We start from the raw sequence: 72,089 nt of genomic DNA, 5'->3' as shown, positions 1-72,089 counted from the left end.
GGTGGGTATTCTGAAGTTTCAAGAGAAGATTGTGGTGCAAGAAAAGAATGTTGCTACTAGTCTCGGTTCGTTGGCCCTCCTGTCAAAAAGAAAAGCTGTGATGGAGGATGAAGACCTCAACCTGGAAGAATATGATCTCACATCAGAGGATTATGCCATGATGGTGTCCAATCCCAAAAGGTTCATAAAGAAGAGATTCCCCAGCAACAAAAACCGAAACTGGCAGGGGAGTTACATCTCTGAAAAGGTGATTAATGAACCGAAAGCTGAGGAGCACAAGAAGGAACCGAAGGTGGATGGCGACTCTGGAGTAAGCTGTTTCTACTGTGGTGGGAAAAATCATTATGCTAAGGACTGTGTCCTTAAGAAAATGGCTGAAAAAGATGATGGGAATGACGAGGAAGCCGTGTTGCAGAAAAGACTGGACGAGTTGAGAAAGAAGAAGTCTACTGCTAACCCGCCTATTAATGCTCTTATTGTGCAGGGTTCTGTTCAAGGTGATGAGTTCGGTAGCACGGAAGTTTGGTCTACCGACTCAGAAGACGAGGAAGTGAGGCAGCCTACTCATGGAAAGGCCTACGTGTCTAAGGAAGAAAGCAGTGGTGGAAGATGATTCATGGTTACTGACGTATCTCAAATGAGGGGATACAACACTGATGGAGGCAGTGATGGACCGAAGGCAAAGGAGGACATGTGCTTTACGGCCAAACCGCTCAGCCAGCAGTTCAATGAGCTCGATGAACTGATAAAGAAGGTACAATCTGTTTTTATTTCATGCAAAGTACCATCATCCTCTTATGAGAAAGAACTAAAAAACGTCAATACAAGAAGTTCTCATCTAGATAGTAGCTTAACTCAAACTCGGGTCACAAATTCTAACCTAACTGATCAATTGAGCAGGGCGGCGTTGAAGAGTGAGGAGCGGAGAATGTGGATAGAGTTAAAGGAGTCGGAATTAGTCAAAGTTAAAGATGAAAACATTTATTTGCAAAGAGACAATTTAAAATTGTTAAAACAACGAAATGTTTTTTGTTTAATTGCTAAACGTCTGTATTCTAATATTACTCAGCTTCACTTGGATTGTGAAATAGGCCAAAAGATTCACCGCATGATTTTGCCCTTCCTAGAGTTTAAGGAAGATGAAATCGATGTCGAAGCCTATAATTGTGAGAGTGTGATATCGTCTGATGATGTCAATCCGACCTACATGTATGGACTGGACAAAATTGAGTCCTTCATTAAATCCAAAGACCACAAGGACATGCTTAAAAATCTTTTGGATGAAAATGACAGACTTAAACTGAGAACCGAAACCATGCAAAAATTTGACTCTTTAAACGCCAACGTAAGCTCAGAAAACAAAATTGATGTTGAAAATGCATCTGAGCTTAACGAGGACGAAAACATGAGTGAAATTTCTGTAGAGGACACGGTTGACTGCTCAGAATTTATTAAAACCGAACCTGAAAACCACAAGAATCTTATTTCTGAAAATTCAGTGGAGTTCGCTCGGTTGTCCCATCAAAAGTCCCCAAAATTAGTTGAGAAAGCTGTTGTGTATCAAAAAGTCAGGACTACTCCGAATCAAGTTTACAAGGTGACAGGAGTAACCGAACATCAAACAGCTGAACTTGTAGCCATTGTAAACGAAGACAATGCTGATGGCTGCGCTGAGTACTTCTGGGAAGCTCCAATTGATAATGCAGACGAAACCATTGGCTTATCTGAAAGAACTTCCTGGAAGAGCAAAGGAAGATACATACCTGAACCCTTGAATAAGCCGAACAACTTCGATGAGCCGAGCACCACTGGTACAAAAGATATTCCTCAGAAGAATGATCACTCGGCAAAAGAAGACATTCCCTCTGCTCCTTCGGCTCAAAGTAAAACTCCTGCAGTTCAAAAGGAACCAGCCAAGGAGACACCGAATACGAAAGCAAATGTTCATCATCAACCTTCTCAGATGAGGAACACGAAGAGAGAAAGGAACAACAGATACCGGAAGAACCTTTCTGAAAGGAAACAATTCTGGCATTCCCAGAATGCATATTTTACTCATCAAGACAAGAATCTGAAGTATGAAAACAATCCTGGAGGAAAGCTTGAAAGTCACAAAAACCGAAAGTCAAGGTTCGGTTCACAAGAAGATATCAACCGAAAGCCAAGGTTCGGTTCACAAGAAGAAATCAACCGAAGGCAAAGGTTCGGCTCTGAAAATGACTTCAACCGAAACCAAAGGTTTGGTTCTAAAGACAGTTCCAACCGAACGCAAAGGTTCGGTTCTGAAGTCAAAAGAGAACAAAACTCTAAGGTCATTCCCTCCAATGATCAAAAGCAAAAGGGTCACCTAGAGTCTCCAGCCCGGAACTTCTCTCAATCCAAACCCTCTCGTTCAAATTCTTCTCGTTCTTCTAATTCTTCTTCTCGTTCTTCTAATTCTTCTACTCCCACCGATTCGTCTCCGTCTTATTCTGAAGCTGAGCAAAAGTGGAAGAAAAAGGTCAATGAATCCAAACCAGAGTCCAAACCTAACTCACCCAATTCTAACAAAATAAAAGTTTTTACCATTAAAAGGAAAGATGAAACAACTTTTATAAAATGAACTTATCTTGTTGATGTCTCTCTTATTGTTCCCGTTCCCATGCAAAGCTCACGTGGACCCAAGAAACTTTGGGTTCCTAAATCTGTCTAATTTTTGCAGGTTATAAGTGACGAGCAGTTCGACGAAGAATGGTACATCGATAGTGGCTGCTCACGTCACATGACAGGGAGGAAAGAGGAGCTTAGGGAATACAGATCTCTTGCAAATGGTGGCAACGTCAAGTTTGGAAATAATTCTTTCGGCACCATAAAGGGATACGGGATGATAACAAATGGGGATTTTACTATAAGGAAGGTGGCTTATGTGGAAGGACTCCAACACAACCTAATTAGTGTATCTCAGCTTGTTGGAGGTACAGGTCTCAAAGTCTCGTTCGATGATGAAGGTTCTGAAATCATAGAGAAAAAGTCAAAGAAAGTGATTCTCAAGTCAGAGCGAAAGGGTGAAATGTTTCCCTTAAACCTTAAACCCATCAAAGGAAACCCAGCTATATGCTTGTTGTCAAAAGCTCAATCTGACGAAAGCTGGTTGTGGCACCGAAGATTATCTCATCTTAATTTTAAAGATATCAACCGTCTTGTTACTGGAGGTCATGTTAGGGGCCTTCCATTGCTCAAGTTCGACAGGGATCATCTGTGTGCTGCATGCGAAATGGGGAAGCAGAGTCGTCAAAGTCATCCATCTATAATCAACACAAAAGTTGTTGAACCACTCGAATTACTTCATATTGATTTGTGTGGTCCTTCATCTATCGAAAGCATCGGTGGTAGCAAGTATATTCTTGTTATCGTTGATGACTTTTCACGATTTACATGGGTGTTCTTTCTAAAGCTCAAATCTGAAGCGACTCAAAAGCTGAAAGTGTTTATCAAGCAAATTGAAGTACAACTCAAGAAGGTTGTTCGCAACATCAGAAGCGACAATAGTCTCGAATTCAAGAACAGGGAGTTTGAAGAGTTTCTTGCAGAAAAGGGAATTAGTCACAATTTCTCAGCTCCCTACACACCGCAACAGAACGGAATAGTCGAAAGACGAAACCGATCTTTGTGTGAAGCTGCCCGAACTATGCTAAGTTTCGCTTCGTTACCTCTTTATTTTTGGGCTGACGCTATTTCGGCTGCTTGTTTTACACAGAACAGGTCATATCTCAACAAGAGGTTCGCGCTCACTCCATATGAGATACTGAACAACAGAAAGCCAAATGTGAAATTTTTCCATGTGTTCGGCTCAAGGTGTTTCATCTTTAATTCTAAAGAACACCGCAACAAGTTTGATGTCAAAGCCGACGAGGGAATATTTATGGGTTACTCGCTCACATCCAAGGCATACAAGGTCCTAAACAAGCGTTCAAGAAAGATTGAAGAGACATATTATGTGACCTTTGATGACAACTATGTCAAGAAGCTACAGGCTAAAGAAGATATCGCTGGGGAAATCTTTCCTCTAAATGGCCAGGTTACAGTCTCGGTCACCAACTTATTCGAGACATTCATGGACCTCTTTGACGAACCGGAGAATGCTTCACTCTCTGAAGCAGGTGCAGCAGACAACAAAGTTGATCACATGAAGCAGATTGTCGAAGATGCTGCAAGGAGAATGCATGAAGAAACATCAACCTCTAACGACTCTCCTTCCAACAACGCTCAAGTCGAGGAGGAGCCAAACGCTCAAGTCGAGGGGGAGCCAAATGCTCAAGTCGAGGGGGAGCCAAGCGCTCAAGTCGAGGGGGAGCCAAATGCTTAAGTCCAGGGGGAGCCAAATTCTACAACTTCAACCGAAGAGGCTTCAACACCAGAAAGCTTAGAACCACAAGAACCAGCTGAACCTCATGTCTTCCAAAGCTCATCAACTGAGGGGGGCCATAATGATATGACACTCGGTTATGAAAGCCAATCTGAGCCAGACGAAATAATTAATGTTGAACTAGACCCAATTTTTGATCCAAATTACCCTCCTCTTATCAAATGGACCAGAGATCATCCTGTCTCTCAAGTAGTTGGAGATGTCTCTGAAAAGGTTTTGACCCGATCACAACTGAAGGCAAAACAGACTTCCTTATTTTCAAAGGTTGAGTTTTGCATGTTCAACTCATTCGTATCAAAAGTTGAACCAAAGACAGTTAATACTACCCTCGATCACTCTGATTGGGTTCAAGCAATGCAAGACGAGCTGAACGAATTTGAAAGGAACAAAGTCTGGCGCCTAATTCCAACTCCTCCAGATGCTTCGGTTGTTGGTCTCAAATGGGTATTTAGGAACAAAATGGACAAGGAAGGTAATGTTATACGGAACAAGGCTCGTCTGGTGGTAAAGGGATACTGTCAGGAGGAAGGGATAGACTATGAGGAGACTTTCGCTCCAGTAGCTCGGCTAGAATCTGTTAGAATATTTCTGGCTTATGCTGCTCACAAGAACTTTGAGGTTTTCCAAATGGACGTCAAGTGTGCATTTCTCAATGGAGAACTCGAAGAAACGGTGTACGTGGAGCAACCTCCTGGGTTCGTGAACGAAAAGCATCCAAATCATTGCTATATTCTGGATAAAGCTGTGTACGGCCTTAAGCAAGCTCCGAGAGCCTGGTATGAAATGCTTACAAAATTTTTAAAGATGTCTAAATTCAAACAAGGTTCGGTTGACCCAACCTTCTTTCGCAAAAAGGAAGGTAACCACCTTATGATAGTTCAAATTTATGTCGATGACATCATCTTTGGCTCCACGAATCCTAGCTTAACAGCTGAATTCAGAAAGCTGATGGAGACTAAGTTTGAAATGAGCTCAATGGGTCCTATTAATTTTTTCCTTGGTTTAAACATAAGACAGGGACCCGAAGGCATCTTTATTAATCAGGAAGCTTACACGAAGACTCTCCTAGAAAAGTTTGGAATGATGGGAGACTCAAAACTCAAAGTCCCAATGGCATTCGGCACCAAGCTTACCCCATCCCTAGACAAACCGGCTGTTGATATCACACTCTATCGGCAAATGATTGGCTCATTAATGTATCTAACTGCTAGCAGACCTGATATCATGTTTTCTGTGTGTTATTGTGCTCGATTTCAGGCAAACCCACGTGAACCTCACATGCTTGCAGTGAAGAACATCTTACGATATCTCAAGCGAACCACCTCCTTAGGTCTATGGTATCCATCCAACTCAGGCTTCTTTGTTCAAGCCTATTCTGACGCTGACCTTGGAGGATGTGGACTCGACCGTAAAAGCACAACTGGTGGTTGTCAATTTCTTGACGGGAAGTTAGTCAGCTAGCAATCCAAGAAACAAACGTGCGTGTCGTTGTCTACTGCCGAAGCAGAATACATTGCAGCCGCATCCTGCACATCACAAGTGATTTGGATCCAAAGTCAACTTCGAGACTACGGACTCAATATGAAGAAGATCCCACTATATTGTGACTCTGAAAGTGCAATTAGGATCTGTCATAACCCAGTGCAACACTCCAAAACCAAACACATAGCACTGCGGTATCACTTCATCAAAGATCACGTGGAAGATGGAAATGTTGAAATTCACTTCGTAAGAACCACTGATCAACTAGCTGATGTCTTTACAAAAGCTCTTCCTGAAGCATCATTCAATAAAATATTGCAAGGACTAGGTTTGATGGAATTAGAGTCAGTGCCTCACACTTCCTCTCAAACTCAAACGTAAGAACCGAAATCAACCGAACGTTCGGGTTCGGTTCATCTATCTGACCCACTCGTTACTTCAAAGGTAGTTTTTCTATGTTGTATATTTCTTGTACAATTTTTGTTTTTCCTCGTGTCAAAATCTCTTTTTCTTGTTTGTCTAAATTTCTTGGTTTTTCAAAATTTTCTTGAACCGAAACCAACCGAAGGTTCGGGTTCGGTTTTTTAAAATTTTCTAGAACCGAAACCAACCGAAGGTTCGGGTTCGGTTTTTTAAAATTTTCTAGAACCGAAACCAACCGAAGGTTCGGGTTCGGTTTTTCTAAATTTTAATCAACCGAAACCAACTGAACGTTCGGGTTCGGTTTTTCATATGTCTTATTTTAAAGTTTTTTTTAGGTCAAATTTTTTTTCTTTCCTATTTTTTTTAATCTCAAAAACTCCAAAAATATTTTTTTTATTTCTTATATGATTTGTGTTTGTTTATGGGATAAATTTGATGATATACCTAAGTGTCCCTAGAAACATGCTGCTGTATGTGTCTCAAGCCTCATAAGATTTTGAATAATGGCCTTCATGACCTGGTATACACAAACCTTGTCTTCCCAATAAGGCCAATTCATTTATTCTAATCGTGAGCTACCTCACTCTTATCTCACATGAGTTAAGAGTTTCCTGCTTGGTCCTTCTTTTCGCAGCAGAGGTACTTTGTTCTCTTACACCATCTCTACATTACTTCTCCACAATACTCATTCCATCATAGTAACCCTTGAGACTCTCAGAAATTACCACTGAGGTTTATGGTTACACAACATTTGTGTTTATGATCTTAGTACTGTGTCACTACGAACTAAGTGAAACCCAAAATTCCACACCTAATGAATTGACGGTGAACAATTAAATTGCTCAAGTTTTCACTAAAGAATTGACGAAAGTACCCAATTAAAATCTCCAATTTTAGGTTATTCCTATGAAATTGTTAAAACCCATAACATTTCTTCCCTTGGGATCTATTTCTTATTTTTCTTTCTGAGATTTTATTTTCAAGCCATTCTTTTTAGCCTAATTAAAAGAAGCCTTTCAACATTTCTTAATAAATGGTTGATCGTAATTTAAACCTTAAGTTCTCTCTTGTCCTGTGGCATTCAATGCGCGTGGTTAAACAGTAACGGCTTGTCCCTATGAAACAGCGCTTGTTGGGCGGCGTAATCCTAGGAACCTGACACTCTCTCCTACGTGATCATCGCACGCCCCAACTGTCATCCATCTGTCACTCAACAACCCGGTTCAAATTTCCTTAAGAGATTTGAAACGATTTTTCTCTCTCCTATCATCCACTATAAATAGTCCACTACACCACCGTTTACCTCTTTACCACTTTCAAAATTTCCAGAACGCAAACACTCCCAAACAATTTCCTGTTCATCATCCTCTTCATACCTGCAACAATGGCTGATTCCTCTTCAGTTCATGCTACCTCACAGATTATTCCCATTCGCCCACAACAATGTCTGGTTATTGATCTTAACCCACTGGCGTACGACTCCTACATGTCGCCGGTCATAGAGTGCTTGAAGTATTCTCAACTTGTTCCGGCTCTTTCCAGAATCGAATCGGTGCCGATGGCGGCCCTATCGCAGGTTTACGCGACTGCATATTATGACAAGGCTGTCGACCGGGTGTTTTTCGAGATTGGAGACCACAAAACCTCCGTCTCTCGCCCACGTTTCTGCACCTTGCTAGGGTTTGCTGCTGACCCTTCAAGAGTTCATCCGGAGTCGATACAGATTGGTCATCTGTATAACATGTTTTACAACATGGGATACACAGAAGTTCTTACCTCAGTCGCAAGATTCAAAAAGTCATGCTTGCTGCCACAATGGAATGGTTTATTACAGTCCTTTTCAAGGGCTTGTCGGAGAGAAGTTCAGGATCAGATGGTGCAAGTCGTCTGTTCCTCACCATCATGTATGGAGTTTACAATGGGATTAACCTGGATTATGGGTTTGTTCTATGGCAACAACTTATTCAAAGCCTCTCTTCTTCATCTTGACACTCTGAGGTCTCCTTGGCCCGATTCTGGATACTGATAACAAAATGGGCCATGGACAGATTCGATGTTCCCACTGCTGAAGGTGCATCGATGTCTTCTGTTGGTACTTTCCATACCAAGAAGATCATCGTCTCAGATGCATCAAAATTCTCCTTTATTGGCTCTATCCCGGAGTCAATGTATGGTGATGTGCCTTCTGATAGCAGGTTGATTCAGAAGCTCAAGGAGCTAAGGCCATCTGGTCCAAGGGATCTGACCCCGGATATGCTCAGGTCCATTCATGATGCAGACAAACCGGCGAGCAGGGGTAAAAAGGCAGAAAAAGGAAAGCAAGCATCCAAAGCTCCAAAGGGACCTTCTCCTAAAAAGAGGAAACAACCGAAAGCTGCACAATCCCCACCACCGAAGAAGAGGAAGACCCAACCAAAGCGAAAGCTTGTTATACCCTCTTCTTCGAGTGACTCTGAGGGTGAGAGTTCGGATTCTGACGACTCTCAAGGGGACGCATCTCCTCAACGAGGCAACACACCACCTCGGTCCCCTACCCCAGTGATGGAACTACCAATTTCCCTAATTCCTTCCCCTCCACCAATCTTTACAATTGCAACCGAATCACCACATGTAACCGAACCTCCTCAACCCAAAACCCAAACAACCGAAACTACCCATACTCAACCACCAACCGAAACTACCCATACTCAACCACCAACCGAAACTACCCATACTCACCCACCAACCCAAATTATACCATCACCCACTCACCCTGATCCTACCAAACCCACAACACCCCCAACCTCTCCACCCCCTTCATCTCCTGAAAATGCATCTGAGGGCGAAAACCCTTATCTTGGGGGAGAAAACATGATCTTTGATTCGGTCTACTTCAGTCCGTTTCAAGTTCAAAGTGACGAGGATGATGATGCTCCCATAACCAAGAAGCATCTCAAAGAGCTCAACGAGAAGATTGACCTACTTCTTGCCTCCTCTTCCAACCAGCAGTCCTCTCTATCTAAAGCTGCCCTTCAGAAGATTGTTGATGCCTTCTCCAGGGCTCAACATGATTCAGCAGCCTCAGCAACTGCTGCTATTGAAGCATCAACCAGGGCATGTGAGGCAGCGACCGAAAAGGTAGAAAAACTATTTTCTGATGCCTCTACCCTGCTGCAGTCCCTGCAGGAAAGTGCAGATGCCACAAAGACATCTTTGGAACCAATTGTCCAATAATTGGCCAACTTTGTCTCATCGGAGTTGCCTTCGTTCGCTACTCTACGCCAAATAATAAGCGACGACAACTCGGCCTTTACTGCCTCCATTGATGCTCGCCTCGCCAAGCTACAAGAGGATCTGGCAACCGAACATTCGTTAATGGACGATCTGGCAACCAAAACAACCGCACTTGAGGTCAAGACAACTCAACTCTCTCAATCCCAACAACAACTGGAAGATCTTCGATCTGAACGGGAGGTGGTCAAGACGTGTGTTTCGGATGTCCACGCCGTTATATCTAACATTCTGGAAGCACACGATCCCATCTTAAACTTTTCGGTGAGGCGTTCCCTTGCTGAAAAGCTCTCTCCAGCCATCGATCTTCTTAACAAAGTCGAAGGCCTCCCGAGTTTTGTGTCCATTCCGAAACAAGGGGGAGATGAGAAGACAGGATCAAAACCACCTCCTTCCTCCAAAGCTACTCACACGACTGAACCATCTCCAACTGGTCAAGCTTTAGGCTCAGGTGTGAAGGACAAAGGCAAAAACATAGCTGAGGATGAAGATGAAGAAGGCGACAAGGAAACCATTGCTAACATTTTAAAACGAAAGAACAGTCGCAAGGTTGGTGAAGATGCCAGTCGTGAGGCGCGAGAGGCTGCCGAAGCCGAACGCAAACAAAAAGAAGCCCACGATCTCCTTGAGAGCCGAAAGACTCTCTTCCCTGCTTGGACCAGGGAACGTTTAATCAAAGAGGCCATTGAAACTCCTAGCATCTTATGGCTCGAGCCGGTTATATCATTCGACTGCAACAACACTGTCGATTTGCAGTTCGATATGCCGCTGACTCGAAAGGCGTTCATCTTCCACGTCTTCTCTAACATCTTTGAAGTCCCTCACCCGAACGCTGAGCTTGACAGGGAGCTCATTGACTTCTATCTGGCGGCTGCTCGTCCACAATTCCTTACTTGGAGCGCCCAAAAGATTATAAACGTTCGGGTGCTGAAACCTTATACTGAGGGACGCTTTATAAATGTTCGGTTCAAGCTGATTCGGGATCTGCAAGAACTGCTCATCTTATCTCCCTGGCAGATCTACCGAATCTAAATCCTCATGATTGGATCGTTCTGTATAATATTCTTTTGACTAATGATGCTGAATATGGTCCCATTCTAGACCATGTCAAAAGGATGTTAGCCTGCTACATCATGGAGGTTGCCCTAATGGATCAGGAGGTCGCCACAGTCTTCAAGAAGAAACCAAAGATTGCTCTTGTGGGATCAGCCAGTGATCTCAATCAAATGCTACTGGGCAGGATAGACCCGAGACGCAACTCGGTTATGTTCACTAGAGCGGAAGGACATAAATGTCTCTTTGCTTTAGCTGACAAGCATCTTTACACCACAACCTGTTTGGAGCATGTGTTGTTCATTGTCAAACGGTGTAAAGAGAACTCGGCTGATGATGTCAAGTATTTTGAAGATATGATTAACTGGTACATCCGGTTTAGACAGACCATTCTTTCCATCACCAAATGTCTGTTTAGTACCGTGAAGAAGAAGGTACCTGCTTCAGCTGCTGGCCCCAGTAACTAGTGAAGATCTCGCTCCAAATTGACGCAAAGGGGGAGATTGTTGGGCTGGAGTTATTTTTTGTAGATTGCGTCTTTTGGGCTTGTTTAGCTTAAGGCTTTTTGTATTCCGGTTTGGGCCTGTCCAACCGTGAACCTTTTATGTATTGTATATAAGTTTTCGCTTGCATGCATATTAGGTTAAGGTTTTAGAGATCTGAGAATAGCGATACATCTAGACGACAACATGTTTCTTTGATCGTTCTTGTAACCTTCCAATCCTTTACAGTTGATGTTCTTAATCGAGCTCTTCTGAGGATTTTGTTTAATCATTTGACACGTTTGATTCCATCTTGTCTTGTTCTTATTATTGTGTTTATATCGTCTTTGTTTACTTACTTGTTCAAGATCTAATCGATCTTTATAGATTAAAGGTTTCTTTAATCTCATCAGATTCAGTGAGTAATAACAGGCGGCACCTCTATGGGTCGTTTGTAGTCTGTAGTTATAATCAAAGTCTCCTGGAAGGAGAGCGAGAGTTTGTGTATAGATCTATACGGGGGTGACTCCCCCATACCTCAATGTTCGCTACAGTTAGACTCGGCCAGTCTAGGGTGACAAAATTCTGGCGTTCGTTAGAATGCCAAGACAGACGAACTATTCATTATCATGCATGGTTATAACGACTCACATAAATAAATCCAATAATATCCGAGTAATTAAGGAAAAATCATAACCATTCGTTGTGACGGTATAACAATTTTAAACAATTATATTTTCTGATCGGAAAACATTGGGTTTTTTGAGGAAATCAACACCATTCACTTGTACTTTTCAATAACTATAATGCAAAACTTCTCATTTATACACATTTTGAAATCATTCATGCATAAACCTATGGATCTTCACACTTTGGTATAAACAATTGTCTTTTTCAGAAAATATCGGATTTTCTGGGTTTTATAAACTACACAAAACATTTTCATAACAACCATGCTTATGAACTCACCAGCATTCCATATATTAACGTTTTTCAAAATAACTTGTATTCTCAGGCAACAGGTAAGCTGAGGAGTAATACCAAGTATGTTAGGGTGTTATGCTTTTGAAAACTATCAAACAACTTATGCTATGGATATGTAATGTTTAAACAATGTACTTGATGTGAACAATGTCAGTTGTAATGTATTGATGCATGGTGAAGTTTATGTTATGTTTCATGTATATTCATTGCAATGATATTTAATTTGAGTCACGTGAGCCCTCGGACGTTTTCGCCGTCTGGTTCGGGGGTGTGACAGGTTTTGACTGATATTGACCAAGGCCAATTAATTAACCCTCTAACACCTATTTGTAGCCAGCTGAAGGCCGTCAAGCGCCTAGGCGCCGATTAATCGGCCGCCAAGACCGATTTTTACAACCATTAGAATGAGCATTCATAACTTACCCCATCTTTTGTATTCTTTGTCTAGTAGAAATTATAAGTATTATGTATTGTAAATTTTGATTGTTTTTACCAAATAAAATTATTTACAATCTTATTTCCCAAATTGTTTTTTAAATAAATTTATTTACAATCTTATTTCCTACTTTATTCTTTAATTTAACTTCATATTTTATAACACGTTATATGTAACGATGAGATTTTCAAAACAAAATTTTCATGTTTCAACAACCAAGTTTATGTAAAAATATTCTCAAAAGCATTCAACAATAGTTATCAAAACATAACATATCCCAAGATCTAAAAAAAAAACATCAAATCCTGTCTCTAATGTGTACGGGTCACGCTGGCGCCTTCCCACGGTCCTCGCTACTACCTGAGACACAAAACACAACAACTGTAAGCATAAAGCTTAATGAGTTCCCTAAAATACCACATACAACACATACGCCACTTGAGGCTACTATACGACCCTCCGGTCGATCTGTCTTAGTGGGACCCTCCAGTCTCGTAGTTCGTTGGGCCATCTGGCCCGGTCTGAATCGTTGGACCCTCTGGTCCGGTCTGTATCGTTGGACCTTCCGGTCTGGTCTATATAATCATATAACATACAAATATCACATAGCACATAGATTCACATAATCTATCACATAACACATAAGACCCTCCGGTCCACATAAATACCACTCTAGGTAACGTATAGTGAGAAGACTCACCTCAAGTAGATCGGTAACTCGTAAATCTCGGAAATCTTGGACTCCGTGGCATAAGATCTAGCCTCCGCCTAATCATATGAAATAAACACTCGACATCAATACATTTCCCAAGGCAAGACCATCCCTTCTCTTAATACCATCATGAGGGTAAAAGACCATTTTACCCCTCTCATGGCTCAAATACCCTAAAGTTGACCAAACCCTAAAAGTCAACAAAAGTCAACCCTTCGGGTTACGTTGCGCGTACCAAACGTGTACGTTGGGCGTAACCGATACCTTCAGTGAATTGGGGTGCGCCACCCCTTACACTGCGCGTACTGGAATTACGCCCGACGTAATACCGTGTTTCAGTCCTTCAGCTCTTGGGGTCTTAAACAGTTAAGACCCACGTCCAACTTTTAGATCTGACCATTTCTAAGCCTCTTAAACCATAAAGTCGATGACTTTAAGCCTTTGCATGGCTGAATAAGTCACTACACCCAAAACATTTCATTCTCTAACCCTGGAAAGCATAGAACTCAAGCATGACCTCATATCAACGACCAAGATGGCAACTTTATGGATCTAGACCACAAATACTACTGAAAAGGGATAGATCTCGGACCATGGAGCACCTTACACTCATAAACTCTCCACCTTTGGGGTTTTTAACCCTAGAAATGGCACATGCAACAGCAAACCAAAATGAAGAGGAAAGTTTTGAACTTTATACCTCTAAAAGCAGCTCATTTCTCTGTAGATCTCAGATCTAAACTTGCACATCAAGCTTTTAGTCTCCACAAGCTCCTTTCTTCCTTCTTCACTAACACACCAAGGCACTATTAGCTCCAAGAGCACACACTAGGGATGTCAACGGGACAAAACGGGAGCGGAAATAGCTGCCCCCGCTCCCGCCCCCAAAATTAGTTGTTGCCCCTGCTCCCGGTCCCGCCCCCAGCTCCCCCGTTTTCATAGCCCCCAGTTCTGCCCCCGGTCCCCCGGTTTATAGGCTTAAAAGTTTAAAACATAATCTTTTAAAAACTAAAAAATTAAAAATCCAACATTACAAAACGACAATTCCAACAATCTTAAAAATATAATATATGACATATCCAATATTACAAATATAAAATACTTACATATCCAAAAATATATGATCAATTCACTACCTCTTCAATATCCATTAATTGGAAACGGGAAAGTGAAACCTAAAATTAGAAAATTTATTTTGTATATGTATTTTATATTAAATATATATATATTTTATACAAATGTACAACCGGGGCCCCGACGGAAGTATGGGACGGAAATACCAACTCCCAACCCCGGTCCCGAAAACAAGTGGGGTTTAATTCTATCCCCGCTCCTGGTTTTTTTAAAAAAATTAGTCTCGTAGAGGACCGGGGTCCCACGGGGTTTTTTAACATCCCTAACACACACACACACTCACTAACGACGATGGAAGGCTCTCTCTTAGGGTGTTACTCACTGATATGGAGGCTGAGAAATGAGCCTTAGCATCCTTTAAATAGTGCACAAGTCTTATTAGGGTTTTGCATTTGGGTCGGGTACACCCGGCGTAACTATGGGTACGCCCAGCGTACCTTAGCGACTACGCGTCCAAAATAAGCGCATGAGTACGCGTAGCGTACCCCTTTTGTACGCCCAACGTACTCACTTGCAAGGCTTCCTCCACTCAAGGACCAATCATGGCCAATTGACAAAGAATAAGGGTGGAATAAATGTACCTGAATCTCGGGGTGTTACATTATCAGCTCGCTTTAAGAGCTCTAACTTCTTATCGGTCTTATCATTTTCAGGTATGTATTTTTTTTCTTTTATATAAGTTTACATGTAAAATGCTTACAACTTATTTTATGGAAGTTCTTAACTAATAATTCCTCAACATACAAGTATTTATTTTGATTAGTATTTTCACTATGGAATATCATGCAAGAGAAAACATTATCAACTTTTCATGTCACTAATATGCTCCTGCAGTAACAATACCGTGAGAAATGTTTTTAAAAAATTATGAATGAATATCATGTCTTCTTGTGGTTAAAACAAAATAATGAACTATTGATTAAAAATCAACAAGCACGTCTGATCGTTTCTAGTGTGACAACCTAAAATTTCTATTATGTACAAACATATCAAGTCAATAGAAGTCAGAACAATTGTTCTTAATTTCCAGACTTTTTAGAATAAGTTTGAGTATTTCAGGATTCACACTTTAAAGATATCAGGAGAGAGGATGCACTAGGGTTATTGTGCAACACTGTTGTTCCAAAACTCTAAGAAATTAGAGTTTACTGCCTGAATAAAATATTTTCTGCCAAAAAACCTAAATCTGAGAGTATATATATGAGAACTTGTCATTATTTACACTTTTTCCAAAAACTCAAGATCCAAATCCATTTCTCTCTGAAGTATCATCCAAAAGATTTTCAAGATCCTCAAACTAGTAAGTTATTCTAGCTTTCTTAAGTGATTATATGGCTTAATCTAGTGTTTTAACACTCTTCTAACCGTGAAATCATTCCAAAAGGTTGATTCTTCCATTTACATAAAGAACACACACTAGTGTTCTTGGACTTTTAGCTCATTTCAAGCTTCCATATAGTAAGTACTTCTATCATAGAGTCTTATAAAGCTTTTTATACATCTTTACATCAAGAAAATGTCCCAAGAACACCAAGAACAAGGTGTTCACAGTTCAAGAAGTTCTTGAACCGTAAACACCAAGTAAAGGTACCAAAGTGTGCTTAGTCCCTTCCTATGCCTAAGTAACTAACATAGATCCATTCTTTGATGAGCTAAGGACTTGAAAACCCCCAAAATACCATAAACCTTATGATTTTACGGTAGTAAACTCAAAGGAAAATGGTTTAGGAACCGTAAACTCCAAATAGGAGTGAAATGGTGCCCTAGTTCCTTCTTTAGTCACATACTTCAAGTAGAAAAGCTTGTAGGGACTTTTAAGGCTCCAAACAAAAAATGGTCAAAAGTGTGTGAGCTTACGGCCGTAAACTCAAGGGTTTATGACTGTAAACTCTTTTGGTTGTGGCCACAAAACCATAAACTCCCTAATGGAGTTTTCTTTGAACCCCAAGCACACTAGCCTTTCCCTACAACGCTTAGATGCAATCCTTGGGACTTATAACGCTTGTATAAGGTGTTTATCATGTCCTAGGGTGTTTTATATTTGTTTATTAGTTGTTTAAAGCCTAATTGGATACATATATGTGATATTATATGTTAACTAGGATCATAGAGTGTGTTCAAGACTTCACTTGACACCTAGCAATCCTGTTTCATCAGTTCATCCATACCACTCACTACAGGTGAGTTCACACCCCTTAATTTACCTTTTATAATATCTTTAAATGCTTTTATGGGTGGAATACAAGTAAATTTACTATAGTTATTATATCAATCACATGTGATTAATAACTATCAACAAGTGAATCTCTTACTTTCAAACTGTTTTACTAAACTGTTTTACTTCAAACTGTCTTAAAAACTCTTTTACATATCAAATGCTTTTACGAAACTTCTTTTATACTTTAAATATTGTCAAATGCATGCCTATGTATGTATAGTTATATAATTAGTGTTGAAAGGACCAAGGAAGGCTAGCTCGCTTTATCTCTTTTTCCTCGTTGGGATGTGGTTTGAGGGCATAAGTTATCCATCCGAAGGTCGTCGAAATATTAGTTATATATTATGTATACATATATAGACATAAAAGTTCTATCAGTCAATTCAATACTCTTGGATAGCAAGGGCATACGTTCATATTCATAAGTACAAGTTATATTACTAGTAAGCTACAATAGGTGTTGCTTAGGAAGTTACTAATACTATTACTAAAACAATATATCATACAATGAGTCAGTTCATACATGAGTCAGTACAATACTATACATGTTAGATAGAGAGAGAACACACAACACAACTAGTACACACAATACATTACTATGCAGGCTAGACAGAGAAAGAACACACATTACATCTAGCACATACATTACATATACATTCATTAGTTTTGTGAGCCACTAAACGAGTCATGGCACTACCTGTCATGACCGTTTTTGTATCCAGAATCTCTTTAATTGGGGAGCGTATGAGTTTGCGTATAGATCTATACTGGATTGACTATCCTACACCTTGTTGCTCGCTACAGTGGGACTTGTAAGTCTACGGGTGCCAAATGTCATTTCTTACGGCATCTTACATCGTCGTTTTACTATTGTGTCAGTAGCAGGGTATAGGCCGATCACACGGTACTTTAAATAGCGATTGGTTTAAGGTAGTTAGTACAACAGTAGTTACTTAATACAATACTACAGTACTATAATATTTCTCCCATTACATTCACTTCATGAACTTTCACACGATGCACGATAATGTAAAAACTATATTTTTGGTTAATGATAGTCGGATTTGGGAAAATACACTCTTTCAAGAGACACACACACAGTTACTAGATGCCTTGGTAGAAGGCTACTCTTAGTAGGAAACATACGGTTTTCTAGGATAGTTCAAACAAACACAAACTTTACAAAACTTATACATTAAAAACATCTTACAAATGCTTTCATACAAACTCAGACACTAATATACTTATGATCTCACCATCTTTAAAGCTGATACTCGCTTTCGAAATAACTTGTATTCTCAGGTTACCAGTAGACAGGTACCAGTGCCAGGTTTTTGAGAAGATGGAGCTTGTTCAAGACTCCACTTTTATTTTGATGTACTTTTTGGTGTCTATTTAACTTGATAGAACACACTTGTATGAAATTATATTATTAATGCAATGGATGATGTTGTTGCTTGTTTACTACTTTTCATTGTTGTGATACTATACATGACGTCCTCCACCCCCGAACGATTCTGTCGTTCAGGTTTTGGGGTGCGACATCTAGTCCATTCCCTGAAGTGAATACAACATCATATAATCATAATAGTCATGAGTCTAACCGAGGTCATGGAGGTCGTCATAATTATCATAATAACAATAACAAGATTGCAAGTAACCACCAGAAGTGAGAAAATAACAAAACTCACATCCTAATGATAAAAGTGGTTAAAGTAAAAAAATGTTCAAAATATTTGTCACCAATGTGGAATGACTGTCATTGGTCTCGTACATACTGCTCTCCAAAGTATTTTGTTGATCTTTATCAAGCCTCTATAAAATATAAAGAAAAAAAATATTGAAAAAAGTTTTATTCAAAATGATTTTCACGAAGATACAAAAACATATTTTCTCTATAAAAATCAAAGCACATGTACTTTAGAAATTAAATTTATAAGCAATAAATTAAAGGTAATAAGTTTATATGTGAGGTTGTTATGGTAATATAGATTTAAATGTGGTTTTGACAACTGTTTCTCTCTTTTTTTTTTCACATCCTTAACCACTATTAAATTCAAGTTTTCATTATAAAAAAGGCAAAAAATATGTTTTGCTAATATGAAATAATTTCTTATCTATCATTGATTATCATCATGTAGTTTAAAATTTGGATGAATTCTTGTCCAAAAAAATAAGAACCGAAACAGGAACCGCTTAATACGGTTCCAGTTCAGAACCAGCAATTCTAAGGTGGTTCCGATTCTGAAGTTAGATACTTAGTTCCGATGCTCATTCCTTGTGTAACACCGCTACCGACCGCAATCACTTTCAACCACCTTGACAATCGACAGTCATTGGACCGCCAAAAATAAGAGGCATATTGGACCACCGGAAAACATTAAGCTTCTCTCTCTTTCTCTCTAAATTCATCTTCTACGACCCTAAAAAAAGGTATCTGCCAACAAGCCAAACATCTGAAACATTCAAGCAAGAAAAAAAAACACTGAGGTTGTACGAGCAAGATCAACTTGTTTATTTAAGCAAATTATATCTTCCTAGGTTTCATTGCAGGTTGGATCATTGTATTTTGATATTCAACTTTTGAGGCTTCATTCAACAATTTCTAGATTTAGCTAACAAACTTTTTTCTGGTCTTATTTATGTATTCTGTTTCTAGAATGACTAATAATATACCAAACAACTAACCAAAGTATACAAGAAAGTTCAATACATATCGATTGAAGGCAAACGGGCAACAAGCTGCACCGCTAGCCCTTTCTAGATGGCAAAACCAATTCTTTTGAAAACAACATTTGTGGATCTAGGAGATATAACATTAGAATGCATGACCCATTGGACTCTATTAAGGAGCTTCACCGCCTCTGGTGCGAGAAAACCAAATGTATTGAATGCAAAAGGAACAAACACATGTTGATTTTCTCTACATGCATTCTCGTGCTTTACCACTTTGCATGCAGCGGCTTTTAAAGCGGCATGCCCAGCTGCAAAACCTCCGCTCCCCAAACCAACGAGAGGAGAGACACCAGTAAGATCCACACACACATGCTTCCCTCCTATCCATCTAAAGACCAAAATGTCAGCCGGTCTAAGTGTGGACCTGCCATCCTAAGGGTCCGTCAAAAAGTTCACTGGCGCTTCTTTCTTCATAGAAATACCAACACGCCGACAAGCATCAAAGAGAACATCCCGAATCACATCATGTCTATACTTGAAACCAGGGAGCTCTCTACAATAAGCCGCATGTTCCCCAAAGGTATCCAAACATGCCTTGCAACAAACTGGGCATATCTCGTCAATTGGGAATATGGGAATCATGAGGCAGTAACGAAGGATAGTTCAGTACTCCATAGGAGACATATACTGGACAAGACCATCAATAGGGATAGTTAGCAAAACATCCTGAGCATGAGGCGCCCGTAGACACTCAAAGACTGCTTTCTGTCTGACAGTCATGTTGAAGTTAACTTCCATATCTTGGACGATTTTGCTAAAAAGGGCACACGCCAAAGCTTTTTGGGATTTAGGGGGGGAAGTGTCCTTATTAGTGAAACCACTACAGTCAAATCCCGGAATCGTATCACGGAGACGAGTCATAGCACATAGGTAATCCGAGTCCATACCACATATGCCACTGTCACGTAAGATGTGGTCTTGTAATGCCCAAGATTGGGCCCTCGAGGCTACAAATGCGTAGGAGGAAACCTCGTAGGCCGAGTACAAACCCAAACCACCAAAACGAATAGGTAAGAAAGCCAAGCGCCACTGAATGTCTCCAAAGAAGGGGCCTCCACATACCACCATATCCTCGATAGACCTGCACAATCCCTTATCAAAGAATAACGCTGCCTCTTCTATGTGTACCGGCTAACATGTCCTTAAACCAAAGAAAAGTTTTGCAATGCCCATACACGATCGAAGCAAAAGGAGCTCACTCTGCGGGTTTCATAGTTGTGGAAGAAGGCCCATCAAATCAACAGCATTGGCCGCTCTCTTCATGGCCAGCCTGCTAATAAACCCCACATCTCTGCTAACAGCCCCCCCCCCCAAGGAGTTTCACCCAAAAATAGGTCTCCCTATCTCTATAGGGAATAAATCAGCACGAAGCTTCCTATCATCATATGAGGGCCAAAAAATATCCGTTTTCTTGATGTTCAACTCAAGACCCAAACCTGGACCATGCAATCGAATTATGTTCAACACTCTAGCCACCTCCTCTGAATCCCCAATGACAGTCCCATCATCTAGGTACCAAGCATGGAGAAGGAGCTTACAATTGTCTCTAATCTTGTGCACAAGCGGGTGCAAAACAAGGGCAAAAAGAAGAGGGCCCAAGGGGTCACCTTGCTGCACCCTAGTGGCAGACCATATATGTTGGTCTCCGATATAAAGTCTCGTTGCTTGCCCGTACAAGAAATTCACCCACAAAGAAATGGAAGGGAACATCTTCTTAACCTCGTGGAGCAATGCTGAACGATCCACCAGGTTAAAGGCATTCGAAAAACCCACATTTTACATTACAAGAGACCCATCAGCATGGTGTTGTTGGGGTACAAAGTTCTTCATTCATGACTTTGTAAATGTTTGACTTGATGGGTTTTTGGTCATAAGACATCCTATGTGCTCATACAAACCCTAATGCTCGGATCTAGGTTTCTCTATTGTACATGCTTTGAATCCAAGACTATAAACCCTAATTCTAGCATTCAAATAATCATATTAACATGAGAATAGGTTTATAATGTTACCTTGATTGTTATGTAGCAATAAAAATCACAAATCTCCTTGAATTGACTTTGGAAGGCTTAGAGTCACAAGTGTCACTCCTCTAATGGTTCACAAACACCATAAGCAAGAGGATGAAGAGGAGAGAGGTTGGAGGCTGCCAAAAACGTATGTAAACCCTTACAAGAAGCTTAGCCACGTTTTTGAGCCTTAAGGGGTCTTTATATAGTTGGGCTATTAGGGTTATCTAACAAGGAAACCCTAATTTGGATGCTTAAGCCCTAAGAAACCCATAGACTCCTTTTACCAAGCCCATGGACGATTTCCTTATGGGTTTCCCATTAGAATTCGTCCATCCCTTAATACAAGGCAATCCATGGCCCAAATTGCAATTATCCTATAATTACAATTCCAGTCCCTTAAGTTTAATTAATCTCTTTTAGTCACAAAACTAATTACCAATTAATTATTGACTAACATTAATTAAACAATATGATTTCTCCTTTAATATATTATTCCCATAATATATTAATAAATCATATTTAATCCTTTCTCTCCATAATTCATCCTATCAAGTTGCTTTGGTGAAGGCAGCCCAAAAGGACCATGCACCATCGGGTCAAGTACATACCAAAATAGTTATGGACGTAAACACTAATCCAACAGTCTCCCACTTGGATAAGTCTAACAACTATTTTGCGTATGACTTCAGATCCCGATCTGCAATCGTAGCTTTCCAAAGCCGCTGTCAACTCTGATCATATCAGATACGCGTGTCCTTAGATAAGGGATCATATATTCCTCCATTCTAGATATCGTATGAGATATGATTTCAAATCATTCTCTTTGTACTATATCTCGATTTCCGATTTATGACGACAGACTAATTGAACAAATCAAATTAGCCCTAGCCCGACCGAGCATTTACGTATGTCATCACTAAACCATCGAGGGGCCCAAAGATATCGCTTTTATTCTTAGAATAAAAGGAACGGATAAACTTTGATACAATGCTTGCTTGCACTCACTAACCAAATCACACACAACAATATGTTTTATAACACCAAGTTACTAGTGCGTTTACATATTATCAATGTGCAACCGATTCGCAAGATACAACTCACACATCTCGGTTTCAAGAATATAAGATGTTATCGTTTCACTAATCACTCGAGATAGTGATCCAAGTGAGCGTGGGTTTAATCCAATGCTCAAATCATATTCATAAGAACTCACGAACGTTGCAGCAAACATTTGCTTATGTCTAATACTTTTCTAGACAATCAACACACCAATTCATGACAGTCTTCATTCATATCTACTTCCAACATATGAACGACTGTGGCTCGTTTGAATAATTCGATTATTCTTAATAAACTCAATTATTCTAGAAGTCAAAACATGCAAGGTGAAACACAAGAATAATACTAATCCCATATGGCCTCAAACCTTTGAGTATAAACAAAACACGTTTTATTTATCACCATATCGATTACTCATTATTTGTCATTTCGGGTAATCAACTTCTTACTTGAATTATTACACTTGTCCCATGCTCCTAGCATGCACACAATGTTTACCTATGGTTCTTACTTTTGTGAAATAGACAAATTGAACACATTTCCAATCATTCTCATTTTACAACTCCAAATCCATTTTCTTAAGTGTAAGAATATCAAATTCTTGTTACTTATAGAATATACTAGATTCTAACACTTTATGCAACGATCCTTTTGTAATGTCACTGCACCAAAGTCTTAAAGACTATTTCCAATGATATTACAAAGTCCTCTATCGGAGATTGTTACAAGACAATTCCTTAGATATGATGTCTTTCTCTCAAAGTACATTCCTTTGAACATCCTTTTGCATAAAAGTTTCTAATCTAGTCATAGATTTTCAATATTTACTTCCCAATATGGACACGCTTCCATGTTTTCCATATGACAACTAATTTCTTAATAGAATCTTATCTATTCGTAATGATGTCGATATTGTCCATCCAATATGGAAACATTTCCATAATTTCTAATACTATACTTCCAACTACTCACAAGTAACCAATCCTCGTCGAACTTTGGATTGTCCTTTGATAGTTGTTTAATTATTTTAGTCAAAACCGATTCTAGTCCCTTTTGCCTCTAAATGCACTAGACATTTGGAAAATCTTAGAATGGTCAAACATTAAATCATTTGCAATCGATCCTATACTCGAAGCGTATGGGACACGACGCATAATGTTTTATTTGCTATGTTCTCAAAATTCGAATTGTGAAGAGGAATGTCGTAATCATAATCGAAATTTTAAGAACACACTATGTACCTTTGACTAAATTTATTAACATTCCACAACCTAATACTTTAGATTTGAAATGAAGCATAATATTCTCTCCCTCAATTATAGCAAAACAACTATACAACCCTTATGACTTTGCAAGGTATAACTCTTGTTTTTCTATAATTAATATTGCCAACTTGCAAAACTTTCCATAATAATCATACAATCATAACTTTTATGCTCCCACTATCATGATGATTATTATAAAACATAACACGTATGCTCCCACTAGCTTTGACATGTATTCATAAACATCTTAACTTTCAGAAAACAATACCTATTGAATTTCTTAAGTCCATGTTTCTAATACTTAATGCTTTGATAATCTTTTATCAAGGCTTCTTGAACTTATACACCTTTGCCTTAGATAGTTCATATGTGTGTCTTAACAATTAAGACTAATTTCCAAACCTCACAATTCAAATTATGGAAAGGGATGCCGTAACCATGATCGAATTCGAGAATGCAATTTTACAATCACTATCTTTTAAAATATTTCTTAGTGAAAGCATTTTTCTCACAATCATTTTCATGAAGGAGGAAATCTTATGACACTTAGATTTAAACAGTGTATGTGTTCCTATCCATGTGAATTTGTTAAAAACAAAGTTTACGACAAATTCAAACTCATATGGATCGAACTTTCTTAATCTTGATTTCTTGCCTTATGGTAGCACAGCTGCCCACCACGTCTTCCAAGTAGTTAAGCATCTCACCTTTTTCCTATAAATGTACCTTTCATTGATCAAGGTCCTTTCCTTTTATGCATTCAAATGAGAACTCATAGGACTCACATGCATAATTAACTCGATTGGATTGGCACAGAAACAAAATAATGTCTTCACGATAGTTTGTAAACCTCAACTCGTGTGCTAGTGATGATCAATAAGGTTTATTTTATTTGTTCTTGAAACCTTTCAAGACCATTAAGACTCCCACTGACTCCTTGACATATAAGATTCTTTTTTCAATAAACATTTCTTGACAAACACATATTCAAGAGTTAGTGTAGTTTTTATCAAAACACTTCACAAACTGGTCCTAGTTGGTCTTTTGTCTTATCCAAGACATCACAACTTTCCACATTTTATGAATGTTATAAACCTTTAATACTTTTCACTTAGATGTCACAATCTTAACTTTAAGACTTGTTATTGAAACGAAGTATGATTGACTTCTTGATTTGACCATTTCTTCAATCTTTGATTCCTCTTCTTAGACATACAATTGTACTAAGATTTACTTAGAGGATCAATTGAGATATGGTTCTTAATCATTAATACACATTATAAATCATAAAAGCTACTCTCCCTTCTTCTTAGAATGGAGAAACTTTTATCTTTCTGCCTACTTGATTCTTCTTATTCGTTCTACTATTGATCTAAACTCTTTAATCAATTCAGAATTACACTTAATCTTGTAAGTGTAATCATATTTACTAAGCCTTTAGTAAATCATGATAAATATCTTTGTTACTCTTATGGTGAACTTGATCCACACACAACTTTGTGTACTCGATCTCCTAGTCCTTCACTTGACACTTTGTCAATGAGTTAGTCTAATTTCCAAATACGTAATTTCTCATTCATCGTGCATCCACGTTGCATGATTCCAAGTTTCTGTCCAATTGAAACTTGGGCGATGAGAAACTCTCCCTATTTGGTAAATTCTTGACATTTCCATAAATAACATAACTAAGAATCATATCCATTCGTTGTAGAAATATGCAAACATCAATTTTCATAACGATTTCATTGCAAGGAAGTAAACAAATAAATAAATAAGTCAAACAAAATTTATTTTATTTATAAAAGCAGCGGAAAAATTTGTCCTTACAATGCAACTCATTGAAAAACTTATGCTAATACACCTTTCTTAGCAATCTACTTCTAACTCTAAGTAGTAACTCAAGAATCTAATCTTCGAGAAACGCGATCGAAATCCATTCCTTCACGGTTAGATTCTGCTCACTTCTTCCTTTAAGCTTCTTTTCTTTTCTTTGATCCTTCTAAACATCAATTGTAATCTTATCACATTATGTATTCAGAATCTAGAATGAAGCTTAAAAGAGTTAGTCAATGGATTTTACCTAAATTAGAGCCATACGTTTCGACTCTCCCATCTCTTATATCTCTTAGGTAAATAGGGCAACTTCGTCTCCAATGCCCCTTCTCTTGGCAATAAAAGCAAATTGACTCTTTTGGAACAACACATGGAACTACTTCAGACATCGCCTTTCTCTTATGATCAAACTTTTCGATCATTGCATGTCTTTCATTGCCATTGTCTATATCCATAGAGGCAGATTCACCAATCAACTTTGCTTTTCTATTGCGCCAAACCATTGTTGATTCAGCAGCAATAAGCATGTAGGTGAGATCTATAAGTGTCACGTCGTGGTTCATCATATAGTACTCTCTTACGAACTCACTATACGAGTTAGGAAGTGACTGAAGAACCCAATCAACAGCCATCGCTTCACCGACAACGGATCCCATCATTCTTAATCTATCAATGTGTGACTTCATCCCTAAGACGTGTGCACACACCGACTTGCCCTCTTTATGTTTACTTGCCAAAAGGGCTTGAGTGATATTGAACCTTTCAATTTTACAATCTTGTGGGTTAGGGAGAATAATTGGAGGAGGAGGAGGAAGTGAAGCATGATTTCTTGTTCCTCGATCAAATCGTGGAATATCATCTTCATGTGGAATGCTTGTTCCACGGGATTTGAGAAGACCATAGTTGTCGAACTTTGACATCGGGAGAAAAACAAATTCAAGTTAGTTGATTGATTGAGTCCTTAGTAAATCACCCAAATGAAATACTAAGGCTAGGACCCAACACAATATCCTACAACTCGGGAGAGGGATGCTGTAACCCAAATTGCAGAACATTTGAAGGTAAGTGAATGACGATTCACTAATTTCCACCATGAAAAACGAAAAAGAAATTTAGGTTTTAAATCTTTGAAAACTCCTAGATCCTTTGAGATTCATTGAACATTTCAATGGCATGTTTAAATCTCGATATGCCCCTCTAGTTTGTGACTGGGATGCCGAGGATCACAAAGCGGGTGTGAATAACCATGCAAACTACATGGTGCCCTCACATGTTACAATCACCTATTCGATGTGCCGGTAAACCACACACGCTCCACCGAACTATGACAAACATTGAGTCACCCTTTGCTACCTTTGCTTAGAACCATTTAGTGTGCCGGTAAACCACACACGCTCCACTAACGTCTTCGCAAGGGCACAAAGTGTAATTTCATGGAATTGCATCAATTCACTTTTACCTAAGTAACTAAGATTGGGAATTTGAAAAACATTTAGTTACTTTGTATTTCATTATACTTATAATGGAAGGTTTCGTCCTATCCTACCCGTTCGGCTAACGACCCTCCACTAGTCAAGAGTGCGGTGGGTAAGAGTGGATACCCATTCAATCGCCATTTTATAGGCAATTTCCTTAAACACCCCTTATAGACCAGCTTCGTGAATGAGGCCTACTAATGGTAAGACTGACTTTTACTCATACATATATATAATGTTAGACTTTTAATGTTATATATAGTATAGGGTGTATTTTATACTTTTAAAATACTATATGGTTAACTTTAACAATTACACTTTTAATTCAATTAAAAGGTTAACCTAAACCTTTATGGATTTATTAAATCTCTTTTAATTATACTCCTTAATTAATTAATAAAACCATAAGGGTGTGATTTGAACTTTTCAAAACATTACTAGGGTTTTAGAATTTAACATTTCTAATTAAACCTTTAATCAACTTTTAAATTCCAAAACTTGAGGGCAAGTTTTGAAACATTTCAAAACATTAGGGTTTTAACTATTTAAATTTCAAAACTTCAAAACTTTTGGGTTCAAATTTAAACTATAAAACCTAAAGGGGAAAATATGAAACTTTTCATAACAACAAGGATCAAATAACAAATAATCTAAACTAACATTTAGTTGCATAATTATCCATATTTGATTTGTTTAATGATTTCTTGCAAAACAATTTATCAATTTACTCAAAATAATTAATCAATTATCTTATAAGGAAACAATTATCTTATTAATTGATAATTATCTTTAATTAGATCAAGAATATAGTCATATATATCATAAAATCGGATTTATATTGATCTAACATGATAAGGTAACTATCCATATGCAAAAACAGCAAGAAATCCCGAGATAAGCATTATCTGACGAGTTGACTCGTCGAGTCAGGCATGGACTCGGCGAGTTCAGCCATGGACTCGGCGAGTCCAACCTCCACAATCCAAAAAATCGAATTTTTCAGTTATACAATGCATCAATACAATTGAAACCAAACTAGGCTCTGATACCACTGATGAGTTTTTGGTCATAAGACATCCTATGTGCTCATACAAACCCTAATGCTCGGATCTAGGTTTCTCTATTGTACATGCTTTGAATCCAAGACTATAAACCCTAATTCTAGCATTCAAATAATCATATTAACATGAGAATAGGTTTATAATGTTACCTTGATTGTTATGTAGCAATAACAATCACAAATCTCCTTGAATTGACTTTGGAAGGCTTAGAGTCACAAGTGTCACTCCTCTAATGGTTCACAAACACCATAAGCAAGAGGATGAAGAGGAGAGAGGTTGGAGGCTGCCAAAAACGTATGTAAACCCTTACAAGAAGCTTAGCCACGTTTTTGAGCCTTAAGGGGTCTTTATATAGTTGGGCTATTAGGGTTATCTAACAAGGAAACCCTAATTTGGATGCTTAAGCCCTAAGCAACCCATAGACTCCTTTTATCAAGCCCATGGACGATTTCCTTATGGGTTTCCCATTAGAATTCGTCCATCCCTTAATACAAGGCAATCCATGGCCCAAATTGCAATTATCCTATAATTACAATTCCAGTCCCTTAAGTTTAATTAATCTCTTTTAGTCACAAAACTAATTACCAATTAATTATTGACTAACATTAATTAAACAATATGATTTCTCCTTTAATATATTATTCCCATAATATATTAATAAATCATATTTAATCCTTTCTCTCCATAATTCATCCTATCAAGTTGCTTTGGTGAAGGCAACCCAAAAGGACCATGCACCATTGGGTCAAGTACATACCAAAATAGTTATGGACTTAGACACTAATCCAACATGACTTTTGTAAAACCCACTTGCATGTGGTGCTTTAGCCTTTAGACCCATTTACATGTTAGAGTTAGAGAGAGACATGTAAACACCTCTATAAATAGTGGGTTTGTCCACTTGTAGAGGTGTGCTTGAGAGATGTAGAAGTGAGTGTGTAAGTGTGTGTTAATTATGTAGTCTAGATCTAGATCCTTTTTTTGTAACACCATATACATTCAATATATCTCTTAAACACCCAAATCACCATGTTCAATTGTGTAAGCTTTAATTCCGCATGCCAAACCATGTTCTTTGTCACTACAATTGGTATCAGAGCGGATCTTCAAGATCAAGGTGATATTTGAAGAACGATTCTCGGTTTGGCAATTTTTGTCGCAATTTGATCAATTTTGGTGAGTCTCTCTCTATGATCTCTCTTAATCTCATTGAATTGTGCGTTGCGTTTTTGATTCATGATCATTTGACTCGTTAGATCAAATTTTCTTTGAAAAAACCCATTTGTTGTGATCCAATAATTTTTCGTTGATCAAATCCGATCCAATGCTATTTGTTTGTTCCATTCAATTTTCAAATTGCATTTGTTTGTTTGAATTGAAATTCATGCTCAAAATTTTTTTATGATCTAAAATTTTGAATTCTTTACTGTTCATCAAATTAATTGGTCCAATATCCAAATTCGTATATTTTTCATTATGAGCCCAAATTGTTCCAAATATCAAATGATTTTATTCGGTTACTGTTCATCTTATTTCAAGCCCAATTGATATTCCTTTAAATCCGATTTTTCAATGAAGTAAGCCCACAAGTCTTTGAAATCCGTTTGATTCATCAGTAACTGTTCGTGAGATAACATGTACATTCGCATATCTTACTTGTACTGTCGGCGTCTGTATCTTCTTTATCGATTATTCTTGAGTATCTTGTTCTTCTAATCGATTTTACAAATTAATTAGAAGTTGTTCTTGAATCTTCTCTTGTGAATCAGTTGTATATGCTAAACCGATGATGAACAAGGGATTGTTAATCACTGTTTTGATTTTGATAAAATCGATCTATAACATTTGAGGGGAATGATGAACGGTTTGAATAATGTGTTTGATCTGAAATCTGACCCCAGAATCATCGAATTCATGTTTATGGTTTGTTGACTTTGAAAAGTCAAACTAACGAAAGTTGAAATTGGGATCTTGATTACTTGATTTTGAAGTCAGATTTGAATTGGATATTGTTGATTTTTTGATGAATGGAGTTCGAATCGATGATTTGGGTGATTATTGGAGTCGAAAATTTGTTTTGGATTATGATCAAATCAGTTAAAGTCCATTTCTTTACCCTATTGGCACTGTGTAACACAGCCTCAGCACCGCCAGATACACCAACTCCGAACTGAAAATCATTAAGGTACTTGGCCATTTCTTTACCCACACCGTTCATGGCAACCTTGGAAACCAGACGTCTCCATATTGTGCCTACTGCAATCGGATGGATCCCGTTGTCAGGTTTAAGTAGAGGTGTGAGAGGAGCGGATGCAACAAACTCTGCCAAAATGGTTGGACATCTTCCCGCTAACCATAAATTAACAACTGAAGTGATAGCATGTATGAGATCTGTGGCAATAGCAGACCCTTCTCCACAAAGGGCGTCTAGCAAGTGTTGAGCCCTCAAGCCATCTCTCCCGCAAGAAGTTCTTTTAGGGAAGGATTTGATGCAAGTAAATACACAATCAAAGTCTGCTACAAGGGGAGGTTCAGAAGTTATAGGGCTCGACATGGATGGGGGTGGTCTGAAAGGGTGTTTGTCCTCCAAATCTTTAATAGTATCACCATTATATGGTGCAATACCCGATGAGCACAACATTTTCACTGCTGCGGTAAAATGACCATCTGCAACCTTACGGAGGCATTGTCTGATGTTGGTGTTACTTGATGTAGCCTCCTTCTGAAGGATTCCTCCACCCTGACTCATAGCTCCAACCTCAGGATTATCTAACATATTTTGAACTAACTTCGTGATACCACCCTCTTTTGCCCATGTATCCAATGATTTCAGGATGTAGCTTTGCTGTAAGATTTTCTAGAATTAATTCAAAATTCCCCTTCCCGTTCTTACATTTTAATTTAGCAATTTGATTTTGGGTTTCATTTCATTTCAAATTTATTATTGAACTTTTTTATGATTTTGATGGATCGTAGTCGACACATCACTTGTGTTTGTCTATTGTGCCTTTAATCGAACTTGGTGCCATTTTCTTGAAGTGAAATCCATAAATCTGAGATGATTGTAATTAGCTAAATACAACATTGTCTTTATCCGTCCATTGAAAAATTGTCATCCAAAAAACGGTTATTCATCTCCCTAAATGAGCTCCAATTCATGTTATATTATGGTATTTAAGGTGAAAAGCTATATTATTTCGTGTGGGAGAAATTGATGATCCTTACTCAACTCGATTGATCCATGATATCCACACTCAACATTGCAATAACCACATTTTCCCGTAAAACATACAACCCCTAACAAAGAATCTTCAAGAGTGCAAATCATATGGTAAAACAAAAAAATTAGGTCCTACCGGGAGTCGAACCCAGGTCGCTGGATTCAAAGTCCAGAGTGCTAACCACTACACCATAGAACCAATTTGTGACTTAAATCCAGAATTTATATATTTAAATTAGTAATAGATCTAAATAGGCAATAATCGAGAATCGAAAACAAGTGTGTGTAGGGGAGATGTTCTAATAGAGTAATAGACCGCTAATATTTCTTGGCGACTTTTTTAACACAGGAAAAATAAAAAGGTCCTACCGGGAGTCGAACCCAGGTCGCTGGATTCAAAGTCCAGAGTGCTAACCACTACACCATAGAACCAATCTTGTCATTATCTCCGAGATTATTTACTAAAACACAAAATACTTTTGATATAAAAAAATTTAATGCACCAGCCGGGAATCGAACCCGGGTCTGTACCGTGGCAGGGTACTATTCTACCACTAGACCACTGGTGCTTCTTGTTTATTCTTCTGAGCCATTTACTTAAGTTACTAATATTGTTTTAAATGTAAGATTAGTTCCACTTAAACATTGTTTGTTATGCAACAGAGGACATAATAAGTTATACGAGGCAAGTACTAATATCAATTAGACAAATAAAAAACAATTTTTATCACATATAAAAAGATTGAACAAGGAATCGTTCTATTGCTCTCCAAAAGCGTGAATACCTTCTTTATTCTCATATAAAAAAAAAAAAAAAACATTCAAATCTTGTTCTCACATGTAAACACAGCCTTAAAACTCTAGGATTCGATTCTTTAAAATTGTTTACATTTTCCTAATCCTACTGGAGAAAAGCTAAAGTTTGTAGACCTAAAAACACAGGTGGTTGAGAATTTTTTTCACATAACAAAATGCTACTTTCGAGTTGCTTTTCGTTCATCTTTTTTCTCCAATAGTCAATAAAGTATTTGATTTCATAAGAAAAACTTGTGGTGTTTGAATTAACCAAATTTATTACCAACCCCAACTCATTTTCCCCCTTCTTTCAAAACTTACTTTACTTTTTGTAATTATTGACCTCCGCAACAAATAATAATAATTTAACTTCACATACAATACAGAATTCAACCACAAATCTAACCATAACTCAATTTCATATCAAATATAACACAACAAAATGATCAAAGCTAAAAACTATCGTTAAAAAAAAAAAACAGCTTTCTTAGTGCATCTCTATCCACCATTACCAACTAAATATCCCACTAAGATCTTAATTTTACTAAATTAATATAAACAATTTAATTATATTTGCGGCGTGGGGTGGAGTGGGGGCCCACCATATCTCAGTTAATTACTGTCTTAATCGATAATTTCTTGTTAATTTTCTTCCGCCTCAATTGTCAACCAAGAGAGAGAAAAAAGACGACCGTTGTTTCAACTTTGCTAAATTTAGCTACTAGATATCAAATGTTAGTTGCAGCCTTTCGGGAATGGGGGCATTTTTGTCTTTTCCCCCCTCCATGATTACCCCAATCTTTAAAGCTACCCTGCAGCACAACCACCTGTACAAGTTAGACTTTGCTCATATTTATCATAAAGACAAGACCCATAACCCATAAATACATACATACACACACAGATTAATAGATTATCTCTGTACATGTGACAAAAATGGAAGCTTTTTTCAGCTTTCTTCCCCTGTTTTTTTTACTGGTGTTCCCTTATCCATCTTCTTCGCTACCCATGTGCACCAACATGAGTAAGTCTCTATTCTCTCATGTATATATATGTAACTATGTATGTATGTATGTATGAATTATGATGATTGTGTGATGTTAATGTTTTAGGGGCACCTGTGATTGGAAATGAGCCTCTATCATTTTGTCCATACAAAGGAAGGGTATGTTGCGACTCGAATAAAGACTCAGAGTTACAAAAACAGTTTGAAGCTATGAACATCTCAGATCCAAATTGTGCTTCTATTATCAAATCAATTATATGTGCTGTAAGTTTATCTCTACTATTATCATACAAACTCTGTTATTATTATATCGTTAATAAACATATTTTGTGACGTGGGATCACCAAATGACGTTTTTACCCTCCGCAGACATGCGATCAGTTCTCGGCAAACTTATACACTATCGAATCACAAACACAAACACGTTCGGTTCCACTTCTTTGTAACTCTCTGAATTCACCCGATTCTTCAAAACTATCCTCCACAAGTTTCTGTACAAAAGTATGGGACACGTGTCAAAACATTCCGATACAAAATTCCGTTTTTGCCCCTACGCTACAAGGAACCACCGGATCATCACGCAACACATCAACCAAACTCACGGATCTCTGGCAATCAAGGTCCGATTTCTGCACCGCATTCGGTCAAACCCAAACCGAAAAAAGTCAAAGTCAATGCTTCAACGGGACACCGATCCAACTAACCGAAACCGAAACCCCGGGCCCACCGAAAGGTCTGTGCCTTGAGAAACTGGGAGACAAAGGTTACATAAACATGGCGGCTCACCCGGACGGGTCGAACCGTGTGTTTTTATCGGACTTACCGGGTAAGATATGGGCCGTAACAGTTCCTTCTCACGGGTCGGGTGACGGGTTAGGGTTTGATGGATCGAGCCCGTTTGTGGATTTAACGGATCAGGTTAAGTTTGATACGGTTTTTGGGTTGATGGGGATTGCGTTTCATCCAAAGTTTGTGGAAAACGGGAGGTTTTTCGCTTCGTTTAATTGTGATAAAGAAAAGTCGGCTACATGTTCCGGAAGGTGTGGGTGTAATTCGGATGTCGGCTGTGATCCTTCCAAGATTGTTGGAGCTGGAAACGAGCATCCGTGTCAGTATCATACTGTTGTTGCGGAGTATACGGTTAATGAGACGGGTTCGGGTTCTGACCCTAAAAGGGTAAAACGGTCATTTTATTTGTTCCTTATAGCATTTAATAGTACTAGTTTAGTTTCTAAAAATTGACTTTGTTTGTAGGAAATAAAAGGGAAACCTACGGAAGTGAGAAGGATATTTACAATGGGGCTTCCATTTACAAATAATCATGGGGGACAAATTCTTTTTGGGCCTAACGATGGGTATATGTATATAATGTTGGGCGATGGTGGAGGGCGAGATGGTCCTTTTGGTTTTGCTCAAAATAAAAAGTCATTGCTTGGAAAGATCATGAGGGTGGATGTAGATACATTTCCTAGTAAGTAAGGTGTAAAGTGTAATTCATTTTGTTTTCAAGTTTATAAAAATCCTGATTTTTTTTTTTTACAGAAGAGGATGATTTGAATCTATGGGGAAATTATTCAATCCCACGTGATAATCCTTACTCTGAAGATAAAGAATTGTTGCCCGAAATTTGGGCTTTAGGGCTCAGAAATCCTTGGAGGTGTAGCTTTGATTCAGAACGACCTTCTTATTTCCTATGTACAGATGTCGGTCAGGTTCGTTCATATTTTTGTTGTAATGACCATTTTACCCTTATGTTTTGTAATGACTATTTTACCCTTATGTTTAGTCTGTGTTATGTACAACAAGAAACCCAAATGAAATCAAATTAAATTTATACAAGTTTGTGATTGATTAGGATCGATATGAAGAGATTGATGTGATTACAAAAGGTGGAAACTATGGGTGGAGTATATATGAAGGTCACCTTGCTGTTAACTCAAAAGAAAATATAACATCTAATAATTCTAAAGATGTTATATTTCCAGCAATGGGATATAATCACTATGATGTAAACAAAAAAGAAGGTTCTGCAGCAATTACAGGGGGGTATTTCTATCGTTCTACTACAGATCCATGCTTATATGGCAGGTAATAATAATAATAATTAAAAAAAACAAATTATGAAAATAAAAAATGTAAGGATTGTATCTAACTATGTTTGTTCAGTTACCTATATGCAGATTTATATGCTACTGCTTTATGGGCAGCTTTTGAAACACCATCAAACAGTGGGAATTTTACCACAACTTCAATCCCTTTCAGCTGTGCTCATGATTCACCATTAGAGTGCACTTCTGTTCCAAACACTAACTTGGCTTCTTTAGGTTACATATACTCTTTTGGAGAAGATAACCAAAAAGACATATATGTCCTTGCAAGCACGGGTGTTTACAGAGTAGTTCGCCCAAGTCGTTGTAGCTATAGTTGCTCAAAGGAAAATGCGACAGAATCTGTTGCTCCTCGTGGATCTCCACCTTCTTCAAAGGGTAATCATGTCATTAGTAAATGTATGGAGTTTGTAATTTGTCTCTCTTTGATGTTGTTGTATTTGCTGTGAATGTGTAAACGCAAAGAGTATCAAGAACCAAGTTTTTTTTTTTATGTATTTTAGATCGTTTATGTGAAACTGAAATAGGTACTTAGTTTTTTTTATAATGAGTTATTTATGAAGTGAAAAGCTTATAACCTATTACATATTTACATACCAGATACATGATTCATTTGTTAGAAAATCAACAATCTTGACTTTTTCCGGAAGGTCAAAACTCAAAACTCAAAACTCAAACATCAGTCTTATCAACAACACCTTTTTCTATCGCTTCATCACACAGTTCAAGAGTTAAATCCAGGTTTCCTTCATGATAATTCATATCCATAAAGAAACTGTATACTTCTCTATTTGCAACTAAACCTTTTTTCCTCATTTCATCAAACATACTTTTTGCCTCTAAATATTTTTTCCTTTTAATAAACCCTTTGACAAGAGCATTATAACCATTTACTGTGAGATCATATCCCTTTTCCACCATTTCTTTATACAAAAACCACGCCTCCTTCATATTCCTTGCTTTACAATGTCCTCTAATTAGAACATCATATGTGTTTGCATTTGGTGAAACTCCTTTTCCCAACATACCCTTGTAGATTTCACTTGTTGCATGCATTTCATTCCGGATGCAATACTGTTTCATAAGCAAATTGTACGTGGTGGCATTTGGCATAATACCATTTTTACCCTTTTCCAACATCCATGTCAGTAGCTTCTCTCCATCTTCCAACATCCCATACATACAAAACCCATTCATTAAAACATTAAAAGTAACAACAGTTGGCTGAATCCCTTTTTTCAGCATTTCACGAAGAAGCTCATGAGCTTTAACCATGTCTCCTGCCTTACAATAAGCATCCATTAATGTCGTGTATGTATATGTATCAGGATGCACTTCTGCCATTTTCATATCTTCCATTAACTTTATCGCTTTTGTAATGTGACCAAATTTACAGAGGCCATTAACAAGTGAATTGTATGTGTGTATATTCAATTCAAGACCCTTTGAACACATTTCTTTAAGAAGTTCATTTGCTGTATCGATTTCCCCTTGTTTGCATAAACCATCAACCAATGAAGTGTAGGTTACAACATTTGGAGTTAAACCCATTTGAACCATTTCATTATGAAGTGAAAACGCCTCCTTTATTTCACCATTCTTGCAGTACCCATCAATAAGGGCTGAATATGTAAATTCATCAACAACCATTTCTCTATTACGCATTTTAAGAAAGAGATCATATGCTTCTGATATATTCCCCATTCGACAAATACCAGATATAAGAGCAGTGTATGTTATGTAATCAGGTAAAATGTTCCTTTTATGCATTTCATCAAACAGCTTATATGCAGCAGTGAGATTCCCAGTTTTGGAAAAACCATCAATTAGTGTTGTGTACACTACTTTATCAGGAACTATATTTTGATTTTGCCATGTCATTTCCCTGAGAATCTTTTCTGCATCCAACACTTTGCCTATCTTACACAAAAGAAAAATCACACTGTTGAAAGTAAACTTGTTTGGTTTCAATCCTTTTATTTGCATTTCTTCCATAAGTTTTAAAGCTACATTATACTCTCCAATCTGACAATACCCATTTATGATAGTGGTATAACTGATAGCATCAGAGAAATAGCCTCGCATCTCCATTTGGATGAGTAAGTTATGAGCTTCTTTGACTTTCTTCATTCGACAAAGGCAATGAATCATTATGTTATGTGACACAGTGTTCCATTTAACACCAAATTCTAAAAATTCAGTAAAAATTTGTGGTGTTGTCTTACACGTATCGATATTCTGTGATAGATGTGAGAGAAGATGATTGCATGAATTGACAGATATCACCACTCCATAGTTTAACATCTTGTGGAATAGCTTTTTGGCTCCATCAGGTATTCCAACTTCAACAAGGACTTGAAAGAATATATCAAATACATGGGGATTAGAGCCCCAATCTTTGTAAGTGTATATCAACTTTTCCATGAAAAGGGTAAATGGAAGAGTAGCATCTACATTGGGTTTAGTCCAAAAGTCATGAATAAGTTGATAAGCAACTTTTGGGTCTTTTGCAGCAACAGAGATTTGAATGATAATGCATCTCACCTCAAGAGATGGAGCTCTATGTAAACAGAACCAGTCAAAGAAAGTCAACACTAATGTGTACTCATTCTTTATGCCCATCAAAACCCAAATAAAGTGGTCAGACCTAAGCCTTGATTCGAATGGTTTCAGAATTCGTTCTATGGGTTCAAAGTGGCGTTGCTTAATGGTGGTGGAGATGCTGTAAACAAGTTCAGAATCTTTGATGGTGGGCTTTTTGGGGGAATAATCAGGGAAGTGTCTAGCACTAGCTGAACTAAGTGATGAGTATTTTCGGGTTGAAGGATTTGGTATGAGAAATGGGAGAGAAATGACAGAAGAAACCATTTGAGGATGATGATGATGATGATGATGATGATGATACAATGTTTGACAACAATATCTTGGGACAAAGGTAGCAAACCTCTTCATGTCTTAGCATCAAACCATGTCCCCTGTTTCCATCTTTGATGTTAACATGACCCTTCTCCATATAGAAGGACTGAAGCATAAACAATTCTTCCTCAATGCATCACCTGGATGATGACAATCACATTATAATTAATAGCCGTTTTCAAATATAACAAACCAATGTATCAAAGAATACGTCATTTTCTAGTTTTGTTGACAGTGGCATTTTATCAAACAGGTGGTGGGCAATGTACTCAAGAGTGTAAATTCAACTCAATTTAACGAATAGTTGCATCTAAAAATATATAGCATAGATGTGCAGAAACTAAAAAGGTAAAACGAAGAAATAAGACCAACTAACTATTTTGCACAGTGCCTCTGTTTACTAAACTAGAGTTTGCATGTTTGAATACTGAAATTGTTTCCTTCGCTCATGAAGCCCCTCCCCCTACTATAGATGCTACATTCATAATCAACAGACTGAAAGAAAAAGAAACAGAAACATCGAAAAAATAATGCACGAAACAAATATGAACTGAAAAAATCTGATTACTTTTTGTAGTTAACCTAGCATGAAGAAAGCTTCGAACCTCATTTAAATAATCAACATATTAAAAAATATCCCTTTGATGATGACAAATACACAACCGTATCGGAATATGGCAAAGCTCCGGGTTCAGGGGCGCGGCGTTTTTTCCGGTCCTCTTCTACGGTAGCATAAACGGATGGCTTCGTTTAGGGGTTCTTTTAAATGTTGGTTAAATTGCATAAAATACCCTTTATTTTTACCTAAAATTGTAATTTTAACCCTCTATTTATGTTTTATTCTTGTTTTGTCCTCCTAACTCATATTGCAATATTTACCATCATGCAAGTAGCTGGCCAAATTTCAAAATAACAAAAAGCGGTGTTTGGCAGATGGGTGATCATGGTTAAGAACATTTCAAAGCAAGACTTAACTTAGTATAGGAAACAAAATTAAGAGTGTTCATTAGTTAAAGATTACAATATTAACATTAAACATAAACATTAACCAGCAATACAAGAATATTCAAAGCAAGACTAAGCTTAGTAAACAAAACATGTATAAACATATATATCGTTCAAAAAGATATATAAACAGCCACAAGTAGATTGAAGTTTCCAGTTTCAAAATCAAAAACTTACGGAACTTGAGGTAGAATTCGTGGTGTTACTGTATGTCGAGTTCGACAATGTGGGCGTCTGAGCAGGAATCGTTGTTATGTGTATTGTATCTTGAATGCAGAGGGAAGAGGCGAGTTGTGAGTTGCGACAGAGCAAGCTTGGGACGGAAGGTGATGGGCTGATGGTTGTCGGCAGTCTTCCTACATGGGTGCAACAGAACGATGTGCTGACTGCCGAGCCTTGCGCGAGAATGATGTCCTTGTCTAGGGTTTGTATTGATGAGTTTTTGAAGGCTAAAAACGATCATTTTTTATAAACAAATTTATAAGGAAAACGGAAGAATTTGAAAATAACTAGTTTGTTTTAAAACAATTTTAACAAACTACCAAGAGGATCCAATTACATGAACTAGAAAGTTTATAACAACACATAAAATGTTATGAAGACAACCTTTAAAGCCTATGATCTCACTTGAAATTTTGGAGTTGATAAAAATAGCAAATAACAATAAGTTTGATCTTCTATACAAGTATCCACAATTAAGAGTAAGACCCAATAGAATGCTAGGTGCCCTTTTGTATTTGTAACTTCTTAAGTCTTTAAGTGTTTAACACAAGGTAGCATTAAAGGAGAAACACTTCTAAACACCAACACTTGCAACTAGCTTCAAAAGGGAAAATATAGAGGAGTAGAGAGAACCTATGGTTCTTGAGAAGAAAAGAGAAAATGATTAGATTTAAATGCAAGCCCGATGCATCCCTTTTATCCTTGCAAATAGATTTAATGCTAATATATTTGTAAAATATGGAGTGATTAAAAACTACTAGCATGGTGCATGGAGTAATAAGCAAAACAAGCAACCTCCCACTCCTCCAAGGAGTATTTTGCCAAACGTCTCCAATGAGGGGCCCAAAGAGTGTCAAACACTCAATGTAGTATAACTTATGTACATGTTGAAGTCTAGTGATATCCAATATGCCCAAAAACTTGTACACGGCTTATTAAATCATACAATATGATATAATAACTAGTAATACCCTCTAGAGACATTATTTTCATAAAATAATAATTTTACATAATTAAATACAATAGTTACTTATATTTATTAATAATCATATTAGTAATAAAATATTCAATATGTGCCAACTTGATTAAGGCGTGACCTTATATGATCATATGGTGGCGATGGTGGTGGTGGTGGTAGTGGTGGTGGCATTGGCAAATAATCAAAAGAATTACTCAAGTTCGAGCAAAAAAATTATGGAGTAAAGAATATTGATTCAAATGTTAAAGTGAAGAATGATTCATAATCCAAGTATCGGAAAAAACTTGTTGGTGATTTGGGATATGACTCACTACTAGAAAAATAGCCTTTTACGACGTGCAATGTGTGTTGTAAAAAGCTCAGACGACGTGCAAATATGTGTCAAGTAAGGCCCTGTCATAACGAGAGACGACACGCTTTTGTGTGCCATCTATTTACGACGTGCATTTATGACATCCATTTACGACGCGCGGTTATTATACGCAATGTGTATCAAGAAAGGCCTTGTCATAAAGGAAGACGACACGCATTTGCGAGTCATAACCTTACGACGTGCATGTTTATGACATGCAATGCGTATCAAGGAATCCCTTGTCATAAATGAAGATAACACGCATTTGCGTGTCATAAACTTCAGTAAACATATACGATATGCATTTACGACACGTCTTTATGATACTCATTTACGCATAATACAAAAATATGTAAACAAATATATACCAAAACAATCAATTTCATCCAATAACATCATGCAAAAAAAATATAATACATTGATATTAAGGGGATCTAATTGTACATTGTTATTAAGTGGTTTTCCCTAACTATATAACCTAATACTACATTGCTATTAAGGGACACCTTCTGCAATGTAATGCTATACAAACTAAAAAGATATACACAATGATGATAAACATCAAATTCTAACTAATTAGAGTTGCATCTTGCCTTTCATAATTCTTTAAGTCTAATGAACCAATGCTCCGATAATTTTTGTGACCTGATCAAATAAAAGTTAAAAAATTAATATGATAATATAATTATTAGAAGAATCAAACATGGAATGTTAGTTGTAAAAGGTGAAATTACCGTTTTCTCCATCCAAAGAATGTGGGACCGCACTTGAGATATAATATTCGATCCATGTGGTGTTCCAGGTTCCATTAAAACCTGCTCTGCATTGAAAATAATTGCAGATAACTTTGTAATATTCAACCATTAAATGTAACAAATTTAATGTTTTTACTATACTATGTAGCTTGTTATATAAACAAGTAAAGAATGCTACAAAACATGGAAGAAATGTAGTTAGATTGTTAGAAGTTAGAAGTTATTCAAGTGGATAAAATTTACCAACGGTAGAGATTTTCAAGAATTCAAAGATAAGGTTGACTAGTTAGCATATAATAGTGTTAACATGAATCTACACAGTGGAATAATATGTCCAGGCTAACTCATTTTCCCATTTAAGGATCGGCCAACCACCAAAAGGGTGAGCGGATGTTTCTTACACCAATGTACCATCCACATACAAGGAAAGGGATACAAACAAGTTAGAAGCAAAAGGAAGAGCAAGAGAAGAAAAAGAAGAATATCATATGGTTAGTTACCTGATCTTCTTTGCACGTATGGAATTTAGCATTGCAAGTCGGTGGTGTAAATCTTTTTGCATTAATACCATCTACAAGCAAGGAGGCAGTGAATTTGATTTTTGTAAGTAGTGGTTTTAAATTACCATTTTCCCTTTCAGAACTGCCTAATAATATGCAATCATATTGAGCACGTAGACTCTCTATTCTTGGGACCCATGCAAGAGGCCGATAGCTGTAGAGGCCCTTCAGTAGCCACACCAATGTAAAAGCATGTCCAACCACAAAGCTCACCTTGTAGACTTGTTATCTAAATTTTGTAATTTGCTTATTTGAACATTTCTCAAATATTGTCCTGGTAATCTTTTGATGCAGAAAAAGCATTTGGAAACCTGAGAACAACTCTGCACAAAAATTACATAAAAATGTCCATCAATTTGTATTTTAATTTACTATCTACACTTATTTTTTCTCATAAAAATGTCAATCAATATCTATTTTAAAAATAATGGTCTATTTAAAATATCAAACATGTTACAGATTAAATTCACATCAAAGCTATTAAAGATGAAAATTTCTTACGTGAGTTGATTATCTGATGATGATGCTGCCAATGTAGATGCTTCATGTGGACTCCACTCAATAGATGTTATCGGATGTTTGTGGTACTCAAAATGTGCCACAACAAAATCACCTTCTTGAAATAAAACAAAACCATGTTATTATATTTTTCCATAGTTTTAAATTTTAATACAATAAACTATTTGCAAAAACAAACCTTAAGCAATCTAAGATCACGAATAGAAAATGTCCCATCATCACTACCAGATGCCAACATACAACTAGAAAAGTTTTATAAAAAAGAGACTAAAAATGACTTTTTTTTACATAATTACCGTTAATGGGAAAAAGGGTAATTATAAATTACCTGCAAATCTTCAACACTACCAGTGTGTCCAACAAATGGTTTAATATCAACTTTCCATGTTGAGTCAGATGAAGGCTCCCATAAGTGGATGCAATTCTTGCAGTCGCCTTTTGAAAAATGGCAATATCAAATTATGAGTTTTTTTAGTTTTTATATCTCATAAATAAAATATTGTAATTCATACCAGATACAAGCCTGCCAGGGATAAGGGAACTTCAGTCAATTGCATAGCCTTTATCTTTGTGACCAGTGAACTTTACTAAAGGAGTTTGATTAGAAACTGTTGAGGCATCCTTGCTAATATTACTTTCAGCTACTGCCAAAGCATTTAAATGAGAGGCAAAATCCCATATCTGCATGAAGTTATCATTTATGCATATATTACAAGTATATTGTTACTGTTATTGATACTGATACTGTTAATGATACCTGCATGTGACCGGTATCTCCCTAAGTTGCACAAATATGGGGTTTTTTTGTCATTGCACGAATTCTATTCACACAACCTTCATGAAAGACTTTTCAGACCTATAGATTTAAATATAAAATGATTAAAATAGTAACGATCAAAGATGTAAAAAGTTAATGGTTATTTGTTACCTGAAAGACCGGAGCTTTTGGTCCTTCATTTTCTATTTCATCTTCACCACTATCACTACTATCACTTTCCATGTCTGTATTAGCATTTGATGTTTTTATTGGGACTAGTTCCCTTCATTTTCCTGAAATGTTTGATATTTTAAATATTTCGATTGAATTGGGAGCATTATTGTAACAACCCAATTTTCACGTCCAGAAATTTCGTTTTTAAAACTTTACTTAGAAAACACTAATAATTAAAACAATTTTTAATTAAACCATTTCACATCGAAAACCCAAATTTGAAATCCACAACATGTAAACAACCAAAATATCAGAGTATCAATCCCAGAATAAACTCATAACTACGGAAACAAGAGTGTGTGATATGCTACTACCGCGTCAGCTCCTTTCCCTTAGCTGAAGAGGTACCTGAAACCAAAACTGAAAACTGTAAGCACGAAGCTTAGTGAGTTCCCCCACTGTACCACATATCATATAATCATATAACATACATAAATTGTTAGGCATATCTGGGTGCCCGACCTACCCCTTCGGTCCTCTCGACCGGATACTGCCTAGCATATCTGGGTGCTGGCCTCCCCTTCGGTCCACTCAACCGGATACTGGGGAAACTATTTCTCCCCTCTACTACTACCACATAACATGTATCACAATATCAAAATCTATCTAACATGGCTGGGTATGACTACCCCTTCGACCCTACCGACCGAATATCTTGGGGACTATCTCCCCACACTGTCACTAGCACATAAATACAACACAGGTAGTAGTAATCCCTTAGATGAATATCACAGAGACAATCATCTACATACAACTCCTACTGGTGGGCCGGCATTGTGGCCGTAGACCCACCACTACTGGAAGGTAACTCACCTCAAAGTAGCTGTTGATCTGATCGGAAACTGACTGCCTACTGCTGCTGCAGACGTCCTCCGGCTATAATTCCCACAAAACGATCAGTCAAACACTGCTAGATGTACTTAGGGTAAAATGACCCTTTTACCCTTGACCAAGTCGAAATCTAAGTCAAAGTCAACTTCCAGTTGACTGGACTCGCCGAGTCCACGAGCAACTCGCCAAGTCCGCGAGCAACTCGCCGAGTCCTTCCCTTACTAATCTAGTCCTACTCGCCAAGTCCCTCTCCCCACTCACTGAGTCACCCTTGACTCACCACTCGGGCTATGGGGCTGACTCGAGTACCGACTCGCCGAGTCCGCGAGCAATTCGCCGAGTTCCTCGAGCGGATCCCCTACTCGCTTCCAATCCACACCAGAACACCCCATACGAGGGTTTGGGGTTTTGGGGACTTCGCTACACGGTTTATTCCGCGTGCAATTGATTCACTCTACCGCTCGTTTACTAAATTCAGATAACAATATTATGGCAAAATGAAACGAAACCAATTGATTCACTCTACCGCTCGTTTATGATATTATCTTTAACTCTGGAAGGATTTTGATTTACACCTGAATTCGAACTTGAAAGTAATGAAGAATAAAGGGATTGTTAAGAAATGTTGCAACGAAATTGAGATATCCAAGAAATCAGACAACATGAAGCCCAATTAGTATTGACTCCTCGTCTTCTACTCTTCAGAGCCGAGTTTTGATTTTGCGGCCTTACATACACTTCCCAATTTCAACTTTCACAAACTCTTTTTTGTGCGTCGATGCCGAATCTAGCTCTCATCAACGCACTATGGATCAATATTTAGCTCCAAACTATGTTATACCTATAACAAATGGATTAAATATGATGCCCCTTCCATGTTGATACCCTAGCTAGGATGTGACCCATATTGCCCAACCATTAGGCTGGTCCTAATTGGGGCTTACCTAAAATCGTCGTAGAAGAAGGGTTTGCACATCAATGGAAGAGAGAGGAATATAAGCGTGTTATGTGATTGCCAATTACGGTTTTTTTAATGTCGAGGATGTAGTTGGAGGTTTTCTTGAACACTAGAGCAGAGATCTGACGAGATGATTAACAAATAAGGTCAGGAGTAGCGGAGAAGCATATCGGAGAGGAGGGAGAAGGGAGAATTGATTGCGATGATGAAGATAGAAAAGAACAAGGCGGGTTTTCAAAATTTTAGGGATTTAATTTTCCCCCGTATCTACTAAACGCACTTTTTCATTAAAATTATAAAACGACACTTATAGAAGATGCGCATTTAAGATACAACGCCCTCCATGTTTTTAATTTTTTTTCTTATGACACTAACTTAAGGGCACGCAATAATGTGTGACCTAAATCCTTAATTTTTTTTTGAAGAGATGACACTTTTTTAATGTTACTCTCTTTTGCGTAACATAAATCAATGAGTGTTGTAGTTTGTGTGTCGTAAAAGGGTTTTTTTTTTCTTGTAGTGACTATAGGTTTTACAATAGTAAAAACCATTTGTCAAGGGACTTTATGTTAAAGAAAATAAAAAAGAAAGAGAACAAAGTTAAAGATGTGTAACATCCTGTTTTCTGTCATTTATGGGCGATGGTTTGGAAGTCGATTGTGTAAAGGTTTGGGCCTTAAGGAGGAAAAGTTTAATCCTTGTGGAAGGATGTAATGACAGTTAGGAGATTTAACCCTTGAATTGTGTTTTGGGCCGAAGGGTCGAAATGGAAAAGTCATAGGTCGAGTTCTTGAAGGAAATATGGATTTTTGTTCGAGAAGTTTTTAGTCCAAGATATTTAGATAATATTGTGGGGATCTTCAACACCTTTTCGTAGATATAAAGATCGTCAAAATCGTAGTTAGAACAAAGAAGTTATGATCATTCGAAATAGGAAGGTTTGGGTTTAGTCTAGTACCTTGGGCGTACAAGGTGTACGTTTGGCATACTAGACATGGCAAATCTCGGAGGCTCAACCTAATATGGTGAGTGTACTAGGAGTACATCAAGCATACAAGATCAAATACACAACCCTAATTTAGGGGTTTTGAACCCTATTTAAGGTCCTTAACTCCCCCAAACCCTTTCCATTCTTAGCATCCACCACTTCAGCGTCCTCCCTTGAAACCCTAACCTTAGTTTGAGCCTTATGAGCAAAAGAATGTGTTTTTAAGTGCTTTGGAGTGTTCTTGGTGAATTTTTGACAAGAAGGAGCTCATTGGAGAAGCCTTGGCTGCATTGGAGCTTGTAGATCCAAACCTTGCTCACCTTCTATAGATATAAAGTTTGAATCTTGATGATGCATTTGTTAGATCTAACTAGTTTTGGGTGTTATGAGATTTTGGTCACTTTAATTGAATAAAGTTTAGAGCTTGAAAGTTTATAACCTTGTTATGGATAAATTTGGAAACTTTGTCCATCTAAACATCATATTGATTCAAATCTAAAGGTTGGAGACTTATACTTAAGGGATTAAGTTTAAGAAGATGCACTTTTCATCCCTTTGAGACTTAACGACTAGATCTTGTTTGTTTGGACCATTATAATGGATAAAGTTAGAAACTTTATCCATTATGAAGCTATTAGGAACCATAAAAATGTGATCTTAGTCCTTCTATCCCTTCCATGCAAGAGTTATGATGTCTTAATGGATTAATAAGTTATAGTTTTGGCTTTTGGACCTTTTCTAACCATGGAAAGTCATAAAGGTGGAAACTATATGACTTAAGTCGATGTTTTGAGACTATATATGAGATCTGGACAAAAGGTCTTAAGTGATAAAGTAATTAATGGAGAAATAAGATCAATTCACGTATGTTGGGCGTACGACGAGTATGTTGGACATACGCAGTTGCCATGGAGTTTGACTTTGTTGACTTTTGTTAATCGTTGACTTTTGACCAAGTTTGAATTTAGGTCAAACTTAGGGGTTTTGGACCGTTAATTAAGGTTTTACTTGAGTTTGGTGATTAGGATTTACGGGAGAACATAGTGCAGAAAGGGGAACACATATCAGTTTTTCGGATTTCCTCATTTCAGGTGAGTTTTGCCTCATTGCACCTGTGGGTCGAGGGCACCAATGTCGGCCCACTGGTTTTGGTTATCTTTTAGTAGATGGATGTCATAGGGACTATATATAATCATGTAGGATAGACTGAGGACTCTTGATCTAGGCTTTCTTGCAGGTTTCTTGTTTGGTTGTGGATCTAGAGTAGGATCACCTGTCCGGGTGTCTATCTCACCTCTAAGTGTATACGATTATGTATTCCATGGATTGTTGGTATTTAGTATGTTACTATGATGTAGTGATCTATTAGATTTTGTATCCTGGTATATATGATGTTGTCATTTTGTAGTGATTTATTAAGTTTGTATCCTTGTAACATTCCAAAAATCATGATAACATTTTCATTTTTAACTTAAAAGGAACCATTGTTTTCAACCAAAACCATATCAAATCAAGTATTAAATACAAATATCCCCAAGATCAATGTATCATAAAACCTCCCAAAACATATCATCGAAGGATGTGTACGATCACGCCTTCGCCTTGCCACGGTCATCTGAAGTACTCGAAACAAAAAACTGAAATTGTAAGCCAAACCTTAGTGAGTTCCCCCAAAGTACCACATAGCTTATTAATATATTATGGGAATAACTTATTAATTAGAAATAGTAATATTTAACTAGTAATTAATCAGAAATTAATTGGAATTAATTTTGGGATTAATAGAATTAATTAAAAGTGCAAGGTCTAAAGAGAAATTATTCAATAGTTGAACAAAAGGCTCCAGAACCTTCTAGGTTAAGCGTGGATGGTCTTTAGGAGGATATTCTAGGATTTCTAGAATATCCCATGTGGAGAATAAGGAAGTGGATAATCACCAAATTTGAATTAATATTATTTACTTCAAATTAGGATTATCTAGGGTTTCCTTATACCACTATATAAGGATCCTTAAAGCCTCTAAATTTTGGCCACTCTACTTCCAAGAGAGATAGTCGGAATCTCAAGCCTCCACTCTCCTCTCTCCCAATTCATTCTATTTCTAGTGTAACATTCCATTTAGAATAGAATAATTAAATAATAAATCTGGAACCCGAGATGTAATTTTTATTATTATTTTATATTATTGTAACCAAATATCCATAATATTTAGCGGGGCGTTGGTTTCAGGGGTTAAAGTGTAATTTCAGGATTTAATATGAAAGGATTTTGGATGGCTGTGGATAAAAGGGTAAATTATGTACCTAAGTTGAAAAGAATTTGTCAAGCAGGGGCTGCTTGGTAAAATGCTGACTTAATTTGTAAAGGATTTCAGGAGACAGGGTTTAAATGGTAAGTTATATATCTGTTTTGAAAGAAAAGGGAAAAGGGGGGGCTAATGTTGTCATTATGGGGTGATGTTTCATGTGAGTCAGGTATATAACCCTCCCGAAACCCTAACCCTAAAATGAAATGAAGTCGCCACCTTATGCCTCCCGTCACTGGCCGTCATCCTCCTTCTTCACCTCCGGTCACCGCCACCACCAATGGAGCCCTCCTCAACCGCCGTTTGTGTGTTAGACTACTCTTTAGTCATCGCCACCTGTCTCGTCATTTCTTAGCACCAGTGAACAGCCGCCATCTCCCTACTTTTTCTCGACCCATCGATGTTTCTATCGCCGGTGAAGATGTGGACGACGTACCAATCGTCGGAGGAACCAACATTCGTAGATGATGTTGTCGTCGTGGCTTGCTGTCGCCATCGCCACCCTTTTTTCTTCTTCTTCTGTCCCATCATCACTCAGGACCTACCGCCGCTATCTACGGCCGATGGCACCGCTGCTGCTATTTCCATTGAAGACGAGTTGTCACTGGTTCGTGGGTTTTCTGCTCGCGTGTGTTGATGGACTAAGGATCAAGATAAACCGCCGCCACCACCGTGAGGTGGTGGCTGCTATCGCAAAACTGTCGCTGCTACCGCCATCTCACGCCATTACCGCCATGTACGCCACCAGGTGGGTGGCTGTGTTACTGTCCGAGAAAAGAGTGTTTGTGTGTGTTTATTTCATTGAAGTGGGGAGGTTTGTTTGGCCAGAAAACCGAGAACAACCACCACCACTTTGAGGTGGTGGCTGCCACCATGTACCAGCACCGGCCACCACAAGGGTGGTTGTGTGGGTGTGTTATTTTATGTGTGTGTGTGTGTGTTTGGATATTGCTGTAAACTGTATTGTACGACCGAAATAATCAAAGAAAACAACTCGTCACCGCCGGGAGGGATGGTTGCCACCTCGCGCTGCCATTCTACTGCCGCCAGCCACCACCTTGGGTGGCTGTGTACTTTTGCTTGTGTGATTGTCATTTTGGGATGCTTGGATAATTTTGTTAGCTAAAAGTCATAACCACCACCATGAGGTGGTGGCCACTGCCGTTGACCACCACTACCCAAGGTGGTAGTGGGTGGTGCCTGAATTGTTTAACCCTAATGGGCCCAATGAAGCCCCGATTGACCTAAAAGACTAAGTATTTGACTAATAGGCTAGTATTGGGTTGGAAACCGTAATCAGGGTTTGGAAAACCCTAATGAAACCCTAATTTTGGGGACTGATCGGGACCCGCACTGGAATTATTTAATAAACTTAAAATATTAATTAATAATCATGGACAAATTAACCTAAGGCAATATTGGACTTAATGGATTAAGTCCTTAATGGGTTAAGTAGGAACACTTAACCCTAATCGTCATTTCATGTGAAAACCCTAATTTCACTTGGGCCTTGAGTTGAGCCTTTCTATTGGGCTTTGGTGATTAGACGATTGATGGGCTATCCAAGAACAAGTAAATGAACCAAAATAATTGGATGGGCTTTAGGATAAGGCCCATGTGAAGGACTTGAGCCTAATTTGGAAAATTGGGCCATAGGTGGGCCATAACTTAGCCTTGATGATTATGAGATATTTGGCCATTGGAATACCAAGAGTTTGGACCAGAATAAATGGATGGGCCTTAAGGAAAGACCATGTAGAGGTCTGGGCCTAATTTGGAAAATTGGGCCATATGTTGGGCTTTGTCCCATTACTTGACTTTTGGGCTTTTAGAGTGTGAGTTGGACCATGGGCTTGGAACCCAATTATTAATTGGGTATTGTTTGATGTTGATAGTTCGGGAATCTATCAACCAGTAGCTGGAGTTTTATCTATAGGACTTCAGCAGTGCTAGGTGTGACATCCCCAAATTTCTCTGCCAGAAAAGACCGACTTAGTTTATGCTTTTAAAATAAAATCATAGTAATTTTCCAAAAGATGTTGCGGAATTTGTTCCCAAAACAAAATATAATAAAAATTTATCAAAGCATTTCTTAAAGAAAGATATTTTCATTATATAACAAAACCTCGGGATGTCATGTTCCGATACAGACCAAAAGCATAAATATTAAATTATAAGCCTTACAACAATTATTTACAGCTACTGGATTATAATTCAAAAATAACTCTTCAACCTCCAAACTATGCTCTGGGTCCACTACCTGTAATAAAAAGCTGAGTGGGTCAGACTTGGGAGCCTGGTGAGCATATAGGGTTTTCAACCCACAAAGAATAAATTTATTAATTTTCATCAACCAACAATAAATTTATTAGTTTCATCAAACATTAATAACCCTGATTACCTGTTCCCGTTATCCTCACTTTATGTCCTTAAAAACCTATCACAACGGACCTAGTCTAAGGATTTTCATCGGGGTGACAACACTGCTTTAGGGGATTCCTCAGAAATTTATGTGAAATAAGGCAACCATGTGGGGGATGGAGTATACCATTGAACACTAAGTTCACAAACACCTACAAGTTGCGAGCCTGCTAGCGTTCCACTGGATTGCCTAGAAAAGTCTATGGTCGTCATCTATACTCCGTTAGATAACTGAAACAACAACAATATCGAGGCCTCTCATCATTTTAACACACAACAACTATTTCATCTACCCATGTTATACCAAACATATTCGTAGATAAAAATACACATACAGTTTAAATCATTTTAAAACCTATATAAAACATTCATTCAACACCCATCTCAAATAGACAAACAATAAATATACACATAACATGTATTTTATAGAAAATACTTTGTATCTATGTATAAGATGAAAGTGACTACACACTCACTTGTTATGATGATAATTGGGTAGCACCTCGTCTCTTAAAATAATATTTTCAGATGAAACCGGGGTAATTTCTCAAAAACTGGGCTCACGTGGGCACATTTTTGGCTCAAAAATTATTTTTCTCGGGATCTTCGGGCTCTCTGGGCTTGCTTACGATGCTAGGATGATATAATAGGCTTAGGGGGTAATTGTTGCAATATTGAAGAAAGTATAGGGTAGAGAGAATGAAATTGTAACCTAAAATTGGATGGTATCGGTCACTATTTATAAGGGCTGAATACTCGAGTTACATTGGGCGTAACTGCAGAGTACGCGGGGCGTACTACCTCTTCATTGAGTACCCTGGGTGTACATCCTTAATAGCCACTAAGCTGGGCGTACAACTTAGTACGTTGGGCGCAGAAGCTTAGTGGCTTTGGACGTGTCGATGGTACAAGATACGTGTCGCATGCGAGAAAGTAGGCAACGTGACCAACTCCGGATCACACATACGAGTACGTTGGGCGTACTCCGAATTTTCAAACTTCAAAAATTTGTAACTTTCACATATGAGCTCTATTTTTGACATTCTTTATATCCACGCATAGGTGAGACCGTTCTCTACAACTTTTGTTTAGACTCTATCGGCTAATTTTTACTTTATTTTTTAAGTTATTTTTTTAACAGGCTGGGATAGGAAATGTCCGTTAAAAATTCATAACTTCTTCATCCAACGTCTATTTTTGTCTGTCTTTTTACCATTTAACTACTATCAACAAGATCTTCTACCCTCGTGTAGGTTGTTTAAGCTAAAAATCACTCGATCTAAAATTCAAGTTTCAGGCTGCATAGTGTTATGCCAAATCTTAGAAAATTCATAACTTCCTCATACGAAGTCAGATTTGGACATTATTTTTATGCATGCTCTCAGTTTAATGAACAATACGACTTTCATTTAGATCATTAATGCTAGAAAGAACTTTATCATAAATTCACTTTTTACGTCACACAGCATCGTGCCGGTTCTGTTGCGAAATTTCGACAGGTCATATCTTCTTCGTTATAACTCGGATTTTGGTATTCTTTATGTATCCGGAATCCTTATTTCAGCCACTATGACTTCCTTCATAGATATCGGGTTTATCTAACGTTCATTTTCGATGCTTATTTTTATTATTAACTTATTAAATCATAATAATTAAGCAATAAACACATAATAATCAAATAATACGTCTTTATTATTTCAAAATAAGTTACACAGGTTGACCTAGACTATTACATCATCATTAATTCCTAGGCTAGAAACATGGGTGTTACAATTCTCTCCCCCTTAAGATGATTCCGTCCCCGGAATCATACATCAACAAACAAAAGTGGGTAGCGACTCATCATGTCACTCTCCATTTCCCAGGTGAGATTTGGCCCATTCGCTTGTTTCCATCGCACAAGCACTAATTCGACCATAATGCGTCACAACTTCTTAGTCTTACGGTCAACGATTGCCTCTAGTTCTTTGATTACCCTCTTCCTTTCATCCAGCCTTGTAACATCCCAAAAATCAAGGCTAAAAATTTCATTTTTAATTAAGTAGTTTATAAAATAACTTATCAAGACACGGCTAAAATTATGTCAATACATAAAACCGTAGTGTCATGTCTCAAAATTGTAGCATCAAAAGTAATGAAAAATTAGAGTACAATATTAGAAACTCAAGCGGAAACCATGTGTGTGTGTGATGCGCTGCTACACCACCAACTCCTTCCCCTTCGACGAAGAGGTACCTGAAACCAAAACCAAAAACTGTCATCACAAAGCTTAGTGAGTTCCCCCATCATACCACATACCATATAATATCGTCGGTATCTTTCAAACGGTAACTGCCATAAGTATCTTTCAACTGGTAACTATCATCGGTATCTTTCAACCGGTAACCGCCGTTGGTATCTTTCAACCGGTAACTGCCATCGGTATCTTTCAACTGGTAACTGGGGACTATTTCACCCCTACCACTAGCATACAGTAACAAGATATAAACATATAGTCAGGCATATCGGAGTACTGACCTACCCTTGGTCCTAATGACCTATGCCAGTGAAAGACTATTCCCTATCACTACCACTAACATAGATACCATATCATGCATGCATATCTCATGACCAAATCACATAACTAAACCAAGATAATTATCACAAAGACAATTATCTACTAAATACCCCTGTTGGTGGGTCAGCATTGTGGCCTTAGATCAACCCCTACTGGAAGGTAACTCACCTCGATGTCGTGTAGTGTCAGAACCATCCTCTACGTGAAGATCGACTCTCCTCGGCTCCTTAATCCCTATATGACAATCCTCAAGTCATCAAACAGAACATATGACCCTATCCTGGGTCAAACCATAACCAGTCAAAGTCAACACCTAATTGATCTGACTCGGCGAGTTGGTCTACCAACTCATCGAGTCCATGCTCCACTAACCCGATCCAACCTCGACTCCACTCGTCGAGTCTAGAAAGAACTCGTTGAGTTCTCCTTCATTCTAACCATCGGGACCATCTTCATCCGACTTGCCGAGTTCTTCCTTCAACTCAGCGAGTTCATCTCCCTTATAAAAACGTGTCCAGTCTATGAATCACCGAGTTGTATGAACAACTCGTCAAGTCCATCTTCAATGGTTGGGAGATTGCCTTGGACTCGCCGAGTCTGTTCATACACTCGCCGAGTCCCATGATTCCCAGGTCCCTTTATGTGTCTAAGCATCTACGTGACTTCCTTTCAAAACAACTAGTCCATCCCCAGAAGGGATTTGGTGGTTAATACGCACCAACTCACCGAGTTCCAAGAACAACTAGTCGAGTCCCTACTTGACCCTTACTATACATCCAATTTAAATGGGTCTTAAAACATCAAAACCATAGATATGGCCTCATAATGTCCATTTTATACATAAAGATCCAAACTTGGTGCTAATGCATGGGGTTTTTGGCTCAAAAATTCATAAAAGGTGCTCTAGAATGTGCATGGGGCTCTCATGGCCATAAAGTTGGCACCTTTATGCTATGAGACCCCTCCATAACTCAGATCTGAAAGTAGAACCCCATGAATCACTTCATAAATCCGAAAATGGCTTGGGAAACCCTAAATGCACCCAAAATCTAAGCCCTAAAGATGAATACCAAATGAAAGACCAAAATAGGGGGCATTTACCTTGTTTGAGATGAAGATGGAATAAGATCTCTGGATCTACAAGCCCCAACTCGAATTCCCAAGGTTCTTCCTTCCTTTCAAGCTTCACAAACCACCCAAAACACCAAAATGGCCTCAGATCACACAAAAGCAGTAAGGGTTTCGATATACAGCTTCTTGGGAGAGATAGGGACGAGGGAGGTTGAGTTAAGTCGTTTAAATAGGGTGCAAACCCTCAGATTCAGGGTTTCCCTCAAACAACACCTACTCGCCAAGTCAGCCTCCCGACTTTTCGAGTAGGTCACTTAAAATGCCCGCGAATCACAACCCTACTCGACGAGTTGGGCCACCAACTCGTTGAGTCCCAAAGAAAATACAGAAATGCTTAATTTAAATGCATAGCGGGAATCAGGTGTTACAAATCTCCCCTACTTATTCTAGACTTCATCCTCGAAGTCTGTTGCTTGATCTTGAAAAAGCTCGGGGTAGTGCTCCCTCATGTCGTCCTCCAACTCCCAGGTCCATTCTAAGCCCTTGTAGTGCTGCCACTGCACCTTTACCAATTCCACCCTCTTGTTCCTCAGATCCTATTGACTTCTGGTCGAGGAAAGCCACTGGCTGCTCGATGTAGTTCAGGCTGTCATCAACTTAAATATCCTCTAAAGGCACCACTGCTGAATCGTTCACCAAACATTTCCATAACTGGGAGACGTGAAAGGTGCTATGAATCTGACTATGTTTGGCTAGTAGATCTAGCCTATATGCCACCTTTTCCACCTGGGTTATAACCCTGAAGGGTCCAATATACCTAGGGCCCAACTTGCCCCGTTTCCTGACCCACAATTCTCTCACTCTTCCGATATTCTTCCTTCATGGCCTCCTGTTAGGCCTCCCGAATCTGCTCCAACAATGGAGTTACAACTATCATCCTCAGACAGATGTCCCTGATTGGTGCTGCCTTGCGGCAAAGCGCATCAGCCACGGCATTGTCCTTCCCCGGGTGTTAGAGTATCTCGCAATCATAATCCTTTACCACACCAAGCCACCGACGTTGCCTTATATTCAGATTTGGCTGGTCCATGAGATACCTCAAGCTCTTGTGGTCCGTGTAAATGGTACAACGAACCCCATAGAGGTAATGACGCTAACTCTTGAGGGCGAAAACAACAGCCCCCAGGTCCAAATCATGTGTCGGGCAATTTGGCTCGTGAGGCTTCAGCTGCCTCGAAGTGTAAGCTATAACATGCCCCCTCTGCATCAATACCACACCGAAACCTGAGATGGACGCATCACAGTATACCACAAGGTCCTCCATGCCCTCTGGCAGGGATAAGATGGGCGCCTCGCACAATTTCTTCCTCAAAGTATCAAATGCGGCCTGCTGCTCAGGCCCCCAGCAAAAGACCATGATTTTCCTTGTCAACCGGGTCAGGGTGTCACACCCCCGAACCAGACGGCGGAAACGTCCGAGGGCTATTGTGACTCAATTGAATACCATCACAATGATTATACATGAATCATAACATCATTCATCACCATGCATTGAAATATAACAACATATATTGCTTACATTCAATACATTGTTTTGAACATTACATTTCCATAACTTAAACCGTTCGATACTAATTTAAACAAAACACCATGACATCACTGGATACCTATTCTTCGATTTACCTGTTACCTGAGAATACAATTATTTTGGAAAACGTCAACATATGAAACGTTGATGAGTTCATAAGTCATGTTTGAAAAATAATGATTTTTGTGAAGTTTGAAAACCCTGAAAATTCGATATTTTCTAAAACAAGTATTGTATATAAGAAAAAGTGTGGAGATCCGTAGTATGCTTGTTGATTTTGTAAGCATGTATAATTGTTAAACCTTGTATACATCACATAGTTAAAAGTGTTGATTTCCCGGGAAAACCCGATCTTTTCCCAATACATAGAATTACATGTCTTATTTATTGTTATACCGATGCGACGATTGTTTATGATTACCCAGGTGACATTGGATTAATTATGGGTTGTGAGTCGTTATAATCACGCATTAACGAAAATGACTAGTTTATAACTACCAATTACAAATGATCCTTTAGGCGTCGTCCATAAGACTCACTTAATCCCACCACCCTGACTTCTCATAGCCCCACAAATGAGGAGAAAGGAAGGTACGAAGCCCCCGTTATTTCCATAAGTCGTTCAAGGCTATCGTGAATGCGAAAGGCACTTGGCCCGACTCGTATTTGACTTCTCGACTTTGCTAGCAGTACCAATGGACCCTTGGGGCCTAACAACACAATAAAGCTATTGAAAGTCCTTTTACATGGAACTAGTTCATAGAAGGCCCAATAACATGTAAGCGCATTCCCTTCGGGCCTAAAGATCATGTCATTGGAATTAGGTCATAGAAGGAGCAATCATATCTGGGCAAAGGATTGCCAGATTGCGGAATCTGTTGGTATAAGTTGCTATGTCGGTACTAATCATTCCAAGAGTCCAGAGTTCGGGCTTGAGTTTTTGAATCTCTCCTCGTGGACAGTACTCCCTCATCAGCATGATTTTTAAGCTCTCCCAGCTTATTGAATTCGCCACTGCCAGAGTAAGTACCTTAACGTGGCTATTCCACCAAGTTAAATCTCTATCAGTAAGTGTGTAAGTTGCAAACTTGACTTTTCTGTGCTCGGGATAGGAGCAGATTGCAAAGACTGATTCCGTCCTTTCAATCCACTGCCTTAAAATCATCACACCACTAGTTCCATTAAACATCCAAGGTTTAGCATTCGTAAAGTCTTTCTAGGTGCACTCTCGGGGTTGCCCATGACTATCGCCATGGTTGGAAGGATGTATGCCAATTCCTGAACCAGTAGTAACAGGGGTATTGATCTGTGACATGGAAGCCGCCACAGCTGCGGTGACTGCTGCTTGGAACATGACAACATCAAATTGAGGAGGTGGAGGTGGTGGTGGTATCGGTGCTTCCCCACCGTTGTTTCGTCTCGAATTTCTACGCGGAGGCATCCTTCAACTATAGATTGAAAATACAAGGGTTAGAATTCCATAGTATAGAAAATGAATGTGTCTCATGAACTAAATTGCTATAGTTCAACAACAGATGATAGTATGAGTCTCAAAGATAGAAGAATGAAAGTTATTCGTAAATCCGAATATATGAACTAAACGTATGGTTTATCCATAATATTTTAAAGATTGAACGAAATAATCAACGTAGTAATAATAGCGTGCCAATTATATTAAAATAATAGATGATACAACGATCACGAAAATTTGACCCCTAAAAGGGTCTCCGGTTACAAGGTTTAAGAAAATAAAAACTTTTAGCCGAGGTCCTAACTTATAACAAAATTTGGGGTTTTCGCAAGTACTACTTGCGACGTGTGTTGCGCTTGGAGCCTGACTCCGCATCCGATTGCTTTGATTCCATAAGGCTCCTATCGAAGGCGGCTTGCTGTTCCATCAACTCTTTGAGGGCTGCAATCATTTGTGTTTGGAATGCGTCGGCGTGGAGATGGGTGCCATCATGCAACATATCCAGACGACGGATGTCGGCCGTGTGAACTTGTACTTCCACGTTGACTTCGCGGATTCGGTTTGCTTGGACCCCCGATTGATAGTACTGGTTGGCCAGTTTACCTACCATGGCCGGAAGTGCTCGGTCGGCTGAATCTCCGTCCCTGATGTCGTAGAAGTTCGGAAACATACCGTAGGGAGAGCGTATCCCTTGTTGTTGGCTCCAATGGTGGAGGTGACTTCCCCAAACGGGAGTCGGTCCCTGGAAGTTCCTCCTAATGGCTGGAGGGTCGACTACTTCTGGTTCTGAGTCTGTACCAGAGTCATCCCCTTCTTCCAACTCGATAGGTTCTTCATCCTCTTCAGGATCCTCCTCTACCCATCCTCCATTGCCCTGGTTTGGGTAGTAGGGGTCCCCTTGTGGGTGAAATCCAGCCATTTGACTATACGAGAATAGGGTTATAAGATTTGAACAAAACTTGAAAACATGTAACAATATACAATTTGATTAAACTATTCTATGCACCAAATACTCCTATAGTATTTAAATTTGTATGTTTGATACTAGTGTCTATTTTGGTAAGTTTTGACTTGTTGCTGACTACGATCATTCCTCAATATACGTTAGTCCAATCTCGGATAAATATAGTTGATCAGGCTATATTCACCCCAAATTCGATTACATATATTGAGAACTAATCGTACTGTCCAACTTGTCATAATACTTTTTGTATAGCTCTAACCAAGAAAATATATCATTGTATGCATGTATTTTGTATTTTATGACCCAAAATAATCTATTTAAATGAAACAAAGTTTTAAGTGTAGAAACGTTTTGTCAGAGACTTTGAGTCCCTAAGCATTTATAGTTTGTATATCTTATGAGGTTCGATATACTTAGTTCACTATAAACATTGCTCTGATACCAATCTGTCACACCCGCAAACCAGAACGGCAGAAACGTTCGGGGGCGGATGACTTCATGTGGTAACGTAACAAATGAATACATAGTAAAGAAAGCAATACAACCATCATATATATAATTGAAAGCTTACATTGTTAAAAGAGTACATGTTCAAAAACCAATTACAATATGATGCCAAAAATATGAATTTAAACTGGCGCCACATCGTTCCTTCTTCAAGAAGCTGTTTGGTACCTGCAATTACTAAGCCCATGTGACATATATGTAGTTTTGAAAGAGTAGATCAACATTTAAGCTGGTGAGTTTCATAAGTATTAAATGGAAATGTTGCATGAATTAAATTGAAATGGTTTGTTTTTGTTCGTTGGTTCCTAGAAAATCCCATATTTTCTACTATTATAAATGTAGCCTTAAATCAAGATCAATGTTTGTTTCTAGAAAATTGATGTTTTCCTGTATGTGGGTAGCGGTTTAGAAGTTCCAAAATTGTATCACAATTAGGTTTTTCATGCCTAAAGTAGTTAATTTATGTACGTATAAAATCTCCAATACGTCTGAAAAACCCTGTAAATCAATGTGTTTTTAATATTCCATGTGAGTTTTATAACCATGCTATTGAGTAGAAATGCCTATACATAACGTTCTTCAAGCGTTGGAATGTTATGACGTTTGTCACCCCAAATGGTGTACTGTAGCTAATAGTCAGGGCGCGGGGTTGTCAATCCCGTATAGATCTATACACAAACACCATGCTCCCCCTCCAAGGGATTCTGGTATATAATACAGGACTTGAAATGTGTACTCGAGCATACGTGAAGTTTAATGTCTCACAAAACTTAGTATAAAACAGAGTTACGTGTGAAAATGTTCGTTTGTTCTTGTATGTGAAAGTAACTTCTTGAAATATTGTTTCTAGTATGTAAAAGTTCATGATGTTCTCGTAAAACTATACCTATTATAGTTTTCTAAAAGTGTGTCTCGTTTGTATAGTAATCCCTAGCGAAATGCTCACTTGTTATGAAAAGTATAATTTTTGTAGTGCCAAAGATGGACACATATACATACAGTATAACCAGAGTGTTTGATTTACATAAATACATAAATCATTTCTTATTTCAAAAGATAAGATGTTATCGTGGTATATTTTGAATACGAAAGTTTCCCTATAATAGTTATAAATCACATATGATTCCAGTGATAAAAAGCATATAATGAAACTTTATATAACACACAATAATAATCGAGTGTTTTACTTGTATTCCCCCCTTAAAAGCATATAAAAGTATTTATAAAACATTTAAAGGTGTGGATTATAGGGGTATGAACTCATTTAAAAGATCGAAGAAGGCGAGATGAAAACCGAGCAAAATTTCGACTCGAGAAAGTGGTTTTTCTTGGGATTCTCGGGAATCCCGGGAGCACAAACGATCTACGGGACTTGAGCAAGGAAACCGGGACTTAGGGATAGAACGTGCACGGAAAACGAGGCAAAAACGCAAGAAAGACGAGAGGAATTGGCCCTTTTCTTCGGAACCCTCGGATCCCTTTTATAGGGAGTGGGAACCGCCTCGGTACGCTGGGCGTACTCGTGCGTCATGCATGACCGCATCCTCGACTGCCTCGGACTTCAGATGGGACGGGGCATAGCCTCGCATAGGGGTGACGTGGACGATCCGAGGCCTAGGCCTCGAGTACGCTGGGCGTAACTCGGATCGGCCTGTGAGATAATACCGAAATTAAATATAAAAATTATATTTTTAATATTTAATAAACTTCAAAAATTCATATCTTCTTCATACGAACTCCGTTTTCAACGTTCTTTATATCCACGCGTAGGTGAGACTATACTCTACAACTTTCGTTTAGATTCCGTCAGAAAATTTTGAAGTTATTTTTATTATTTATTTTTAAAAGGTCGTGGTAAGAAAATTTCGTTAGAAATTCATAACTTCATTATCTGACGTCTGTTTTTGCCAGACTTTTTACCGTTGAAAAACCATTGTCGAGACCTTTGATTCTCATTTAGGTCATTCCGGTCAAAAGTTGCTCGATCTCCGTTTCGAGTTTTTAGTTGTCCGTTGCTAAGCCGAACTTGGAAAATTCATAAGTTCCTTATACGAAGTCAGATTTGGGCATTTTTTTTACCGTACAATCACGGTTTAATGACATCTAACATAATAGGTAATTTAAATAGTGATTTTTGGACATTTTATTTTCGAAGTTAATTTCATTATAACAAATGTGGTTACAATACTTGACTTTTTAGGTCGTTACATAGAGTTGAAATATCGGGTTGTCGCACCTTGGCCTTCCGACCATTCGTCACTCGTGCCAATGCTGGGGTCGGCGCAGCCGCTGGCGCTACTGTCAATCTAGGGAAGTTGGACTTTTTCTGGCCCCTCTAACTACAATGAAAGCAAATAAGGTCTGATATCTGAACCGTGGGAGCAGGAGCAGTACAATCCCTACCAAAATTTCCAATCTGGCCGCACTTATAGCAGCCGAAACCCGACCCAGTGCGGAAAACTCCCTCGTGTGACCGACCACACTTTCCACAGCGGTCCAGCCCCTGCTGGCCCTTCGACCTCATGTCGAATCCCTTGGGTTTCTTCTCTGAAACCCTTGCAACCTGCACAATCTCTGACTTCCTTTTCCTGAGGTGCTCTAAATCAATCGCCCTCTCCCTCGCCCTGGCAATCATGGACTCCAAGGTCGGGTAGGCCGAATCGTTGACATGCTCCTGAATGTCGGCTCTCAACATATCATGATAGCGGGTCTTCTGCATCTCCTCATCCCCCGCATACTGGGGGGTACCAACAAAGCCTTCTCCCAGAACTTGGTGGTCATGTCCGCCTCGGTCTCTGTAGTCTGTCTCATATCCAAAATCTCTCTGGCCAGCTGCTAAAGCTCCACAGTTGGTGCAAACTCAGCTCTGAATCAGATCACGCAATCTAACAATTCATAGCCTCGAATGTTAGGGCTCCCAACGAATCACCAACTAACTCCCACCAATTCCTGGCTTGATCCCTCAAACATCCTGCAGCAAAATGGACCTTCGACCTTCCGGGCAGAAGCTCGTCAACTACGCAAACTTAATGTCTGTGATCCATCTCCTGGCAGCAATGGGGTCCTTCACCCCATGAAAATACGATGCACCACTCCCTCGGAAGTCCTTGAAGGAAAATGTGCGCATACCCCTCTGGCTAGATGCCATATCACTCCTGAATGCCCGAAGGCGATCCTCCATCAGCTAAACAATCCCCTCCTTGATCGACCCGAAAATGACCGGGGTCGCATCAAGGATACCTCTTGTGATCTCAGACACGATGAAATTGCATAGCCTGTCATCAACCCGCCCGGATCCTGCATCCGAGCCTGACCCTGATCCTAATCCTAAGCCTGATCCTCCTGCTCCATGTCGTGTGATCGCCATACTGAAAATAAACACATAAACGTCAGTATCATACATACCCCCGAGAGGTCTCACACACTCTTCAAGTTTCCTGGTTCCATCTCGACTCTCCTTGACTCGAGCACGGATCCTCTACTTCCAATAGTATGGGACCATACTCCCTTCCACATCTATCCGTACTTTCCTCAAGGGTTGCTTAGACTTCACCAAGTCCCTATACCAATACCCTTTCTACTAATCCCGTCCTAGGTTTTCCTAGGGCACTCTCTGACCTACTCTCCACTATCAGCTGCACTAGGAGTCCCTACTTCCCTTCCTTAACTAGCTTGCGAATACTGTTACATATCCGCTCACTAGTTATTTCAAGTTAGCCAGGAACCCTTAAGCACAAAGCAAGCAGCATTCGTGTATCGAGTAACCACATCAGACATAACCTAATCTGGCTATCCTACCGCTGAATAAATAGTCCTAGCATACAGCTCATACAATAGGCATTCAAGGCATCCACTAGATCCTTAGCCCTACTCTAGCATGCAATTCTCATAATCATGAATCATACACATAACATAAAAAGCATGGGTATCTTGGGGAAACTTACTTGAGCTCGGCTGGTTGCATGCATCACACACCTTGTCTTTTCTCAAAATTCCTTAACTTAAAATTTTAGAACTATTTTCCTTGAAAAATATTTTAGTCCCTCGGTTTGAGTCCAGACACCCCGAAGGGTGTGTCCGAATCCCTCAAACCAGGGCTCTGATACCAACTTGTAACATCCAAAAAATCAAGGCTAAAAGTTTCATTTTTAATTAAGTAGTTTATAAAATAACTTATCAAGACATTGCTAAAATTATTTCAATACATAAAATCGTAGTGTCATGTCTCAAAACCGTAGCATCAAAAGTAATAAAAAATCAGAGTACAATCCCAGAAACCCAAGCGAAAACCATGTGTATGTGTGATGCGCTGCTACACCTCCGACTCCTTCCCCTTCGATGAAGAGGTACCTGAAACCAAAACCAAAAACCGTAAGCACAAAGCTTAGTAAGTTCCCCCATGATACCGCATACCATATAATATCGTCGGTATCTTTCAACTGGTAACTGCCATCAGTATCTTTCAACCGGTAACTATCATTGGTATCTTTCAACCGGGAACCACCGTCGGTATCTTTCAACCGATAACTGCCATCAGTATCTTTCAACCAGTAACTGAGGACTATTTCACCCCTACCACTAGCATACAGTAACAAGATATAAACATACAGTCAGGCATATCGGGGGTACTGACCTACCCTTGGTCCTAACGACCTATGCCAGGGAAAGACTATTCCCTGTCACAACCACTGACACATATACCATATCATGTTGGCATATCTCATGAACAAATCACATAACCAAACCAAGATAATTATCACAAAGACAATTATCTACTAAATACCCCTATTGGTGGGTCGGCATTGTGGCCTTAGACCCATCCCTACTGGAAGGTAACTCACCTAGATGTCGTGTAGTGTTAGAACCATCCTCTGCGCGAAGATCGACTCTCCTTGACTCCTCAAGCCCTATACGACAATCCTCAAGTCATTAAACAAAACATATGACCCTAGCCCGGGTCAAACCATTACCAGTTAAAGTCAACATTGGTCAAAGTCAACACCTAGTTGACCTGACTCGTCGAGTTGGTCTACCAACTCATCGAGTCCATGCTCCACTAACCCAATCCAACCCGACTCCACTCGTCGAGTCTAGCAAGAACTCGTCGAGTTCTCCTTCATTCAAACTATCGGGACCATGTTCACCCGACTCGTCGAGTTCTTCCTTCAACTAGGTGAGTTCATCTACCTCATAAAAACGTGTCCAGTCTATGATTCGCCGAGTGGTATGAACAACTCGTCGAGTCCATCTTCAACGGTTGGGATATTGCCTTGGACTCGCCGATTATATTCATACACTCGCCGAGTCCCATGATTCTTAGGTCCCTTTACGTGTCTAAGCATCTACGGGACTTCCTTTCAAAACAACTAGTCCATCCCCAGAAGGGATTTGGTGGTTAATACGCACCGACTGTTCGAGTTCCAAGAACCACTCGTCGAGTCCCTAGTTGACCCTTACTATACAACCAATTTAAATGGGTCTTAACACATCAAAACCATAGATCTGGCCTCCTAATTTCCATTTTATACGTAAAGTTCCAAACTTGGTGCTCATGCATGGGGTTTTTGGCTCAAAAATCCATAAAGGGTTCTCTACAATGTGATGGGTTTTGAGCAATACATCATTCTTATGGTGTACATGCAAACCCTAATAGCTTTTGGATCTAGTTTGTCTAATGAACATGCAATTAAATATCCAAAGATATAAACCCTAGATATAGCATACAATTAATCATATTAACATAAAATAGAGTTTAGATCTTACCTTTGATTGTTATATAGCAATAACAATCAATCCTTGGTTTCAGAAAGCTTAGTGCCTCAAGTGTTGCACCTCTAATGGAGTCACAAACACCACTAAGTAACAAGAATGAAGAGGGAGGAGAGAGGAGACACCAAAAACGGCTAGAAACCCTAAAGGATGTGTTAGCCACGTTTTTGGTGCCCAAGGGTTCCTTATATACTTAGGCAATTAGGGTTATCAAACAAGGAAACCCTAATTTGACTGCTTAAGCCCTAAGCAGCCCATGGACCCCTTCTGGAACATGCATTGGACGATTTCTAATAGGCTTCCCCATAGAATTCGTCCAACCTATTATTCCAAGGTGATCCATAGCCCAATTGTAATTATCTTATAATTACAATTCTAGTCCCCTAAGTTTAATTAATCTCTTTTAGCCACAAAATTAATTCTTGACTAATATTTATTAAACATTATGATTTCTCCTTTAATATATAATTCTAATAATATATTAATAAATCATAATTAATCCTTTCTCTTCTTAATTCATCCTACATATTGCTATAGTGAAGGCAACCCAAAAGGACCATGCTCATAATCGGGTCAAGTACGTACCAAAATATTTATGAACTTAGACACTAATCCAACACAATGTGCATGGGGCTCTCATGGCCATCAAGTTGGCACCTTTATGCCATGAGACCCCTCCAATAACTCAGATCTGAAAATACAACCCCATGAATCACTTCACAAATCCAAAAATGGCTTGGGAAACCCTAAATGCACCCAAAATCTAAGCCCTAAAGATGAACAACCAAATGAAAGACCAAACTGGGGGCATTTACCTTGTTTGATCTAAAGATGGAATAAGATCTCTGGATCTACAAGCCCCAACTAGAATACCCAAGATTCTTCCTTCCTTTCAAGCTTTACAAACCACCTAAGAGCACCAAAATGTCCTTCAATCACACAAAAGTGGTTAGGGTTTCGATATACAGCTTCTTGGGAGAGATAGGGATGAGGGAGGTTGAGTTAAGTTGTTTAAATAGGGTGCAAACCCTCAGAATTAGGGTTTCCCTCAAACAGCACCTACTCGCCGTGTCAGCCTCTCGAATCATCGAGTAGGTCACTTAAAATGCCCGCGAATCATGACCCTACTCGACGAGTTGGGCCACCAACTCGTCGAGTCCTAGAGAAAATACAGAAATGATTAATTTAAATGTATACTGGGAATCAGGTGTTACAAACATTAATTCAGAAATTGGAATTATGTCAGGAAATTCTCCTGTGAATTTCCTCAAATAACACACATGGAAGGTGTTATGAATACCATCAAGTTCTTCTGGTAGTTCTAGCTTGTAACCGTGGTTCCTAATCCTCTGAATAACTTTAAACAGTCTAATAAACCTTCAACTCAGCTTTCCTCCTTTACCAAATATTATGAGTCCCTTCCACGGTGAGACTTTAAGTAAAACTGAATCTCCAGCTTCGAATGTTATCGATTCTGTTTTCTTGTCAGCATAGCTCTTTTGACGATCCTAAGATGCTAACATCCTTTCTCTAATCACTTTTAACTTTTTAGCAGTCTGATGGACTATCGCTGGTCCCTTAAATTGCTTTTCTCCATCTTCAAGCCAACATGATGGGATTTGACACTTTTGTCCATACAAAGCTTGATAAGGTGTCATCTTAATGCTCGAGTGGAAACTATTATTATAGGAAAATTCTACCAAAGGTCAATGTTTATCCTAATTACATTGGAATTCCAGGTACATGCTCTTAGCATATCCTCCAATGTTTGAATTGTTCATTCGCTCTGACCATCAGTTTGCGGATGGTAAGCTGTACTTAAACACAGTTTCGTACCCAAATCCTCTTGTAGAATTCTCCAAAACCCTGACGTGAAACGACTATCACAATCTGATACAATCGTCATGGGAACACCATGAAGTATCACTATCTCCTTCACATAAGCATTTGCAAGCTTATCCATAGAACATTTTTCATTGGCTGCTATAAAGTGTGCACTTGTAGTAAACCGACCAACGACCACCTAAATCATGTCGTGGCCGTTCTTTGTTCTGGGCAGTTTAGTTACAAAATACATGGTGATGTCTTCCCATTTACCCATGGGTATAGGGAAAAGTTCTAAACTCGCATACGATTTCTGATGTTGTGCCTTAACCTCGCACAATTTACACACTCGGCCACATACTTTGCAACATCGAGCTTCAACGTCGGCCACCAGTAGTACGGTTTCAGATCCCTATACATTTTCGTGTTTCTGGGATGAATTAAGTACATGGTCTTGTGAGAATCTTCCATCAAAAGATCTCTTAATCCTCCCATCTTAGGACCCAAATCCTATCTAGGAATACCTTCAACCATTGGTTGTTTGTACCGAACACTAACGTTTTGCCCAACCGTTCTTCCATTCAGTCATTTTTTCACTGAAGCTTCCTCCTGAGTTTTCTTTATGCTTTTCACAATTTTCCAGAAAACTTCAAATCTCAAGGCTCTTTCCTTTTTCCTTTCAAGGTTTATGTGACAACCCGTAGTTTCCGTTCTTGTAGAAAGTCAATCATGGTTAAACTAAAGTCAACTAAAGCTTTATTCTATCTTTTATAAGTTAGAGTAATGTATTTTATGGGTTTAATCATAGTATTCAAAGTTTTGTTATGTTAAGAAGGGTATTGCTTGAAATCTGAGATGTCTCGCATGCCTTTTCTTCTTTTCCTTCAAACCGTACACCAACCTCAGACCGGGAACACTTCGGCCGTAAACGAGGACGCAAATCGCCTTCGAACCGTAAACACTAGCCGACCTCGGACCGTAAACGGCTTCGGCCATAATCATCTTGGACCGCAAACGAGGTTCACAGCCGTGAACCCCTCGGACTGTGAACCCTCGCCATATATAGATCTAGTTCATTTTTCCTTCATTTTCTCACATCTTCCAGCTAAGAACTCTCAAACTCTATCAAGTATCATCAAAGGAACCCTTTATTTCTCTTCAAAAACATAAGTAAATCATTCCTTTTATGTGTTAATCCTTCTTATTCATAAAAATTCCTTGATCACATCTTTGAATTCATCACGTTTTCTTCAAGATCTTCAAATCACCATCTTTTTCACCAAGAGCACTAAGAACACATACTAGTTCTTACGCCGTGAACACTCTCAAGGCTTCCAATAAGTAATTATCTTATTTATCTTCTTGTTATCCATTAGAAACACTAGCATTCCCATGAAACAAACACATATTTGGTATGATTCTTCAAGAGTTCACGACCGTGAACCCTTCATTGGGTGGTGAACCCTTCATAGGATCATGGTATGTCCGTAAACCCTTCATCCATGGCCGTGAACCATGCTAAGGCTGTGAATACTTCCTTGTGTGGCCGTGAACTCCCTTTAATCAATCATATGTGATTGTAACAATTCATTACAAGTGTTTCCTAGTTCCTAGGGTTGTTTAACCTAGCTTTTAGCTGTTATATAAACTAATTGTATACATATATGTGTCATTATATGCTTAATAGGATTCGTTTGTACTCGTGACTTCTCTTGGGATATCAATCATCCTATATCATATCTTCAATTGAATCTTCAAACATCAGGTGAGTTCATACCCCTATAATTTACATTTTAAAATGATTTTAAATGCGTTTAAAGGGGGGGGGGGGGGGATGGAAGTTGAACACAATTAAATTGTGTTAATATTTACCTATGATATCAATCACATAAAAGGTTTTCTTATGCTTTTTAATATTGTGTTAACAATAAACGATTACTTAATACTTCCAAAAGTCAATAAAGTTATGTAGACCCTTTTTAAAGACTGTTAAACTCTTTTAATACTGCTAAACTCTTTTAATAATGTTAAACTCTATGAAAATGTTTTTATAACTATTTAAAACTTATAATTGTCAAAATCATGTTCGTATAGGTATAGGTATATAAATAAGACTTAAAGGGCATAGGACAAATGAGTTGCCTTATTTCCTTTTCCTTGCTTGGATGTGGGCTTAAGGTAGGGTTATTTGTCTGAAGGCCATTTCCTTATTATATATATATATATATATATATATATATATATATATATATATATATATAATACATATGGGAATATAAAAGGTTACTTAAATCGGTATCATTACCTTTGTATCATGCTGAGCAAAGGGGTGCACTCATGAAAAATCATGCTAATCAGATAGAATGTATAAATTATAATAGGTATAATTTATGAAACCAACGAGAAATCTATTTTCTAGATAAGTATATGAGGTCTAAACTACTTTGTCAAGAAAAGGGTATAATTCGATTTTTACTTAAACTAAAATGTGATGGTATGTCTTCAGGACATAGCAATATACTTGCAATGTTACATTCTTGTAACCCGAGTCTCATGGAGGGAGAGCGGACATTGTGTGTATAGATCTATACGAGACTGACAATCCCACATCTCGATTGTTAGCTACAATTTGGTCGGAAGGCGAAGAGGGTGACAAATGTCACATATTCAATTTCGACACCAACAGGTCGTCGTGTTTATTCTAGTCTATCAACATGGTTACAACTTTATCACATTTTAACCATAATTAACTAGTTTAATAATAGGGTAGTTATTCACCAGTAGTTTATTTTTAGGAAATACTACTGTAATAATCACTTTCTACAATTAAAATAGAACGATTTTATGAGATTAAAACTACTTTACCGAATAATTTTATGGGATTAAAACTACATTCTTCAACAAAGTAGAAAACATTCTTCTTATAATTTTATGGATAGTTAAAATTATGTTAAACCTTATTATAATTATAATAATACTTAAATAGAGCGATTTTATGGGTTTAAAACTACTTTTCAGTTGTAAAGCAGGAAATATATGATTTTCTGGAACCCAATCGATCACTTTCTTAAAACTAGAGCAACCATAACTAATACTTATGAACTCGCCAGCTTAAATGTTGATCTCCCTTTTCAAAATAACTTGTATTCTCAGGAATCCAGTAGACAGGTACTCTCCCGAAGCTTTTGAGAAGACTGCCTAGTATTGTGTAGCGTCTTTTGTCTTCTATCGTATCTACTTTGATGTTTGAATATGAAATGTTTAAACACTTATGTAAAACTTATACTTATTAATGCAACGATTGTTGTACTTTGATTACTATAATGCATATGTTGTGATGTTGACATGACGTACTCCACCCCTGAATGTTTCCGCCATTCTGGTTTGGGGGTGTGATAGATGGTATCAGAGCATTGTTTATAGTGAATTCAGTATATCAGTCATAAATGATATACAACTATAAATACATTGGGATAAAAGCACTCTGACCAAGAATTATACTTTAAAATATAACAATATTTTATAAAAGTAGAAGTACATGTAGAATATATATACTAGAACGAGTATCACAAGAAGAACAAAACAAAAGTATTTGGATGTTGGACATTGCAGTTAAACCTGGATAGTTATGTAATCATATCTAGGATCAATATAGCTTGATCAACTATATTCATTTGAGATATGACGAACATATGTTTGGGAGTGGTTGTAGTGTTGTAAGAAGTCTAAAACTTAACTAGGTACTAGAAGAATTCTAGGACCAAACATAAAGGTTATAATACTATAGGAGTATTTTAGGATGCTATAACAATAAAACTGAAAACTTATCAACTTCTTATGTCTAAAAGTCCAAGAATCAAACTTATAATTAAAATACTATAGGAATATGTTAGGTGCCATAAATAACTTTAGGGAATTGTTAAAAAGACCTTTTGTGGTGGGTTTATAATTACTAAGTATATACTTTAAGGGCATATATAGTTGAGATTTTATAGACTCAGAATATGTGATTTTCACTCTACTTCCTGTTCCTTGTTTGGTTGTGGTTTTAGCGTAGAATCACTTATTTGAAGGTCTATTTGATCTGAATTATATATAATCGGTACACACTTTGTGATTATAGAAAGAACAGAAAGGATCATCTTCATAAAAATTTAATTTTTATTAATATCATAGATTATTTAGACATTCTCATTCTTGTATAAACCACTTAGATAGATGTAGCCACTCCAACAATCAACAGAAGAATCAACGAGGATCCGGCAGAGTTTCGTTAGGAGAATTCTGAGAAAGAAATAGATGAATAGTAAAGAAACTATAGAAACCACCAAATGCCTTTACCTTATTAAGGGCACCGATGCAAGGTTCACATGAACTTTCGGGATTCAAACTCTTCATTATGAAGTAATGTAGATTAGTCACATAATCAGAAGTAAGACTAGTACAAAAATTCAATATACATGTGGAGGAGAAGGACACTGTAACATCCTGTTTAAAATATAGCGATTAAATAATAATCCTGGAACCCCAAGAAGTGATTCTTATTATTATCTTATATTATTATAGTCCAAAAATTAAATAATAATTAGTGGGGTGTTGGTTTCGGGAAGCCAAATGAAAATATTTGAATCTCCGGGGGGCTAAAGTGTATGTACCACCCGGTTCCTGGTATGTATTTCATTTAAGTATTTTTTGAAAATTGGACTGAGACTCGACGAGTTGATGGCCCAACTCGTCAAGTAGTAGCGGTTTGGACCCGGGAGTTAACTGGCGGACTTGTCAAGTCGGCAGCAAGACTCGACGAGTAGACTCTGGCTGGGCAAAACCCTAATCTAAGGGTTTGCACCCTATTTAAACAACCTAATACAGGCTCCATCGCCACTTTATGCTCCTAGAACACTCCATACAGAACCCTAATCATGTTATGAAGATCTAAAGGCCTTTTTGGTGATTCTTGGTAATTTGTGGTGGCAAGAAGGAAGGAGAAGCTTGAGGAACCAAGAGGTTGGCCATATGAGTCAAACTTGTGCATCATTTACAGATCTTGGAAGGTATAAAGTCGACACCTTGCTCCTTCTTGTATTAGATCCCTTTTTGGGGAGATCTAGGGCTTTTATAAGCCATTCTTGGTGACCAACCATGATTGCAAGCATGGTTGGGGGTGGAGGCTTCAGATCCAGGCTCCTTAAGGAGTTAGAAGGTAGAAAGGGACTGCCTTTGCACCCATGGAAAGCCCCATGCAACTCAAGAGATTCTTTTAGTATCCTTTTAGCTTATAGTCCCATGCATGCACATAAACTTCGTAACTTTACGTGCTAGATTGATCTTAGGAGCCTAGATCTATCATTTGGACAAGTGTTGTACATC

At 38.3% G+C, this 72,089-nt stretch overlaps 2 protein-coding genes, 3 non-coding genes and 1 pseudogene across 7 annotated transcripts; 1 reads left to right on the top strand and 5 right to left on the bottom strand.

Moving 5' to 3' along the window:
* Positions 1 to 31,387: 31,387 nt before the first annotated feature.
* On the bottom strand, positions 31,388 to 31,459 carry TRNAQ-UUG (transfer RNA glutamine (anticodon UUG)). Its single transcript has one exon. It is a non-coding gene; the product is annotated as a tRNA-Gln (tRNA).
* Positions 31,460 to 31,620: 161 nt separating this feature from the next.
* TRNAQ-UUG (transfer RNA glutamine (anticodon UUG)) lies at positions 31,621 to 31,692 on the bottom strand. Its single transcript has one exon. It is a non-coding gene; the product is annotated as a tRNA-Gln (tRNA).
* A 66-nt stretch (positions 31,693 to 31,758) lies between these two features.
* TRNAG-GCC (transfer RNA glycine (anticodon GCC)) lies at positions 31,759 to 31,829 on the bottom strand. Its single transcript has one exon. It is a non-coding gene; the product is annotated as a tRNA-Gly (tRNA).
* A 964-nt stretch (positions 31,830 to 32,793) lies between these two features.
* On the top strand, positions 32,794 to 35,662 carry LOC145008793 (HIPL1 protein-like). Of its 2 annotated transcripts, none has more exons than XM_078967403.1 (7): positions 32,794 to 33,079; positions 33,168 to 33,325; positions 33,431 to 34,237; positions 34,316 to 34,532; positions 34,607 to 34,773; positions 34,917 to 35,149; positions 35,228 to 35,662. In XM_078967403.1, exons 1-7 carry the CDS (start codon positions 32,992 to 32,994, stop codon positions 35,616 to 35,618), a joined length of 2,061 nt encoding a protein of 686 aa, XP_078823529.1. In that variant the 5' UTR covers positions 32,794 to 32,991; the 3' UTR covers positions 35,619 to 35,662. The 2 variants fall into 2 exon arrangements, with proteins under 2 accessions (XP_078823529.1, XP_078823528.1); XM_078967402.1 differs by having other exon boundaries at positions 32,803 to 33,079; positions 34,604 to 34,773.
* LOC145008792 (Pentatricopeptide repeat (PPR-like) superfamily protein) lies at positions 34,993 to 38,817 on the bottom strand. 2 transcript variants are annotated; one of them, XR_013663638.1, is made up of 3 exons: positions 38,691 to 38,817; positions 38,114 to 38,225; positions 34,993 to 35,612 (listed from the first exon to the last, which is right to left on the bottom strand). XR_013663638.1 is itself a non-coding variant. In XM_078967401.1 (2 exons), the coding sequence occupies exon 1, from the start codon at positions 38,035 to 38,037 to the stop codon at positions 35,842 to 35,844; it is 2,196 nt and encodes a 731-aa protein (XP_078823527.1). In that variant the 5' UTR covers positions 38,038 to 38,107; the 3' UTR covers positions 34,993 to 35,612; positions 35,767 to 35,841. The 2 variants fall into 2 exon arrangements, 1 of the variants encoding a protein (XP_078823527.1); XM_078967401.1 differs by lacking the exons at positions 38,114 to 38,225; positions 38,691 to 38,817 and adding an exon at positions 35,767 to 38,107.
* Positions 38,818 to 41,255: 2,438 nt separating this feature from the next.
* On the bottom strand, positions 41,256 to 43,582 carry LOC145010683 (protein HEAT STRESS TOLERANT DWD 1-like; annotated as a pseudogene).
* Between the last annotated feature and the right edge of the window lie 28,507 nt (positions 43,583 to 72,089).

This window comes from Lactuca saligna, chromosome 8 (assembly GCF_052625555.1).
Source record: "Lactuca saligna cultivar CGN05327 chromosome 8, ASM5262555v1, whole genome shotgun sequence".
In the NCBI taxonomy this organism is placed as follows: domain Eukaryota; kingdom Viridiplantae; phylum Streptophyta; class Magnoliopsida; order Asterales; family Asteraceae; genus Lactuca; species Lactuca saligna.
Note: the sequence above shows the minus strand (reverse complement) of the source record. Positions and strands in the feature narration are given on the sequence as shown.

Coding starts and splice junctions, on each gene's coding strand:
- LOC145008792 (XM_078967401.1), bottom strand. CDS start 38,037: ATGGTTTCTTCTGTCATTTCTCTCCCATTTCTCATACCAAATCCTTCA.
- LOC145008793 (XM_078967402.1), top strand. CDS start 32,992: ATGGAAGCTTTTTTCAGCTTTCTTCCCCTGTTTTTTTTACTGGTGTTC. Junction 33,326..33,430: donor TCAAATCAATTATATGTGCT/GTAAGTTTATCT, acceptor TACCCTCCGCAG/ACATGCGATCAGTTCTCGGC. Junction 34,774..34,916: donor TATGTACAGATGTCGGTCAG/GTTCGTTCATAT, acceptor GTGATTGATTAG/GATCGATATGAAGAGATTGA.